General features: G+C 37.5%; 2 protein-coding genes across 2 annotated transcripts in view; both read right to left on the bottom strand.

Annotated features, from left to right (window-relative positions):
* sema3e (sema domain, immunoglobulin domain (Ig), short basic domain, secreted, (semaphorin) 3E) overlaps window positions 1-8,203 on the bottom strand; it is a 29,461-nt gene extending 21,258 nt beyond the window's left edge. The window contains 1 exon segment of the mRNA XM_036150473.1: window positions 7,101-8,203. Coding sequence (XP_036006366.1) covers window positions 7,101-7,215 — 115 coding nt within the window. The 5' untranslated portion in view covers window positions 7,216-8,203.
* A 16,227-nt stretch (window positions 8,204-24,430) lies between these two features.
* On the bottom strand, window positions 24,431-57,539 carry sema3ab (sema domain, immunoglobulin domain (Ig), short basic domain, secreted, (semaphorin) 3Ab). The gene is made up of 18 exons (XM_021308417.2): window positions 57,333-57,539; window positions 56,725-57,109; window positions 46,222-46,382; window positions 45,755-45,817; window positions 42,087-42,206; window positions 39,817-39,907; window positions 38,965-39,084; window positions 36,187-36,329; window positions 34,566-34,680; window positions 34,395-34,464; window positions 34,126-34,270; window positions 33,802-34,021; window positions 33,609-33,700; window positions 33,472-33,513; window positions 32,538-32,695; window positions 30,794-30,861; window positions 29,503-29,648; window positions 24,431-29,164 (listed from the first exon to the last, which is right to left on the bottom strand). The coding sequence occupies exons 2-18, from the start codon at window positions 56,840-56,842 to the stop codon at window positions 28,640-28,642; spliced, it is 2,397 nt and encodes a 798-aa protein (XP_021164092.2). The 5' UTR covers window positions 56,843-57,109; window positions 57,333-57,539; the 3' UTR covers window positions 24,431-28,639.
* Window positions 57,540-72,089: the final 14,550 nt, after the last annotated feature.

Raw genomic sequence — 72,089 nt, 5'->3', positions numbered from 1 at the left:
AGTGTGAATGTTTAGCAGTGGCCAAGCCAGTTTCGCTTAAAATCTGATTGTCATGGATTAGGTTTTTGTTTGTTTATTTTGGACTTTTCTTGGATCAGCCTGTCACCTCTCAGCCACCAGCCACTATCCTGTCAGCTCTGCCCCAGTCAATTAGCCCACATCAACTCCACCTGCTGCCAGTAATTAGATTCAACTCTGGTCACCTGTTCACCAGCCCACATATACCCGCCTCAGCAATCTCATCCCTGCCAGAACATCACCTCTATTCTCTTCTCGTGTCGGCTCGCACAGTTTGATGTGCCCTTCCTCTACCAGATCCTGTGTGCTCAGCTGGACTCTTCAGTTAAAGTTGACTGTGTCTGCGTGCTAACCTGACCCTAGCCAGATAGATATCGCTCCACCTAGCTCCGCCTAGCTTAACTCACATCCACCTGGGACATCTCCCATAGAGAGTGATTTCTCCTACCAATTGTATTGTCCAGCCAATCAGGACGCAGGGCTGGAGTTTCATAGATGTGACACAATGGAGAAGCAACCGTGAAAAAAATCAATGGCGGCTCGCATCGAGGAAGCAAGCGTTAACATTGATGCTGCTATTTCTTCCGTGTTGTCCAATCTACCTAATATTGTTTCATTAAAAGAACATCAGAGAACGCCTCTGAAGGCTTTTGTTGGTGGAAATGATGTTTTCGCCCTTCTCCCGACCGGATTTGGTAAGTTTTGTTTTCCGGGGTGCGCCCGTGGCGGAGCGGTTTGTGCGAACCATATTAGGAGGCCTTTAGTCCTCGACGCGGTTGGCCCAGGATCAACTCCGTCCCGTGGCACTTTGCCGCCTGTCTTCCCCCTCTTCCTGTCAGCTCACTGTTATTTTTTTTTTTTTTCTCTCATCAGCGTCACGGGTTAGCTTCGGTGTGAGTGGTTGAAATAGCACGTCGATAAAGATGACAGACAAGTGGCTTATCCAATCATATGCAAGGATTTTTGATAAAGCCCAGCCTTCTGAAACCCCATTCCTATGGATCTGTTCCAGATGGATGAGTGGAGCTAGGCGGAGCGAAATACATCTGGCTAGGGTCAGGTTATCTGCGTGCTGCAGTTCTGCATGTTTCTCCTTGAGTTCCCGCCGCTCGCTCTGCCTTTTCTGGTGGTTCCCCAGTCCACATCGCCTTTCCTGCTCTGTCACTACCTGCATCCTCTGGTCTCCCACTCATCCCTGCCTGCCTGCACCTTCTGCCAAGATTCATCTTCCCAGTCTGGTTCTGTTTGTCTGCCTCACCCGCCACTGCTCATCTTCACAATAAACGTTTGATTGTATAAGAAACGTTTGATTGCTGAAATGTCAAAGACTCTTCCATTTGTTCTTGAGAAAAGTATACATAGTTTTTTACACAATTTCTGTAATAAAATATAACAATTTATATTTTTCAAAATTGTTACTCCTTTTCTCATTATTTTATGTCTACTTAGTTTAATAAAAACTATTTTACATTTAAATATGCCAGGGGTATGCTCTGCATTTAAACTGTAGAATAATGGGACCCTACAGTGGCTATTTAGTCCTATAATAATACATTTTCAAGTGTTGGTGGATTTAATTTTTGGCTCAATGTCATATTGCAGGGTCCAGTTCAGCTTTAGCTTAAATTTTTTACAGATGGTCTTCTATTTTCCATAAGTGTGCTCTGAAACAGTAGGAATCCCAATAGATCCTAAGGTGGAGAGTTGGCCAGGTCCTGCTATAACAAACCATAACCCTTCCACCTCCATGCTTTACTTTCTGTATGATGTTGTTTGGTTTACGGCAAACAGTCCCTTGATTCTGGCCTTACAATTCAGTTTTACACTCGTCTCTGCAAAGAGCCTTACTCAAGCTGTATCCAGGTGGATCTGTGGCAAACTCCAGTCCAGTCCACCATTGCCTGTTGAGTTTTACTTAACGAGCGATGGTGTTTGTCCATATCATTGCATGCTTCCTATGAAAGTTAATCATTTGCAGTTTTCCTTCTGATTATATTAGTACGCCCTTTCCATGTAATGCAACTATCTGTAATTTTTACCCATTTTAAGGGGCAACAAATTTGAAGACAATGTAGATATAAGGTTCACTGTTTGCCATCCATTCATCCATCCAACAACTCCTGGCAGATGCTCATTTATTTTTCCTTATGCTCTCGAAAAGGAGGATAATTCAACGTTCTTTCAACACCACCCCCCACCCCACAAGAAAAACCCCCACAAATAAATAAAACTTTTTAGAAATACGTAACTCCTTTTCCTTCTCCCTACACAGAGAAAAAGGTCAGGAAACATATTACACATTCACCAGCTGCCTTGCAGCTCTGGACATCTCATTAACGAACTGTGGAGCACACACATAACACAGGGGGGAGAAGGTGATGCCGAGGTGTACCAGTACACACACAAAACGAGTAAGACAGAAAGATGAGCTGGGAAGATAGGGGAGGAGGTAAAAAAAATATTTTCTTTCCTTTATCCAGCTCAAAAATTGGTATTCATCTAAATATCATCTGCCATCCATTTCCACTTGTGTGGTTTAAATGTCAGCACATACACTTTGTTTTGGCCATAATCCAGTATGATACAACTTAAACATAGGCCTCTTCACATGAATGAAAGAAAGTTAATGGGACTCCTCAACTGCCACATTAGAAAAAAATGAGTAATAGAAATCCCCACCCTCATTTTGTTTCAAGCAAACTGGTTTTCCCAAATTACCTACAGTTCCATGGTCGTAAAAAATATATAGGGACAGCTTTTTCTTCTCAGGAGAGGGAGGTCTAAAATTACAGTTCAAAGGGAGACTTCATACATCCATAATTGCCACCTGAGTAATCCCTGTGTTTATGTACCTTAGAGTCTTTTTGTCTAACTCAGTTTTACCAAAAGTGCTGAGAACAAGAAACTCTCAATTACTGCTGTAGCATTTTTTTTTCTACCATCATATTTAGACTATTTCTTGTATCTGTGGAATCTTTTTATATTGTTTTAGAAGGACATGTATTAGTTACAAAGACAAATGTGTTCAGTTCATATAATAGTAGATTCAGCCTCAAACAATTGAACTCGCATTCTAAAACTCCCAAGATGTAAATGTAAGTCTAAACAGATACATAAACACAAATGCATCTAGATATTATATAACTGTATATTCATTAGTGTTGACCCTGTCAGTCGTTTAACATCACAGGCTGATTTACGGACCAGATGCCTGATAGAGAAATAATATTTATATTACCTAATGTCTATAACTGTCGATACCACATAGATACAGATTCTTCAATGACTCATGCTTCAGTCTTATTCTTATTTTATTGTTGTGTAAACTATGACTTATTTTACTTACTTTATTATTATTGTGTCTTTGTTTGTGTTATTTCTCAGTCCAGGAACAAACACAATTTTGTAGCAATGCTGAAACAGCAGACAATGAGAAATAAACATCCTATCTTATGTAAAACCATGGAGAAAAACTGTCCTTGGCAGACAGCGCAGGGAGAAAATGTTTTTAAAGTGATGACCTTTATTTAAAAACGCAGTCATAAAACAGTTAACTGTGATGAAATTCCAACATATGAACTGAGGTTTCTGAATTTCAGAATTTTTTTTTTTCCTCTGGGATTTATTTTTGTTGTTAAAGTATCACTATTATGTATAAAGAACAATTTCTCAACATTCAAAAAAACCTTTTTGGCCAAATAAATAAACAACCTACTTAAATGGGTCTGGGTCTATTCACCCCTTTGCCGGTTCTTCCTCCCCACTACACATTGCCACTTTGTCCCTAGCTATGCGTATTTTGTACCAGTAAACAAACAATTTCAAAGCTATGCACTTAACCCATTGCATATCAGGTTAGTTTTCTTTAGTTGTCCGACATCATAGTGAATTATGAAGAAAGAAATTCAGGCAAACAAAACTAATAAGCTGCAAAATGGTGAAGTGGCAATATGACCAGAAATCTAAGTAAATGCGCAGCAAACTATCTATATTAAACTATAAATATCTTTTTATTTAAAGTCTAACTCTTTGCAATTATCAAAAGTGCTGTATCACATTTAGTACCTTTAGCTAAGTATAATGACAGGACTGTGGAGGCAGCAAATTAAATCCAAGCCTGAACACCGACCTGCAGCCTGCTGACACTCAGACACATGCTTAGCTGTGCAACAGCTTCATTAGGAGCAAAATTGATGGCTGTTCTAAAACCAGACCTCATTTTGCTCCTGTCGCCTGGTGATGTCAAATAAGCTGCCAAAAGACCTGAATGATGCAAATTCAAATCATATGAAGCTGTGTCCAAAGGCACGAAAATAATACAAAGCAAACTGTGTCTCTTTATCTCTGCTGGACTGTGAACGAATCTCCCTGCAGGCGCATTTCAAAGTACAATAACCCATTATTTAAGACGTCTGATTGGCTAAATGTCCTAGCAGTTGAGCTGTATTAAAATCTTTAGGCATGTGTTTAAAGTCTTTGGATGTTGTGCAGCCCAAGCTTAGGGTTAATTATTTCTGAAGACGGCGTGGTTTCAGAGTTTGTAACTCAATACTCTGTGTGATTAAGGTAACAGCCCTGAGTTAACTGGGAGTCTAAGAAAATAAAATGGTGGCCGGGATTAAGGTGTTTTAAAATGCACATAAAATAATATTGACTGGTCCAGCTGTCTGCACAGAACACGGGAAATAGATGGGAAAAAAATGCTGCTACATGTGCAAAGTGGGGATCACATCAAAAACTGACAAAGCTGCATAGTGAGGTCATTTTAAAACTATGAGCAGGCTTACCTCATACTTTATTGACCTCACTATTGATCCCAGTCTATAGCTGGCCCTCCTGACAAGAAGCAGGTTAAAAATATTTCAGCAGTGACAAAATTAGCAGTACTCTCACTCATAGATTAGATTCTTTCCCACATTGCTTTTGGCACCAGATGTTGGTAATAGTCTCACAAGCCTGTGGACGAATGCATAGAACCACATCCCTCTACATGTGGAATGAACTGCATCCAAGTCCGATGTGTGCAAAGAATTCACATGATTCCGTCTGAGCCGGTGTCTGTCTGTGTGTGTGTGTGTGTGTGTGTGTGTGTGTGTGTGTGTGTGTGTGTGTGTGTGTGTGTGTGTGTGTGTGTGTGTGTGTGTGTGTGTGTGTATATATGAGTTTGTTTGAATCGACGGGTGTGTACCAACATAACTGGTGGAGCCCATAAGGCATGTATTAGGACTTAGATGCTTATCATTCCATAATGATAGGATTCAACTGCTGGCTTTTTCCCTGGTACGCTGTGCTAGCCAGGACATGTATCAGAGAGGCATGACACAGGCTGGGCAGGAATGTCAATCATCCTGGCAGCTTTGCCCTTAGGTAGGTTAAGAAATGCATGATATATGAATGTCACAACCACACCTGATATTTATGTGGCAACACTGACTAAGCTTGAGAACAGGGTATCTCATTAGCTTTGTTGATTTGTGAACTGTGAATTTGAGAAGAATAAAAAAGTTTCTATTTTAATATTTGGGTTGCAATACATTTTGAACATGTAATGTAACATAGTACATGGTCAAAATGACTCCCCACTGATGGACAAGACTTGTCAGCTCTCATAAAATTCTTCATGTGCATATGTATGAGATACAGACGATCCAAATTCCACACCTATTTCCAACCATGACTAACAGGCTTATGTGGAATTATTGCCTCCTGTTGCTATAGAGATCAAAGGAAACCGAAGGAAAATATAGTGTTTACTCAAGAGTTCTCATCTACAAAGATAAAAAAAACTCATTATTGTCAAAGAGATACACAGCAATCAGTCTGCATACCAACACATGCACATCTAAATCACCCACTCCCATACACAAATAAACACACTCAAGCACATAGACACTTGCCTCCTACTTTCAGACATGTTCCAATGTTAAAAAAAAAAAAAAAAACTGCCAGAATTGCATGTGAGAAACCACGTTATGCATTGTCACCCACCACAGCTGAGAGACCAAAACAAACAAGAAGAAGGCTCCTAAGGACTCAGTTGTGGGTCGAAAAGGCAGAAGTCATCCACATATATATATATATATATATATATATATATATATATATATATATATATATATATATATATATATATGTATGTATGTGTGTGTGTGTTGTGTGCGCACATATTTATGTATTTAATTTTGAATGTTCCAAAACAACCAAGTGAAAAATACTTCTTTAATTTTGCACTGTGTAAATATATGCCTGTGCAAATTCTCAGTTATCTGGGTTATCTTAACAACAAACCATTTGCTTGGTTTTTCTGAACCAGCATTTGTTTCTGAAAATGCTGGTGAAATGCTGGTAAAGCCTGTTTGCAATAGCAATATGATTAGATACCAACTTTAGAGACCATGCATAAACCATGCACTGATGTGCAGCAACATTAGGTCGCAAATGATAAATAAATAGATGTATTTTCCCCAAACTGTTTGTGCTAACCCTGTCTGAAGGGCACCCTAGGTGGAGAGCCATGTCACCCAGGGGAAAGTTTTCTACTGAGTTATCAGAACTAGAAAACACCAATGTTCAACAAAATTTTCTCTTATTGATTTCACTGCTCAACACAGGTGGCTCACCGAATCTACATTAAGTTGCCATGATAATAGAAACCAATTCTGGGGTGCAACTATGAGAAGCAATTTATTTTTTCCCCCCAAGTACCTGTTTCACCCCTGATTGAAGGGCAACATGGGCGCACACTGCCCATATCAAACCTTATCTTAAGAATTCCAACCCAAAAATAATTCAATATTTTGTGTAGTTAGAAGTAACTTTCTTTATCAAAAGGTTATTATAAAAATTGAATACAGAATTTGTCAGTGATACAGGTATTTTAAAAGGATGCTCTGTTGCACCCGCCCCATTATCAGTTTGTATTTTTAGAGGACTGCAATAAAAATCATCCTTGATTTCAAATGAGGAATTCTCTTATTCTCAATTTCTCAGTGTCATAAATACTGCATTTTTATCACACATTTACCTGGGGCATTAAGATGAATTAAGAAAAACATGAACACACAAATTATGTGTATTTTTACCTTTGTGGGAGAGCCGTATCCGCGGGTATATGCTGTGTGCAGTGTTAGCCATTCCCAGCAGAATAAGACATAGCAGCATCAGTGATAGATTTAAAGACTGTATCCATCCTGCCATGATCTCTAAGATAAATATTCTCTAGTCATTAGGTAAAAAAAAGCTTTAAGGCCACTCAGCATGAGCAGCAAAGTCTGAAAAATGTTGAAACTCCACTGAAATGTATATATATTTCCACTAACACAGGAGATAGTCCTCACTATTCCAGGGGAATTTACTTTGAGCTAGCAGAGCATTTTCCCAGAATGAACACAATGACGATCAGCTATACATGCAGCCTCTTTGCAATGACTGCTTTCCCCTATAGCAGTCTGCTGAAAGCTGCATCCACCCACTACCTTTGGTGAAAAGGATAGTGCTTTGGCTGCTATCCTTGTTTGGTCTTAGCAACCAGAGAGAAGAGAAGTCCAGTTGCTACATTCACGCCGCAGTGCTCACTGCTCTCTGTCCATATGTCAGTCCGTCTGTTTTTGTTAGCTGTCAGCAAGTGCAGCGTTTGCTCCACTGTTTCTGATCTGATGAGGAAGAAGAAAAGTGAGGAAATCACAAGCCAGCCTTTGGATCCATTAAAGGTGTTCGAGCTGCTAATTTGTAAAATTCCAGTCTTCAGAGTCAGAGCTGCTGTTCTGTGTCTTCAGTGTGTGATCCTCTTCTCAGGTCCGCTGGGGCCAGTCATTCTCTGGACAAGAGCCCAGCAAAAGACAGAGTGGTAGAGGGGAGGAGTAGGGAGCCTCGTGCCTGGCGTGCAGTCTCTCAGCAAAGTGAAGCTTGAGCTCGTAACTCTGTTGACGCTCAAATAATCGGGGAGGATCAAACCTCTGTCAGTCAGGTGAGATGGTTTCTACCACATCTACTGATCTGAGGCAACCTGCCACAGTGTGGTGTGAGTGGGGAAAAGCCTGCGGGAGTAAAGTAACTGATAACGTGGGGAATTTATATCAGTCGGAAGGGCTAGAATATTCCTTCGTCTTCCTCGAGACTGTCTTGAGATCCCCTTCTCCCTCTAGGGCAGCTGTGTGCTGAGAGTTCCTCTCTCATTCTGAGAGACTTTTCCCTCCTCCAAGAAACGCTGCCTCCCATTTCAGTCGACAGACCACCCCCTGCTTTTCCTCCACTGCTGTCTTTCGTCACTACCTTTTCTTCCTATGCCAAGTCTGACTGGTGCTTCTTTCACTTTCAATTATTCCTCTTTGTACTTGTCTGAATGTGGCCGGTTATTACCGCTGTTTCCACGGATTCAAAGTTTTTATCTACCTGCTCATTTATTGTCCCCCTTTCTGTTTATTTTCTTACCCATCATTCACACTTGTCAGTTGTTTAAGAGCTGATGCTTTGTCCTGGTGTATCCCACATGCTCTGCTTGGATCCATCGCAATATAAGTCTTCCCATTCCAATCTGCCTGCCATAACAAGCTGTCTAACAGAGGTTTCATTCTTTCCTTTCTTAATGAATGTTTACTGGTGTGTGTGTGTGTGTGTGTGTGATAGTTTGAAACTTTGGTTTGCAATTTCACATAAGGCACACAAAACACTTACAAGGTGCATCTCTTGGCAAAGAAAAACGTTTAAGATAAAGTCACAAAGGTTTTGATGGTGGCAATATGGTTGTCTGCCCAGGGCACCATCCTGTTGGGGAGTGAAACAAGTACTCTAGGGGTTGGGGAGTGTGTGTGTGTGGGGGGGGGGGGGGGGGGGGGGTTATCCCCAAAACCTTTGGGGATTTCCCCTTGGCATGACATTAAGAATATCTATCACACTGAATAGATATTCTTTAAAACACTCTACGGTTTCTGCCACCTTTTATTTATTTCCGACAAACAAATAAAAGAAAAATAGAACTGGAAGCCCCCAATTTCGAAACTGATCAAGCCTGGGCTAAATTAATCTATAGGAATAACAGATCTAAAACATGTTTGTTAAATCAATCAAAACATGGTGATGCTTTGTTTTCTCTCATTTTTAAACATAATCTCTGCACACGAAATACATTGTGGGTGCTAAAGGAAGTGTTCAACCAGGGAGGTAGTCAAGGAAAACTACCACAACAAAGCTCTAAAGAGGAATATTTTTAATAATAGAGCTTAATCTGTTTTTTACTGTATTTTTCATTGTGTTTTCACATCGACTGATCAAGATCCAAAGCCTGTGATCAATGTACAGAAAACAACCTTATAGTTGTCAGGATGCAGCTTATTGGCTGCATGCTGAGCCTCTCTCCCTCTCTCTTGTTCCTGCGCAGCCTGATCAGTTTCACCTGGCAGGCTGCAATTAACCCACAACTGCTTCCACCTGTTCCCACCGCTTTATCAGACTCACCTCTTTCTGTTCCCGTCGCCGGTCCATAGCGTTCACTCCCGCTCAGTCCCTGCCAGTTTTTCTTGTCAGCTCCGTTTGTACCCGTCAGCCTGAAGACTCCTTTCACCTGGTCTTGTTTCAGTCAGCCCAAAGACTTTCCGACAGTTTTGTTTTCTCCAGTATTCAGCTCAGACGTTCAGACCTCCACCGTTCGGCTCAGACGTTCAGACCTCCACCGCTCGGCTCAGACGTTCAGACCTCTACCGCTCGGCTCGGACGTTCAGCCCTCCACTGCACGGCTCGGACGTCCTGTGCTCCACTACTCGGCTCTGAGGTTCTGCTCGCCACTGCTCGGCTCCGACGTTCTGCTCGCCTCTGCTCGGCTCTGATGCTCTGCTCGCCTCTGCTCGGCTCTGACGTTCTGCTCGCCACTGCTCGGCTCTGATGCTCTGCGCTCCACGGCTCTGCTCAGAGGTCCTGCTCTCCAGTGTTCGGCTCCAGAGTTCCTCCCGGTCAGTCTCTCCACACTCCTCCTGCCAGCCAGCTTCTACACCCTTCACCTCCGTCCGTTGTAAGACTCTGGTCTCATCATCCATCTTCCAAACTATTCAATAAAACTCACTCATAAGAACTGACTCTGTGTGTGCGTGCTGTGTCCGGGTTCATCCCAGAAAAATATATCATAACAATAGTTTAATTTTCTTTGTTCTCCAAGTTGCATCTTTGGTGAGAATATTTCCCAAGTCATCTTTATTTAAAAAAAAAAAAAAAAAAATTTCAATTGTTAAAATTTTAAAAAAACATAAAAAAAAGTCAATTAAAGCATGGTTAGCCATAAAGAAGGCATGCAGCTAAAATATAAAAAGTTAGGAAATTAGTGATATTCAGTTCTTTCCGACAAACACCCAGTTTATAGTGTAAGACACATGAGGTGTATGGAGTTGTAAATGATTGTGTTTGGCTGTGGCAGCTGCATTCATTCCCCCAACCCCCCAAAAGCCCCTGTCCCACCCTGAGATCTGATGACTGACTGCAACTCCCACATTGCACCTGTTCCCCACCAGAACAGAAGGACTTTGTGTGCACGAAGATCTTGTAGCGTACACAATATGTGTTATTCTATTGCTTGTTGTAATAATAGACTCATCTGTCTCAGAGATGGAGACAACTGTTCGATGTCAGCTTCCCCGGGGTTGATAAAATCAGAGTGATTGTGACACACAGATCATCAGTCTTAACCAAGCCACTAATGCAAAAGCACATTTCAGGCTTGCATCATGACAAAAAGCTTTGCAGGCAGATTCTCGTTTCCGATAGCTTAAGCTCCATCCCCAGATTAATAGCCATTTAAAGCAGCTAATGCACTTCGACCAGCGGGTACAGCATTTCCTTCTCTAATTCCTTCACCCCATTTTACTGGCAGCAATCAGTCAGAACAATGCCTCAGATAAGAAACAGTTACAGCTCAATTGTTTATGCCCCCTGTTATTTCTTTCATTTCTATTTTCCTTGCAGCTTGTACCAAGGGCCATCCAGTGCAGCACTCCCACACATAAAAACAGCAGCAGACATGCATTTTTTTTTACGACATCTATTTAAATTCTGTTCTTTCAGTCGTGTCCTTGGGATTCCACTAATGCCTTGAATTCCTATTCTGGGTGAAATGTGCTGCAGATATACTGAGTTTGCAATACTCTGTGCTCTCTGAATACATTCAATTCATCAGACAAAACCTTCATGGCCACATTTTAAGGCTCTCTTCGTTTAGTTGCATTTTTTTTTTTTTGGAAGCCTTGGTTTGTGAATGTGAGTTTGATTGAGTGCTGGAGACTAGTGTTTGTTTGAACAAGCCATGTCCAAATGTCTAGCAGCCTTCCTTTCATGCTCGGTGAACACAGAAAATATTTTTGCTCACGGTAATGCTGTGTCAATATCCAGTCTGTTCAACAGTGGCCTTTCTCACCTCCTGTTTGACCCGCAGAGGAAGAAATGCAAACTCTTCCTGCCCGCAATACCCTTTCATGTCCATAAAAACACAGGTTTGCTAAATGCACTAAACTGCATTATGCATGAGCGAATCAAGGAAATTCAAAAAGTCGAAGCGGGCTATAGGAAAATGACTGAGTGTGCGTAAATGTATTACTGCTCGGAAGCAAGTGTGCGATAGTATATTTTGTGTCTGTTGCTGACCACCTGCTGTGCTCTCCCCTGCTAAAGCGAGGTCACGTCTCAGGTCTCCCACAGCAACAAGAGCAGCACTCTGAGGATCCAGTGTTTCAGAGCCATGATATACTCCGAGCGTTTACACAGGTGGCAGTCATATGGCCAGTTTGGACGCGTGCAATCTTACACACTCTTCTCAGACACCAGCCAGCATGAAAAAGAAAAGCAGGTATAGCTGTATCCTTGTGATCTTTGATTGCGTTAGAAGATGTAGATAAGAAAACCTCACAGCTTATAAATGTTCCCCCTGTTTCCACAAACTGCGGCCTGGCAATTAGAGCGCTCATGTTTCTCTGTGCGCGACACCACGCAGAGAGAGGGAGAAGTTGCTGATGAGCCACAGATGAGTGAACAGGGGGAATGAAGGGCAGTAAGCTATTTTGACTGGAAAGCCAGGTGTGTTGCGGTCGACTTTTGAGTTTTCACACTATAAAACCCAAAGTGCATACTTTCCCTTATAGAAGTTTGAACTTGAAAGCACATTTTACCTGACTTCAATAAAGTAAGAAAACATCTGCATAACTTCTGTTGCAATCCAATATTTCCAGCCATCTCACTGTGTGCTATAAGACCACAGGTGAGGTGGCAAGTACATGTGCGTTTCAGTTAAGTGTCAGCAGCAGCTAAATACATTCTCTCTTTGCCGCTTATATAACCAGAGACTACAGTGTTATCCAAGCTCATTAATACTCAGAAAAGTAGTCAATGGCCACTAGTTTGGCTTTATTTTCTTCCAGTCATTCAGCCATCAGATCATATTTTTAAGTCATGAGCTTAGTAACTAGAAACCCAGCCCAGATCAATTCTGTGCTGTCACAGATGGTGAAGAGGAGGAATGGGTTACACGTCTGGAGTCATATGTAAAGGTGACCATCTGGTCACATTCATCATCATGGTAACCATCAAATAATCTACAGGTTAAGTGGATGAGTTTGTGTACTTGTCGAGGCAGACATACTGTGTTGTACAGGCAGTCATGTTTTAGATGTACATTATTGGACTCATTTATCTTACTTTATATTATCATCCCCCATCTCTTGCACAGCATCACTACTAAGGTTCAAAAGTTTAAGATGGAAAAAAACAGGCCTGTTAATCAGTTTTTCTCCACAGTCTTGTCTCTCTGCCTTTAACCATTTGTCTTGAGCACACTGTGATTACTGCTGGCAGACAAAATAGACACAAATGTTACAATCATGGAAAAGAGGTACAGTATAAAGTAGACTAAACATAAGCCTCCAAGATGTACTTCACTGCAGTTTGTTTCCTAACAATTTATAATCCCTCTGAAATGTCACATGTGCAAACATTGCCTTCAACAGCAAAAGTAAAACACATTGATGGTGACGTGGAAAACAAGAGGAGGAGGGAACTGTTATGATAAACACTTCAAACTAAATGCTGGGTTTTTCAAAATGAAAACTTTCATTAAACACATGTAATTAGTAAGTGCAAAGGTGTGTGTGTGTGTGTGTGTGTGTGTGTGTGTGTGTGTGTGTGTGTGTGTGTGTGTTACTGATACACTTGTTACTGTAAATTAGAGATTGGTATAACACATCACCAGACAAATATTTAAATATTAACCCATTTACTTAAAACATCTCGAAACATCCTTTAGATACAGACCTATAGTACTATGAACAAAATATAAGTTTCTGCACTCAACTTCAGAACTGGTTTTGCCAAAAAGGCATTACAAAGATGCACACCTAATCAACACAAAGTTGTTTAAATTGAGTGACCCTTGTCACTTAAGAGACAAAAAGACTAAGGAACCAAATTTGTTTATTTTCCAGTGAGTTTTCATTAAGCTGTAATCACTATAATGCAAATGAATTAACACATATAAACATGTATCCATCAATAAGGTGTTCATATTTGAATCTTTTGAATCTTTGTCTGGGGATGTATCATACCTCTTTGTAATTTATTGCGGGTGGGGGGTGGGGGGATCATTTGTCCTGCAGATGTCCTTGATCACCACTATAAGTAATTCTGTATCACACATGAATATGCTAACTTTATATTATAGGGCCTGTGGTTTTACACAAGTACCTCTAGTGGCAGAACAAGTTATTACAAGAACAAACCGAAAAGGCCATCCCTTTGAAATATTTTTGACTTGCATTTTAGAGCAGAAAAAGTTAATAAAAATAAATAAATGCTAGTTTCAGAAATTTTATACATAGTCTTGAGCCGTAAAAGGGTAGAGTGTCTCGAGGAGGATGTCCTGCTCCAAGTGGAGGAGTTTAAGTATCTCAGGGTTATGTTCACGAATGAGGGAAAGATGGAACAGGAGATCGATAGGCAGATTGGTGCTGCGTCTGCAGTGAAGCAGGCACTGTACTGGTCTATTGTGGTGAGGAGGGAGCTGAGTCAAAAGGCAAAGCTCTCGATTTACCGGTCGATCTTTGCTCCTACTCTGATCTATGGTCATGAGATTTGGGTCATGACTGAAAGAATGAGATTGCGGATACCAGTGGCCAAAATTTCTATTCCGAGATGGGCCAAGACCAAGGCAAACTTCAGATGTCTCGAAGCAAGGTCAATCTCAGAAAAACAATAATAGTTTATGCAAACACTATCTGTTGAACCTTTAAACCACTGTCATGTTTGGTTGGAAAATTATTAAAAGAAACTGAGAGAAATGGAGGTTGGAGGCAGTGCACTACTTCAGTGCACCACCACTGATCCTGTGTGAAACATGCAATGAAAATGGAACATGTAAAGTAGTAAAAAATTAAAATCAATAAAATAGAATTTACTTGGGCCACTATATCTTTTCACTTGTTTTACTCATGTAATGATCATGGGATGGTCATTGTTATTGCATAATTTCCTACCTTCATTTTCTACGTGAAAAATTACCAGCTTTTGTTCAAATAAACATTCAGTGCAAACATTACATAATTTTTTAAAATATACCTGAAATTGAGGAGCCATGAGGTTTTTGAGATCAGATGTATTTGTAGATAAAAGTCCACTTTGGTCATTGACCCTCGCACATTACATGTTAACTTCAACCTTTAAGATCTAATTGCTACGAGTTTGTTTCTGTTTTTTTTCTTTGCCTTTTTTCAATTTCAGTTTTTATTTAAGTCTACTCTGTCCTTGGTCCCCTCTCAGAATAGCATTTAGCCTCAGTCTCCAGTTCCAACTGATCTGGATTTATATGTAATAAACATGCCAGGAGAGTTAACTACCTGAGGTAAGTTACTCACTGCTTACAACCTTTTTAACAGAACTTTTTTTAACCAATCGGCATGTATGATTCCATTGAACTGACTTTGTATAGTGCCTTGAAATGACATGTGTTGTGAATTGATGCTATATAAACTGAATTGAACTGAAATTAATTAATTAACAAAATTTAATTTAAATGGATTTGAAATGTTGTTTCCCCTTAAATGAGAAAACGGATGTTGTAGTATTGCTTCCATTATTATATGGGATCAAGATTTGTGTTATTAATTGCTTGTTCAATTTGCTAAATTAGTTTAATTGAAACAAATTTCATGAAAACATCTCCGATTATTTTCTGGAAATAAGGACACCATAAATTAGTTACACTATGGGTGTTGTTTTTGAGTGTATCCTTGTTTTTCTCGGTTGATCACATTTGAGCGATAAGCTCTCATTTTTCTTCCCATACAAATGCATGCACTCCTCAAAACCCTTCTGTTATCAAAGTAGCAGAGGGTTTGTACTGACCCTTGAATCCTGACAAGTTTTGCTACTTTAATTTAACTCACCCTGACAGGTAGAATGTGACTATCATTAGCAAAAGTCACTAAGAATGAAGGAGGGAAGTCAAGAATTTGCTGGCAGATATTGGCCTTCTACTTATCCCAAAGCAGCTGCTCCTTCTGGCGGAGCTCAAGCTAATCAGTTAACCTGTGGACCTACACTACATCACTCTTACTGCTTTAACAGACACTATCATGCGCTTGTGTCAGGACCTCCTGTTCATCTATTTGTTGATGTCGCTAAGTTTACATTTCTCGCCAATTCTGATTTACAACTTCTAGTGGTTATTAAGATAGGAATGAGACGTTCTACAGATGCTCCTAAAGGACAAGCAAGTATGTGTCAAAATTTACAACACTTCCACATTTGCAGGAATGTGCGCCTAGGGACCCCGTGTAAAGCGGGGTCTGGGGCAGTTTGGGGAACGCACCTCACGGCTAGCGCTCATGTAGCAGCGGCCGACTGTGTGTGTTCCTGGCAACGCAAGGCCTCAGTCAATCGTTCCCCCAAAATGTTTGTTAAGTGTATGTGATGGACGGTTGTACTGGAACTGAAATTTCGATTGTAATGCAAATTGCAGTTGACTAATAAAATTGATTGATTGATTGATTGATTGATGTGGAACAAAGAACAACATGCTTGGGAAAAAAATGAATAGGATTAACATGTTTCCCCACCTGGGACAAATATATGATACTTTAAAGTGATGCATGTAGCTGCAGGAGTTTCAAAGCTGATTAAATGTTGCTTAAAAAGAAAGAAAACTGTCACATAACATGTACGTTAATGGACACAAATGTGTAATATTCTTACTTATTAAATGGAATTTGCCATGGATCTTTATGAATGTGGAACTGCATATGCATTTTATCGTTCTGGAAAGGCAATGATGCATTAATATAAAAACATCCTCAGTCAAATCTGTATATTATATTTTCAAGGAGCCAGACTTTTTGGTGATCTTTTTATTTAGACATTGGCTGCTTTTCATCTCAAATATACTCTATTTAATTTCTGAAAAGTACCTGAACATTTACAAAGGAATCTTCTCTTTTCTTTTAACCCTGGCCAATGGATCATTTAGGCACCAACGGGCTCAGTGGATAAACCTGTGTTGTGTCTACAGATAACAGGTACTTAAGCAAAACTCTTATTTTGAATGGAATCTTTAACTTGGCAGTCTGTCACAAAGATGCAACATGCTTACACAGCTTGAGAGACATAAAATAGTATTTAAGGACTAAGTAGGTAATTTTCAAAGCATTGTTAGCTCAAAATGTGGCACTCTTTGCCTAGCAGAAGTATGCACACCCCTTGAACATCTGAGATTTCGACACATCGAAACTATAACATTGCATTGTTTTTTTGGATAGCTTTGCCTTATTGATTGATGTCGGGAGAAATTTTCCAGAAAGTGTGGCAAAAATAGAGCCTAACCCTGAAAGAGACCTTGGAGAACAAGTGGAAATAGCCCATCTGTTTTGTCTTGTTGCCACATTATCCAATTAGTGGTCAAGGGTATATAAAAATGATCAGCCTACCACAGTCTTTTTCCCCCCTGTGCAATCAGGCCTTGTGAGACTGTCCTGATGAGTATTTACTGGTATATCAAAGTATGTGACTCAAAACCACCATGTTTTGTTCCAGGAAAAGTGTTTGTCAGTTCACACTGAGTGTTGATTTTTATTGACAGTGAAAAAAACCACTGTTTACCTCCTGTTCTCCTTACAGAGTCAAAATGAATCTTTGCTGGTTTTTGTGGAATTGTAAGTCCGGTAATTATGGAGGCTTGAATGACTAACTAGAAAAGCTGCCCGTGGTTGCAGATGCATGAAACAGAAAGCAACAGATGTGTGACCTTCATGTTATGCTAGTGTCAGTAAACACTTGTTAATGCTTTCATGAAGAACATTTTTTGATTGGTAACACACTCTTCTTCATGATGATTTTTATATCATAAAATAGTCTTGCGCACCCTGAGAGACGTATCATATTGCTCATCAGTTGCACAAGACCATGCAAACTTGATCATGGCTATGGGCCGTTTCCCACTTTTTAAGGTTACTACTACAAAGTACAAGGTATTCCGATTTTATGAAACATTCCGTTTATATTCATGTCACTCTAATGTAATATAAAGTCATCATAAGTCGATTCCGTTTGCTATTTTGTAAAGCTAAATAGCAGTGGTCCCCAACCACTGGGCTGTAGACCAGAACTAGTCCTTGGATCATTTGGTACCAGGCCACACAGAAAGAATAAAAGTATTTATATAATTTACATTGTATTTATTATCTTAGTCTGAATGATGTTTTGTTATGAATCTCTTGGTTATGTCCATATATGACTCACTCTTGATGCATGCCAAGAGTCTCGGTCACATGTGGGCCACCATATAGACTACTGAGAATTCACTGAGAGCATCATACTTGGTGGCTAACGATAAGGCTAAGGTTAGGAAACCAGTCTCTATTAACAAAGAATTGATACTACCCACCTCTAAAGACATACAGTATCCAGTGACCCTCAAGAAGAGGCTGTACATTGATGACTGCCTTAAAAGTATGTTCAAGACAACTGGAACATACTTTTATGTTCGGTGTCAGTGATCTGGATTAGTCACTGCAGAAAAAGAGGGTGCAAGTGTCTGGTCAATCGCATGTATATGTATATATATATATATATATATATATTTTTTTTTTTTTTCTTCAGTTTTTTTGTTCCTTTTTCCTTCACTCCATCACTTCTTTAGGAGGTGCAACTTCACACTGGTCTGCCCCATAGAATCAAATTAAAATACATTGAGGTTTGTGATTGCAGTTAAAGGAGTTTGAAATGGTGCTGTAGGTTTAAGGTAAAATAACTACTTGGACGGTTTTAAATAAGAAACCAAGCTTTAGTTTAACACGCAGTGTTTCACAAAGACAGTCAATTGTGCTGCATGAAGATGCAGAAAGAAGACGGTGTGTTCACAAAACGAAAGTCCTGTCACTTTGTAATTTTTTAGGAAATCTTTGTTAGTCCAGTTGTGTTGATTTAGTCATCTTCTTGCAATATTATAATGTAACTGGGCATTTTAAGGCTGAGGAAAGGCAATGTTTTGGCTCGTTGGCTGTTTTGGTGCTCATTATATAGGGCTGAGTCTATGGAGTTTAGTTTACTTTTGTTTATTAGTTTGCACATCGTAGAAAATGCAACAACAACAAAACAACAACAATACAACAACTCAATGAGTAAAACAATATAATAAATAATAAATGTGATGGCATGTTAGAAACCAGTACTGGTTATATGAACCATCAGTAACTTAAGAAGACACAGTATATATATGTATATATATATACATATATATATATATATATGAATTATGAAATACATAAAACACTTAATTGAAAATATTTTTGTTGCAATCTACATAGTGATCATACAGATCAAGTTCTCTGTAGTCTTCTTACTTTTCTACATTGAAGCACTCTCACTAAAAGTATTCTTATTTTAACATTCAATTTAGATGAATTCATGTATGTGAAGTTCAGTCTGGTATTTATTACCAATGTTGAAGAAGCAGACAAAAACTCAATAAAGAGCATTTGAAATCGCCATGTTACATGCATAACAAAACTGTTCATGCACTGACAATGTTACTGACAAAAGAGAAAAGATGTGACATCACTGTACAAAGGGATCAAACTATAAAGAGAATGTGTCTTACATTTGTTACCATTATTCTCTAAAAGCATATGGTGTTCCGTAAACAAAGTGAGGGTCTTTTTAGTAATTTGGAAACACTCGCCTTGCTGTATGAGATGTAAACAATTTAATAGCTGGTTTTAGGCTGACAGAGTGCCAAGCCTTGGATTGGATGATGACTTCCAGGGGTTGCAGTAAAACCTTGCTTTAGCAGATCTCAATCAGTTACAGATTAGAAGTGTGGAAGGGATCAGCCGGTCAGCAGTCAGGAAAATGTCAGGATACCCAAACACATTTCTCTTGATAAATTGACCTCTGCTCTTTGCTGCACCTCTGACCCATCTCTGGATCAGCAGAGGTCAAGCCAGAGGACTCATTCACCCATTGTCTGATCCCTATCTCATCAGTTCCTTTCAACAACTTTGCTGCTTGTATTTTCATTCTCTCTTCTCTTGCTTTTTCCCTGGTTTTTGCCAGAAGCATTTTATGCTGATGACTATTCAGATAATCAGTCACCGTCTTTTCCTCTGAATCCTTTCTTGTTTATGGAGAAGGACACAGCTCTCTAAAACTAAAAACTAAAACTTGTTTGTGAACAAAAGAACGGTCAATTAGTGAATCTTGAATCTTTTCTTTTTGAACTTGCATAAATGATAGATGTTGCCTCACCCCAAAAACATTTAGACTTTCAGACTGACTTTCCTTGGCAGTAAAGAGGGACTATTTTTTTTTTGTAAATATTGTCCATGCTGAAAGGCTAAGTCTGTCCCAGAAAAACATTTCTGTCTTACCATTTCTGATATTTTGTCGTTGTTGTTGTTGTTTCTTACTAGCATTGATTTATGAACAAATTATGCAACATCTGGCTCAATGTCACACATTTGGTCTCTTTTATGGTTCTTTCCTTCAAATGTATCTCGTATTCAAATGGCTCACATGTATTTTTGTCCATTTTGCATTTCTGCAAGAATGTTTTCCATTTAAAGTAATTATTTTGCATCTGATTTGATATTAAACTTTGTTGTTATTCCAAAGCCCTTTTCCTTTTGGACTGAAGTGCAGGGATTTACTCTAACCTGGCATGACTTTTTTCAAATATTCAAATAATTGTTTTACCTGTTATATCTTGTTATTATTTATGTAATTTTGTTTTGATTTTAACCAAACACTGTTGGCAATTCGCAACCTAGAAGGATTTTATTTTTCTTTGGTTGTAACAGAAAGGTTTAGTCAAAACATTTTGCATTGGATGAATGGCTGAAATGTAGGACTATCATTCTGAACACAATGCTTAAGTATATATGTCTACATGGTGCAGTGAATGTAAGGCTTTAGGATGTCAAGTTGGTTAAGATAATGACAACATCACATTTCCCAAAGCTGCACAATGTAAACTTGAATGAATCATTACTATAGGTTTAGCTTATGAGAAATTTACATTTAAGATGCAGTTTAACGGCATTATTGGAACATGGCTAGTGTGTTTTTTTAACAAACAATAAAGGAGAACATTTCAGTTGGATAGGATGTCTCTCAATCAAACCAAGAGAAAGCTATTCTTAAAGCAAACTCTCTCCTTGTATACAGGCAACCTTTCAACCTCAGGCATTTTAGTTCATCACTTCATAACCTACTCCACCCACTTAGATTTAAATGCAGGGTCATTCCGTGGTGTTGGTTTGATGACCAAAACAAGGTTAAAATAAGAATTCTGCTCAGTTTAATAGGCAACTTGTTACAGGAAAACAGAATATGATCTCAATCTCAGTGGTATCAATCACAGAGGAATTTATTATGCAATGCATACTCTGAAGCAGTAATGTGAAGTTTGAGGACTGTGGAAGGGAGGAATGTTGTACTTCTGGGAATTGTCCTGTCAGAGTCTTTGCTTGTGTGTCTTTCTTTCCACCTCAAGTTTTCCTGCTGCAAAAAAATATTCTGCTCCTTCCAAACAGCCTGAAAATTGTACGTTTGTATGGAGAAGTTTGATTTGTGAATAAACAAACAAATAAAAACTAAAAAAACATAAACTTTATAAAAGCTTGTATAGCTCATATTATAAATAAGTGGCTCCCTGAGCCTTCTGCTTTTCAGAATTTGCTTAATATTTCTAATAAACCTAAGTGAAAAGAGCAGAACAGAGCAGCTGGAATGCACCTGTGATCCATGCATGTTTCTACATGTATTCTGGGTCACAGAAACGTCAACCTACTGGTGTATTGTCGCTAAAGTAAAATAAATACATCCCTGCCCTATTTCCACAGGCCCCTGATGGGGAATACACACTCATCCTTCTTTCTCATAGTTTCAGTAAACAAAGTTTTAGAAAAACATTACTTTAGTCAAAGAAAAAGAGACTCGTGTGTATCTGTCCGCTAACGTGCTTTTACATATTCTCAGTCAGCTGCACGCCAGATGACTTTGCCGCCTATCTGTGGGACAGATCATCAAATGTTGAGATGGAGAAGCAAACAAAGAGCAATGATGCTTTCTAAAGTTTCTCTGTCTACATTGTTTGAATTCTGTCCAATGTTTATTCTTATAATCAATTCAGATTGAGAACTCATTGTAACTCTAGCTTCTAGCAGAGTAAAAAGCAAAACAAACTTGTAGTGCTATAGCTGAAGGAATGTTTTTGATTTGTCTCTATGTCTCCTCTTTCTGTTGCGTCATATCAGTCCACACCCTGGGTTAAGGTTAGAGGCAGCTGCTATTTTCCACCAGCTTTAACATTATGTTGGAGTTGAACCTTTGCAGAACTCGCCCTGCTCAGCCACAGGAGGGCAGTGATGCTCTATGGACAAATTGTCAGTGCAATACTTGCCACAATTGACTTCAGTTTGCACATTTCTTTGTGAAAAACATCATCACTTTACTAGAATATTCTGATAGAATTGCCAAACTATAGAATAGTGTTTACTAAGAACAAGATTTGTAAAAGTTTGTATCAATCCTTATATCATTTGGAGAGCTGCTGCTCTTGTATCGACCTTTTCTCAGATTTTGTAATGCTGTGTAGTTTTACATTTTACTTCCTTGCTATGGTTTGCCAGAATGTGTGTTTATTTCTTTATACTTTGAGAAAAGCCATTCAATTTGTTAATTGTTTGTGGGTACATTTATTATGCAGAAGAAGGTATATGGCATTTGCAGCATAAGAACCTCTCAGTATTGTTGCTTTTGAAGAAAATTCTGCATCTGCTTGGATTTAAACCACTGGGATCCTGCAGCGGCATTTGAAAAGCCCTAAGAGGTCATGATCAAATCCCTGGTGACTCATTCACTTACTGACCTTTGACCTTAGTCCTGAGTTGTCAATGGAGGTTACCCTGACATAAAACTAAACCTAAGAGATGGTTTAACCATATAAAGAAACATATAACTATATAACCTGTGTGAAACTTCAATTAGAACTAAATGATAAATAGAAAACCATTTGTTGAATCATGGAGCAATGTGTGCTACTTCACATAACCACCAGGGTGCAGTGCAGCACTGTATTTTGTTAGGATATAGTGAGATTAAATTCTACCATGCTCTTGGAAATTTTAAAATATCTCTTTTTTAATCCTTATTGAAAGTATATATATATATATATATATATATATATATATATATATATATATATATACATATATATATATATGAACTGACTCATGATTTTAAATAAAACTGTGGTGCATATTTGTACCTTGAAAAGAAAGCAAAAATGTAGATACTGGCAGACATCTCTCCTTGTTATTACTAGAAAGCTATTGAGCAATGAGAGCTGACAATATTAAGACCGCATCATAATAAGACGAAATAAGGTAAGAAGAAAGCAGGACAGTTATTAACAGTTATTAATGGTCTTTTATGGAGTGCTAACTGCTACTACTGTATGTGGTTGTGTAGTGAGATAAAGGAGAGTGACATGGAAGACGGATAAAATGCGAAATGTCTGTTCAGCCTGCGGACCCTATGGAAAAAATCCGATACATATCCGAACTAGTACCACATATGTAAGAAGTGTCACGTTAGTCAAATTTTTTCTCCTTCCAAACCTGGAGGTATGAAATTACTTTGGTGCAGTGTGTAGTCCGTGCTTAATGCCTGGTTCCTGAGGTAATCATATGAGAGTTACCAGGGTTCCCAAAACAGAGCGCAGCATTTGGTCTTTTATCTTGGTAAATGAGCAGCAGCCTGCAAACATGATAGCCAGTAAGTGAAGCGGACCAGAAATAGAACAGAATACAACATCATATACGTATCCTGTGTAAGGAAAAATTCAGTTGGGATTCACTCCAGCAACGGACAATTGAGAAATGGCTGTTCTCTGTGAAGAAGAGTATTGAAAATTGCAACTTATTTGAAGTTGTACATAGGGGATGAACTTTGAGTAGGCCTTTCTCACAGAAGGATATGGTTAGATTTAATTCATTGCATTGTATCCTTTTTCTGTAAATTTAGAGCTATTGTCCTGTCAGAAGGTGAGCATTTGTTGTAGTTCTAAGTCTTTTGCAGGCTCTAACATGATTTTTTCCCAAGTTGCACTATTAAGGTCCATCTATATTCTCATTAACTCTGAGCAGCTTCCTTGTCCCTCCTAAAGAATCCCTGAAGCATGATGGTGCCACCACCATTATATCCAGTGTAGATGGTGCATTCAAGAGGATGTATTATTATTACTATTTATTTTTTTACTACACATGCAGTACTGTTTTGCCTGTAGTTGCAGGAAATTAAAATGTTGGTCTCATCTGACCTAAACAGGTTCTTTCATATGTTTGGTGTGTCCTCTAGAATAGATGACATGTGATGAACTGCAAACAGTGCCTTTTATGGCTTTCTTTCAACAGTGGCTTTTTTCTTGTCACTTTTTCATGAAGGCCAGATTGCGGTCCTATCAACAAATTATCTACCCAGGGCTCTGCAGCTAATGCAGAGTTACCATTGACAATTGGTTACTTCTCTGATTAGTGCTGTCCTTGCCTGGCTTGACTGTGTAGGTAGTCAACAATGGCTTGGTAGGTTTGCAGTTGAGCCATATACTCTTTCTATTTTGGGATATCTATGGGATATCATTTTATAATCCAAACCCTCTTTAAACATCTTCACAATGTTAACCGACGTTTTTGGTGTGCACCTGGGTCTTGCGTCGTTCTTTCTTTACTAATGTTCTAAGACAAACATTTGAAGCCTTCACCAAAGGTGTTTTTAATATTAGATTAAATAATACACCGGTGGCCTCTAAATATATCGGGCGTCTGAGATGCATTGTTTTGCACTGTTTTTTTTATTTAGGGACATCACTGCATAGACGGCTGAAGACGAATGTTAGTCAGTCTTTGAAGATTTTTATTTGTAAAATTTCACCTCTCAATTATACAGTACTTTGTTTTGGGCTATCACATATAATCCACTGACAAAAAAAAAAATATGGAAGGAGTTAGAGAACTATGCATTCTTTTGCAAGATACATATTATAAATTATTTCAATGAATATCCCATTTTCTGTGTTGTATCACAGTGCTTTCATTGACAAAGAAAGGACAATGATTTAGAAGTACTGCAGCTATCAAAACCCAGTTTAATGAATTCAGCACTTCGTGAAGAGACATTTATTACATCAGTAGAATTCATCATGCCAAAACTGAGCAACAGCAGCACTTAATTTTCTCACTCCCACTGTTCATCTGACAGGCCCCATATATTTCCTCCTCATAATGATAATCTTATCATACGTACATCCGCAAAGCTGTTGTTCAGCCTGTCTCATTAGACTTGAAATCTCTCAAGGGCGCCTCCAGCTGCTTCTCATCTTCCTCTAGCATAGCTTCCGATAGCGTACAAAGCTTGCAAACAGTTGCAGTCATCTGACAGGCCAATGTTTTTGCAAAGCTAAAATGATCATTGTCCATTGTTAGATAGACTGCTATGTGGAGACTGGGATCCATAGGGAAATCTTGTTGAGTTCCTGTTTATAACATGTACACTGTTGGGAATATTAACAGAAGGAGGAAGTCCATTTTTCAAATTGCTTCTATTGTGTACTACAGCGTAAGCAATAAACAGCTTAAAGGTGACAACATTAGTCGAGTTTATCTTTTTCTATAGCAGAACAAGAGCACTACACCAGCATTCACATGCACTAGTACATAGTGTCATAGTTGTCAAACATAGACCATAGTATTTATTTTACATGGAGTTCACAGTTACATTCAAGGTTTGTGTTTGTGCATTGATGGTTTTAGTCAATTTTACTCTCATGTTACATGCAGTGGAATGGCTGTGTTACACTGCACTGTCTGAATAAAATATCGATGTGTTAAAATAACATTACAGTATACTGGCTTATTGCCTAGTGCATTTGATATGTGATGCATGTGATAAATGATCGATTTCTTAAAATCTTCTGCTTGTGATTACAGTCTTTTTTTCCACCTAATTGGTCCAGTAAATTAGAAACAGTAAGACACAATGTCTGGCTATAATACATCACAATGTATAGCAATGTTTATCAATAAATATTCAATGATGTAAAAAGAAAGCTCACAGACAGAATAATTAAATAAACATGGAAGAACTCTGCTCGGCATTTTGGACACTGAGACAACATGGCTTTCAAAATGCTAAAACTGGAAAGATTCGGATGAAAAAAATATAAAATCTCTTTGTCTAGGAAGCTTATCTAGAGCACGGACCACAAACACACACATACAAGTACAGAATTTCTCATTTCCAAATGTTCTGCTATTTTTTTTTGTAAGTAAATTTCTACTTTGGGCAAGTAACACAAACTAGATAATTGCAAGCCATTCCCTTTCTTGAGACAACATTATTATTGAACAGAGTATTTACACATCCTAATTACATGAGTGGTGGAGAACAAACAACGGTACTTTTCAGTTTGTTGCATTTGCAAGGCATTTTCACACTAATACAAAATTAATAGTTCACCAAATTGCTTACTAAAGTCCCTTGGAAAGTATTTATACTCACTGAACCTTTCTACATTGACATACAATGTTACAACCATTAACTTCAACGTATCAAATCAGGATTTTATGTAAGTAGTGCAGAACTGTAAACTTGAAAGAAATTTTATTCTATTAAAAATCTGAAAAGTTTTCCTGCATTTGATTTAATAATGTAATGATTTAATTGAATCTAAGCACACATTAATTCAACTGTTCTCTAAAGGCCCCAAAGGTTTGTTAGAGAACGTTTGTGAACAAACAGCATCATATAGACCAGGGAACTCAGCCGACAAGTCAGGAAAAGCAAAAGCTGTACAGTTTTAAAGCAGGGTTAGCTTATGCAACATCCAACTATCAATTTAGAGAGTACACCACAACTGCAAAGGTAGTGGCCATCCTCCAAAACTAAGAATTCAGGCAAGGAGAGTGTTTAATTCATAAAGCAGCAAAGAGGCCAATAATAAGTCTGGAGGGGCTGCAGAGATATGGGGGAGTATATGTCAACAGGACATGCTTTAGATTGTTTTCACACCGCATAATCTGGTAGACTCGGCCCGATTGGGGACCAAATTACAAATTTTCAACTGGTGCAGTTTGCTTTCATGCTGCACTTTTGTCAATCCAACCAAACCTTTTGACCAACCTGTTCATCCCCTTGCCTGTGGTGACACTGTACCAAGAAACAAAGAAGGAAAGAGGTTAATCAGCAACACAGCGCAACTTCCTTTTCCGCGAAAATGTAAACAAAATGGAAGGGCAACAGATTTTAGCCACGTTATTGCCATGCTGTCTTTGTCAAGTGTGCCAGACAAGAACAATTCAACAGTGGGCTCAGAATGAGCGGAGGATGAGGCAGAGGAGATTGTTATATTTTACACAAGGCAGGAGAGACGGCTCCTAATGAGGTGGCGGCGCACGTACAGGGTCGCCTACAGCTTCATTGAACTGTTGTCACTGTTACAAAGACGTCGAGTAAGGTATTTACAATATATGAGTAACTTTATTAGTATTTTTGCTCAATTGCAATTGTATTTACCCATACCGCCGTGCGCTGTAGTCCGCTTCCTGCCTTTGAAGCGGCCTCTGGTCCGCTTGGCATTCCCATTTGCAATCGAACCGCTCTAGAGTTCATTTCAACCAAGCTGAGACCTGGGTTTTGAGAGGAACTTAGTTCCCTTTTTTGGTCTGCATCAGAGCTCGATTGTGCATTCATACCTCCACAACCGAACTAAACTTTCTGAGCAAACAAACCTGATTACAGCGACCTAAAGAGGGCTGGTGTGAAAATACCCTTAGCCACACAACCTACAAATCTAGCATTTATGGATAAGTGGTAAAAAATCTTTTGAAAGAAACTCAGACTTGTGATTTGCAAAAAGTCATGTAGGACGCTGCAGGTATGTGCTCTGTTAAGATTTAGCCAAAATAAATGATGTCTTGGTAGGTTTGCAGAAACCTAACACCACTAATCACTCTGAACATATAATCCCCAGACTGAAATGTGGCAGCAGCACATTGTGGATTTTCCTGGAAGAAAACCTGTTAGAGCTTCCGAAAAACTTGGGATTGAGCCAGAGGTTCTTAATTCAGCAGGACAATAGTCCCAAGCATATAGTCAGAGCTACCACGGAACTGTTCAGATCAAAACATATCAATGTGTTAGAATGCCTTACTAAAATCTGGGTTTAAATATAACTGACAATCTGTTACAAAATACGCAAGAAGACTTGCAGTTGTAATTGCACTGAAAAGTAGCAATACAGCAGGGGGGCTGAATACAAATGCATGTCTCACTTTTCAGATTTTCATTTGGAAATAATGTAAAAAAAAAAAAAAGCATGTATCCTTTTCCCTACACTTCAGATTATGCAGTTCTATGTACTGATTAAAGAAAAATATACTGACATTTGTGACTTTAAGTTCAATGAGTATATATACCTTCGCAATGCACTTTAAGCGTTAATATCTTTCTGGTATGCCATCTATATTCTGAATGTAAGTCAACTGCAAGTCCATTTAAATTATATATATATATATATATATATATATATATATATATATATATATATATATATATATGCACACATACATGTATATACATGCATACATTCATAATAAGAGCTGGTTCTAGCCCAATGTCACCCAGTTGTATTGTTGTGCGAAGTAACAAAAGTTTATCAGCTATTTCAGAAATATGCAACCTAAGAAGCACCACCTAACTACAATACAATGACCAAGTCCCATTGCCAGTTCGGCTACAGCATGGATACATTTGTCCATTGTTTTGTGCAGTGTGGCCCTGCCCCTCTGCATTGTTCATGTCACAGAGGCCAGCAGAAATGATATGCTCCAATGGCTCCAACGATACAACAGCATCCTTTTTTCCTGTGGACTGTAAACAAAGCTGTCCACGCTTAGATCTCACCAGTTAGCAGATCAGAGCAGCATTTATTTATATTTCTGTTCACTCTTTGTGGCATATATGTGTTTCAAAGAGGAACAGTTTCAGATATACAAAATGTGATCTGGGAGTGGTCTGAAGCTTCTTGGTCAAACTCAAGCCCTACAGGTCAGACACTGCGAGGGGCCCTCTCCAGTTCGTGGGTCCTGCGATTGCGACCCTTCTGACGCTCTTGCAGATGCTTCCACTTGGATGCCAAGCCTTGTGCATGCACGTTGCTCTGAGGGCTTGGTGCACCATTCTGCTGTGGATGCGTTTGAACTTTTTGGACATGGTGAGTTTTCTGCCGCTTGTGCTTTCTCTCTCTTTTCCAAATCTGATCACAGAATTCATCCACACTATTCAGAGTTGGGTGATTTACTAAAGACAGAAAGTCTCTGTACCAAAGCTTTTGACTTGGAGTTTCTCTAGACAAGGAAAACTCTTGAGCTGGGACACTGGTAGCCAGGTCTTCACCACGATGTAGAAGATCCTCCAGTCGTTCTGCGTCAATCACTTCTAGGTGAACCTTTAAAACTGTCTGCATAAAGCCGTGTTCCACGGCGTGACAAAGATAGATGCCTGAATCCTTCTTGTCGAGAGTCCGGATAAGAAGCCCTTGGTCAGTCCGAATGAAGCGCTCCTCTGATTTGATCTAGGGAATTAATTGGAGGTGATAAGACACAGAGAGAATGTGACAAGAGATAAAGGAGGACAGCAATGAAATCCAGAACATTAAAATGAGTTGTTCATATTTAGTGTGGCACAAGAATTTAATCAGTTATGCTGCTCATTGCTCTTTTCAAAATTTATAAAATGGATTTTAGTGGAGTCAGCATTAGAAATAAACACTATTTAATCCTCAATTATCTAAAACATTGTAATAATATAGAGTAATTTATCACTACTGATCTGCTTTTCTCTCTGGGAAAATTAAAACAAGAAAAACGGTTTAAGTAGAAGACAAACGAAGGGTGCTGAGGTGGTGCTTACCTCTTGCTTGCGGTCGTCAGAGGAGGTCTGATATTGCCAGTAAGTCATGGCTCTTTGGGACTTGGGAGCACATTCAAGGAAAGTGCTGCTGTTTTCCACACCATAGACTGTTTTATCGAGAATGGCTGCCTGCCCAGTCAGTTCATCTGGCAAGAAAGAAAGATCTGTTGTGATCTAGCTTTTAAAAACTTAGCAATTGTTTTGTTTTTTTCTTCGTTTTTCTTGTAAGTATTTTTGGATACATCCATTGGTGAAAGTGGGTTGGTGTACACTTCAGCTTTTTAGGGTGAGCTATGGGTGAATCTTTGGATAGGAACAGTTGTGCCACCCAGATTGTTGTAGCCATGCTCGATGTGCATAACAACAGCAACAGTTTGATTCCCATTTAAAGTGCGGCGCCTTAGACATGGCAGATACAGATGTTGTTGGGTTATATCACCAGCAAATGAACAAAAACAACCATGCTTGCTTTTAAATGAATAAAGTGTGGAGAGCTTTGCTGTTAACACTATTAGGATATTTTTTCTCTCAGGAACAAGGCTGTAGAACTGCACTGGTGACCTGATATCTTTAAAATAAAACATTTATTCTTTCAATTCCCAACTCATCATACTTTGTGAGGCTGTTGTGAAAACTAATATGTCTGAATAAAACTTTGTGGTCCAACTGAGCTGAAAATAGAATAAATATGGGCACGATCCTATCGCTGTAGTCCAAGCAGCTCAGGTTCACAGATGATGGTGAGATATATTCACCATTTTCCTGGAAAAATGTGTATGATCTAAAAATCTGTGTCTGTCATTGTAAAATATTTGCCATATTTCAATGAGTTGATTTCACTGTATGTTTACATTCAATTATAAATTTAAAGCTATTGTCCAAATACTGACTTATTTAGATTTAGATAATTGCTATTGCATTGTTAGAATTTAATGACCATCCCCAATTAGCATCTTAAACAAACTAAAAACATTTCTATATACATTTTCATAAGTAAAAGGAGAAAAATGTACAATTGAGGCAATGAATACATCAAAACACAGAATGAGTCTTGATTCTGGCGGCATACTGGAGGCCTTTGCGACAAAGTGGAGGCTTGAGGGAATCTTGACAATGCTAATTGCATGTCTCACAAGAATCAATGCTAAGTTTCAACACAACCAGAAAAAAATAGAAATTATAGAAATATAACTTAATATATACTTTGGTTTAGGTTGCAACAGTTAATCAAATATATGCACTTTCAAATTGATAATAAATATCACAACTATTCTTTTTATTGTTTAAGGACCTTGTTGCTGCAGATCTGAGCACTGAGTGAGCGGGTCTCCGTTCCTTATATCCTGCCTTCTTGTTCTCCTGCAGAAACACAAGTATGAACAACTTCATGAGCTAGCAGAACAAAAACACTTTGAAACTATGGTAGAAAGTGTATGTCTACAGGGAGTGTGAGTGGTTGTGTGTAGTGTGTTTGAATTAAATTTGGGTGAGCAGTGAAACTGCAGGCCAACATAAACAGAAAAACAGCAGGCAGCCCATGGCTTAGTTGAAAAACTTTAATTATAGGGTGTGATGATGGAATTTAACATTAATCAATCACACCATGCTGTCATTGTTATCAAGTACAGATGCTAAAGAAGCCCCAGGTTAGCATAAGACAGTACCTCCAGGATATTTTCTAAAACTGGTGATTTATGTCCATCAACTTTCTGTTGTTCTGAGCCAATGATTGGATCTTTATGTTGAAGCCACCATGTTTACCAGAATGGTATAAAGCTTTGAATGTTGGAGTCCAATTAACTGTGAGAAAAGGAAACTGTGGAATTCAGTAAGTGGAGTGAAGTCATGATTGGCAGGCTGAACACAAAACAAAGTAACAAACACTCACACACTGACACTGAATCTGTAATGACAATCTCAGTACTCCCAAAGCCTGTGACTAACATTTTTTAATTTCATTTACAGCAAAAATATAAGATTCTGTCAAAGATCTACTTTCCAGTCAAAATAGTTTTTGTCTTTTTTAAAGTGTGTTATGATAGCATAAATTTGGCACTATACCATAGTCGCTATTGTGCGTTTGTTATTCATGAAAAGTTGCCTCTTTACCCACATTTGTTACGGTTCTTAAATTTCTCTATAGTTCACTTTTCTCACCAGCAGCTTGTTTATGACTGTCCATACTACATAGCGGCTTACTCTTCATTGACTCCTAAACATTTTTTATCTTATTCTTATTTTATTGTTGTTTAATCTATGACATATTTGACTTACTTTGTTATAATTTTGCCTTTGTTAATTTTATTTTGTAGTCTGGAAACCAATGTAATTTCATTGTCATGATGAATCCAGCGTTCAATGACGAATGAAGTTCTTTATCTGATCCTAAACAAAAGATTACATACAATTTATTTATTTATTTTTACAAATTTTTGACATTTCTGAAAGGGAGGTGAACTAAAAAGCCATGAAAGCCATGAAGAAAATGTTCTGGAAAATAATTTCTCAATGACAACAAAATCCAGATTATTTCAAGAAAATTATAGGATACAGCTGCATTACTCTGAGAAGGGGTTGAAAATATACAATTTTCTTTGTTTCTGAAGAAGTTTGCATTTGACAGAGGGTTATACAAATCATACTGTCTACATTAACTACACCAAATTCAGTTATTGTACTAATCATTCAAATAACACTTAGTTTTACAATGTTTACATTTTATCCTAAATATAATCATTTGCGCTGTTTTTGTTAATTCCAAATGCCAACCAATAATTTAACTTGGCACAATTTTCTTAACTGAACATGTGCAGAATAAGGTCATTCATCTCAAGAAACACTATGATTTTAAGAATCAATTACTGCTACATTTGTGTCAATGATATCTGTTTACAACAAGTATGTACCATGTTGTTTTTATTCTATCTTTACCAGTTTGAAGTTCTAACTAGCTTTACTGATCAAGAAGTCAATGAGCTGGTAAAAAATCTGAATCTAATAGGTAAAATTCCAAATATAAAGTTTGTGTTTCCTACCTCTTTGCCATTGGGAAGTATCTGGAGCATTCTGTGCCATCCCATGCACAGTAAGGATCCCTTGCCAAGCAGCACTCAGCACAGGCCTTTCCATAAACCTCACAGCGGTGTAGAGGCATCTGAGACACACCAATGTCTGAACCAAGATAAAGTTGTTGCTATAAAGACAAAGAAACTAGATCATCAATACTCGACTACTTATTATTTAGCAAACAAAGTTTAGGATTAACTGTACATTTTAAATTGTAAAATAATGTATTCAATATTGTCTTTCGTATCTTATTGTTTTTTATAGTCATGTTAAATAGTAAGGGTTACAGTTACAGCTTGGATAGTGGTACACAAATAAAGTCAGGTTCGCATAAGTAGTGTAATGTTCTTTATGCAACTAAATGTTTGACTCAGGTCTTAAAAATGTTGGTGGACTGCTTCAGGAGAATTGTTCAGCCCCTCCTACATGTCAATTAGCTGGCTTGTTTTCATCTCCCTGTCATTTCAGCTTACAAACTGTCACTGAAAGCCAGTGATTAAGATTTGCTTATGTGATGACACAGCAGCTTATCTCAAAATCTTTAAATACTGGAAACAAAGATCTCTTTGTTTCGTCTCTTTGCTCCTAAGGCGTATCACCCCCGAGAAAAAAAACAACAAAAAAAACTTCTGCGGGCAGTTTTTTTAAACATGCACTATGCATAAACAGTTGTCAAACTTCACTGTCACATTGTCATACAGTATTTTCCCATCTTTCTATGTATGTTTATATATCTATATATATCTATATATATATAGATATATATATATAGATAGATAGATAGATAGATAGATAGATAGATAGATAGATAGATAGATAGATAGATAGATAGATAGATAGATAGATAGATAGATAGATAGATAGACTTATTCATACATACACACATACTTTAACAGTCATTACCTGTTTTGTTGAAAGTACCATAGCTGTGATTGCAACTGGTTCCTGACAAAAATTAAGAAAAAACAACAATTATGCAGAGATTGTTGATTCTAATGTTACCAAAGAATTATAACCAGGTGACATGTAGGGTAACGTACTCTGAATACAGTCATTTCCTCCAATAGCACTTCCTCTAAGTCATGCCAGGAACTTCTGGGGATGGCTACAACTTTCAGAACTGTTCCCATGTCTTGGAAAGCACAGAAAAAACATACATTTTTAGTACTGCTATATTGACAGTGGTTCAGTTAACTGTCCAGAATTGTTTTAAACTAATGTATATTTCTATACCTGTGCCTATGAACATAACATCATACAGGCCATCCTCAGCTTCCACTTTATCCACTACCATTTGAGTAAACTGGTAGTCCACATCTGTTTTGACTATTATCGGTTTATTATTAATTGGATAGACGGGATTGAACATGGCTGGGTGGCTTCTGGCAAAAGTGACCACTTCATCAGGAAGGTCTTTGGTTGTGTCAAACCCACCAAATGTCTTGCTAGGGCACTGCATAAAAAACACATTAGCAACAATTAAGCAAAGGAACACAAACAAAAATGAAAGAGACTGATGGAGAGCTCTTAGTTTGGTAAACAGAGCAATGGACTCACTGTCCCAGGCCGAGGGTAGGGTACACGTCCCTGGAAGGGGACCCACTGATAGCTGGGTCCATCTCTATGAGCATATGGACCCAAGAATGCTCTTCTTATGTCTGCCATGCTGTACATGCACACTGCTGAACCTTTGAAGACGTTGCTGAATAAAAATAGGAATTAGTGGAATAACTATAAGTAACAAATTAAATGCATGCTCATAAACTACAATTTATGACATCAAATATTTTGGAAAAGACTTCATGATATAAATTACTCCACCATACCTGGAGGTGGTAAATACGCCATAGATTGCTGGGCTCTTAGGATCCTTAGTGCTTATGAGAAAGACATCCTCTAAAAGAAAAAACAATTGGAAAAGTAAGTTACAGACATGTGGCAACAGATAAATATTCATTTCATCCATTCATGAGATATTATGTGAAGAAATCACTCACGAAGTTCATCAAAATGTGTGTCTATGCCATTACTGCCCGGCACCGAGCAAATCAGCCGAGCTTTCAAGAAAGTAGTCCACTTATTGACCAGGCTCCTGTGGCCTCCCAGGTCATTCTAAAAAAATAGATTACGTGTGATTATTCAACTGAGTCTTTGAGTCATGCATTCTTTTTAACATAATTTTTAAAGTAGAAATTTCTTAAACAAAATAACAACTGTCTTTATCTGTCTGAAATATTAAATCTTGTATGCAAAATGTATCTGAACAAAAGCAATACTTGTGTTATCTAATTTTTGCACAAAACACTGAAACAAGGTTATAATGCAGGATATATTTCTTCAATTAAGCTTCTTGAATGTCATAAACAGATGATACTCTTAAGCTATTCTTCATATGATGTAAAGTTTTGCTTATTTAACACTTATATGGAAAAAGGTGAAAAAGTCTTGGCAGTGTACCTTGGAGGAAAACTGTTTAGAAATATATGGTTCATTTCTTGTTTTATAGCTTTTGTCAAGCTGGTTGCTTCTATTGCTAATGTAAGATGAAAAAGCCAGTTTAAAATCTGAAAATCTTGGTCTTTGTTTAAAGAAAAAGCAAACCAAATTTTACAAGCAACTGCTATCTCATGGGAAATCATAACCATTCAAGACGAGAATGCTACAAAACGAATTGGAAATATTGTCCTCATATTATAAATTCTGAAGAGAAATCAAATCAGCAAAAATATATTATTAGAAAAACGTATGCGCATGAACTGGCCACAAAACACTGGTCGATGCAATGCAGAGTTAACCCCATCACCATTAATATAAGCTAAATAAGAACAAAAAGCTCTGTGTAAGACTCCAGTAGCTTCTTAAAATTATCCACAAAGCATAGACTCATTCATTTTCGTGGATACGAAGCCTTTACTTTAATTCTCAAATTGCCTTTTAGTTACAAATAGCTTTTTAGATGTTTTGTAGTTGGAAGATTACTGTTCTCCACAACCTCAGCGTGTGGTGTTCATTTCCAGAGAGCAGCAGGCAAACATAAATTCACAAAGTGCTCCCTCATTACATTCCATGCAAGCTGATTTATAGCAGAAATTAAAATGTGTGCAAATATATGGGTTCAAATTAACTCCACAAGTTGCATAATGAAAGCATTGTCCCGTGTTGAGGACAGCGGATTCCGGACATTCTTGGTGATAAGGCTGTTATACTGAAAGGCTGGTCTGCAGTTAAGGCTGGACATCAGATCTGAAATGAACTGATTTGTACAACGTGGAGCATGAAATTTGACACTTGTGCTCAGAGGTAGCAGAGTCAGAATTGGGACAAGATTGCTTCCATCTCAGCCTGTTATGTTCCGGTGACATTTAGACTCTCTCAGGTTTCTGTTCTTCTCCGAAAAGATGATTGTACCCTATACATCACAATCCACCCTTTTTATGCTGAAAATAATCATAACTCTTGAAAGTTGCCAGCATGGAAAGACACATATTGAACATTAAAGTGTTTTTTAGATAATAAAGCTATTTATGCATCATTGTCTGCTACATGTAGTAAAGTTTGTTTGTATCTATCCTCTTTGAGGGTCTGCCTTGGTGTCGTCGTGTCTGTGTGCATCCTTACTTTGCAGAGCTGTCCAATGCGAGCGTATGTGGCTTTCCCAGCATGTTCTCCATCCATAGCGTTCTCTCTGAAGAACAGGTAGATTTTGTCATCCTCTGGATTATCATTCTCTGGGATCAGATGAACACCCACAAATCTGGGCTCTACAAGAGACAACTTAGTGTCAAAGATTTATGCACTTAATATTCTCACGTAAACAACATACATGGTCAAAGGCACCTAAACAATGGAGCAAGGGGAACATCTGTTCCCACAGTTCTTAAAGTAGGAATGCTCACTAATTTTTAAACAAAAATAAGTAATAACTTGCTGAGGTCTGAGGTTTCTTTTAGTTCTCATTTTACTCTTTTGAAAACTAAATATTTGATAAATGATTTGTCCCACCACTCATCAACAGACATGGAGAGGAAAAGTAAAATAAACATAATTTCTATGATCATTATAGGTGTTATAGAAGTGCTGAATCTCATTATCTTGTCGTAAATCTGATCAAATACAATAGAAAACCTTTCACAGCATTGCAGATGTAGTCTGTAGGTTGCTCAAACTGGTGACCAAGAGAACTGAATGCCAGCAAAGTCTAAACCTCACCACTCATCGACAAAGCATCCAATAGACTGTTTTGGAAATAATTCTAGCTTTAAAATGTTTAAAGGGTGTATTAATCAGCAGCACCTTAAAACATTTACCTCAACAAATCTCCAGCACAACTGGATGTGCTGCACCACACTCCTCTCAGCCAGCTTACGTTTGCCAAGACTGATGCTCTGCATTTCTCGAAATTTGCCTCCCCATTTTACAACACATTCACGCACAAGCACTTAAGTTATGAAATATCAGCTAAGAGAGGTAGTAAAGATGAAGCAGAAAGCAAATATAAAAAGCCAGACAAAGGGAAGAAAAATAAGCATATATCCTTCACTGCTCAGATTTGCCTTGGGACTTAAATTTATAATGACAACCACAGAACTCAGACATTTGCCTACGGGCTGTCTGGTATAATAAAAGGATTTTATATTAAATTTGAAACTTGGAGAGGCTAAAACAATAAATTATATATTTTTTTATGATTTCTGTGTGAAAGGCACTATTTTGAGTGATATGCAGACAGGCTAGTGCTCCTGAGCCAGAACAAGTTTGATAAACTTGAAAAAAAAAATACTCCTATGGAAAAATTACCACGATAAATAGATTGGAAACCTTTTCTCAAAAACTGACATATATCCTTTTGACTTTAAAACAATACATTCCACTGGGGGAACTGCATATAAAACGGTTTCAAATTACATGGCCGCTTAAGTGTGCTAACACTTAAAGTATATAAGGTAGAAATCATTTATTGGAGCACCTTTTAAATTGGTTTCAGCATTCTTTATTGTTTTGCAGGAGTCTTTCGGCATCACACAATTTGACTTGGTAATATCTGCCCCTTCTCTCAGATTGTGTGGACAACCCACAATGTTATGCTTGTCCACAGCAATCTTCAGGCGACCACACATATTTTGTATCAAATTTAGGTCTGGAGTCTGGTTAAATGAGTCTACGGTAAAACATTTCTTATTCACAAAGAATTATGTTGTTAAATGATATATTTGCTTGGACCTATCCTGATACAGACAAATAAAATATGTCCCTGACTGTAGCTACCTAACAAACTACCAAAGGTTTTTGGTGAAAACGAATAACATTTCTGAAACTTGAAACTGGTCATAATTGCATCTACCAAAACTCATCCATCCATTCATCCATGCCTTGAAGAACATGAGCAAATGTCACTAAACTCATTCTAGCTGAACTTCATTTTAGGTGAATCAGATCCACTATAATTGATGTTGGAGGTGAACGCAGAAAGTGTTAATTTGGATCAAAAACTGTTTCAGTGAAGTACTAGCTTCAGGGTATGCTGACTTCTGCAACAACAAGCCACATCTTTCTGCATTTATTTGATAAATGATCATTTAGTCTACTGGTTCCTAGTCCACTGTAAGGAAAGGGGATTTATCCATCAATCCATCAATTGTCTATGCCTGCTTGTCCTTGCAGGGACATGGGGAGGGTGGTTTATGACTTTCATAAAGAGAATCTGTCAGCAGGAGAATGCTTATAGTTCTATTGTTTCGCTCAAGGGTAGGGCTGGGCAATATGTGTTATCAAAAAAAAATAAAAAAATAAGTGTATGTCACATTAATATTTAATACTATTGTTTGGAAGGCTGTGATTGTTAATAGATTCAAAGTATCATGAAGTTCACTTTTTGTAAGCCGATAAGATATTCAGCCGAAACACACATTTCAGAGACCAAGACTCTAAAGCTTATAGACATTTGTGGAAGCACAGCTGAAAAATTAGAGGATTGAGGAAAATTATGAAAAGTTTTATTGCAACTGGTATCGTCATCGCAGGATTGTTTATGTTGTGCAGCCCTATTCAGACCCTATTAGTTTTATAAGTCAATAAAAAAATGAAGATTGAAAACTTGAGCAGTTTAATTTCCTAATAATTGTATGACAATTTGTTGCCATAAAACTAAAACAAGTTTACCTACAAGGAAGAATAAGCTGAACAGCAACGGTTTAAGGGCGTAGACATGAAATGGTTTGTTCACACATAATGAATTGACACGAAAAGATATTATGGCAATGTGTAGTATGAAATGGATCTACAAATTGGAGAAGAGACAAGTCAACCCTCTGTCAAAAATGTTCTAGTTAATCTTTAAGGTAGTTTATCAACAAAGAAGCTAACAGACAAATCAAGCAGAGAGGCCGCCAAACCTACCATTCAGCCACCTGGAGTCATGTTGCTCTGTTCTGATTGGGTGATGCTTGCCAAGAGTACGAAAGATGGCAAAGTCCCGCCCCATGAAGTCGGCTGATGTTCCAGCATACAGCTCCCCATCTGAGAGGGGACAGGATTGATTATTGTTCGCACAGTAATGCGAGATGAGAAACCGCCTGCTTTCCCCCGTGGGCTTCGTTCAGAAATCTGAGGAATTGAGCAGGGGCTTAGTAGCATAGGTAGATTTCACATCCCTTGAGAACAAAGACATAACACACATCAGGAGTGTGAAATCGACATTAAAAACAGAAGGCAGGGCAGAGAAGAGAGGTGAGGACAGGATGAACGGATGGTGGGTCAGATGCTGAGGGAGAGAACAGAAGTGTGAGACAAGGGGAGTACATAATAATGCTGGTGAGAAAGGAGAGAGAAAAGGGAGAGGAGATAAGGGTTGATGGGCTGGAAAATAGCCATCTGCTTGGGTAAATGAGGTGGTATAACACAATATGATCACACATAATTGGGGGTAAAGAGAAATACCATGCTCATACACCCCTGCTTTAATTGCCAAAAAGGGAGGAGGGAGAATTAGAGCAAAATAGACTCAATAAAGTGCCATTGACCACACATCTGCACCATTTAAATGTAATAGATTCAGACTGAAATAAAATTTACAATCCTGCCAATGAGGGGTTCTCAGGGTGTAAATACAAAGCAGCAAAAGATGCAACGCTCCTGTTCTGTTATTTACATTGACGTCACACGCTGCGTACCAGCTGAAATGAAAGAGCAAGGCACAGGGATTTACTGCACACATGCAGGCCGCACACCGTTTTTTTTCCATAAACTCACCAATTAGGATTGAAGCGGTGAGCAGTTTGGGATCATAGGGACTCTTCCCTCTACCGTTTTCTACATGGGGCGCCAGTCTGAAAACACCGTCCTGTGTGTGCAGATAGAAACAGGAAACCAGGCATTTTAGTCTACTATTAAACACAGGGAACAAGCATAACTTTACGTAAAATTCACACGTGAAACATGAGCTCCAGTGCATACAGAATCATCTACAGCCAGACATCTATGGCTGCCATTGACACTTTAGTGTAGTATTTTGTGAAAGTTGCATTGAAGGCTTTGACCTCGATGTTGTTTTATTTAAAGATATATATGTAAATGTAGCGTTATCTAATGTTTTACATTTCTCTTTGACAAACATTTCTTTGCCTAAAAACACAACACATGTTAGCTAAATGTGTTGTCTTTATACAGAGGGTTGCAAAAGTATTCAAACCCCTTGAACATTGTTGTGTTATAACCACAAACGTCAATGAATTTAATTGGGAGTATTGGTAGATCAGCACAAAGTAGTGCATGCTTATAAACTGAAAGGACATAGCATGAAAAGTGTGCTGTGCATTTGTATTCAAGCTCCTTTTGCCGTACTTTGTAGAACAAACTTTCACTCGAATTATAGCAACAATGTTTTAGCATTTTTCTCTACAACATTTGCAGAACTAGAGACCCAATTGTTTTGTTCATTCTTCTTCGCTCTGTCAGATTGGACAGCATCTGTGATTTTAAACTTCAGATTTTCTACTGGATTTAGGTCTGACCTCTGTCTAGGCCCTTCTAACTCATGAATATGCTATGATCTTGCCCATTCCTTCACAAAATAAAAATTGAGCCTCCATTCCAGTCTAAAGTCTTATACGACCATTAGCAGGCTCGGATCTGGTGTGGTCCTGTTTTAAGTGACACCCGTCCTCCAGCTCTGATCAGATACCCTCCCTCTGCTGAAGAAAGTCACCCCCATGGTGATGCTTCCACCTCTGTGCTTGATAGGGTTGATGGTATTTTCAGGTTGATGTGTGATGTTGGTTTACCACCACACACACCTAGTATTTGCAGGTAAATGGTAATGGAAAGTGGCTTGTATTTGTATAGCACTTTAACTAGTCTGACGACCCCAAAGTGCTTCACACTACAGTTAGCCAGTCACCCATTCACACCCTGACTGTGGTGAGCTATGTTAGTAGCCACAGCTGCCCTGGGGCAGACTGACAGCAGCGAGGCTGCCATACATCAGTGCCACCTGGCCCTCAGGCAACTCGGGTGAACTGTCTTGCCCAAGGACACAACAACTGAGACGGTCGCAGGGGGGGTCGAACCGGCAACCCGACAATTGCAAGACGAACACTGCGCCGCTGTCGAGATTGTCAGTAATTGTCTCATCTGACCAGAGCACTCTCTTCCAAATAATTGCAGTCTTCTTCAATCTTCTAGACAGCTTGTGGCAAACTTTACATAGTCCATCTTATTATTTTTTCCTTTCAACCATCCCTTTTTAGTGACACTTTTCAATAAAACCTATTTATCTTTTCAGTTCCGCCTAATAATTATACACTACTTAATGTTATGTGATATAAAATTGAAATACAATAAAGTACATTGAAATCTATAGTTGTAAACAGCAGAAATTGGGGGGAAAGGGTCCAGTGCACAGCATATAGGGCACAGCACTATAGATGATAAAAAGTGTTAGCAAATATGTATCAAAATGTACATACCATTTAAAATGAAACCACTAGCAGCATACTGCTATTGAAGAGAATACAAGAGTACATTTCTCACCACTGTGACTCTGTGACCTCAGCACTAATGAGTTACATTTCTACTTTATGATCCACACAGAGTTGATGGGTTTTCACAGGGACATTTCCTTCCCCTAATGGTTTGTAAATAGCCACCTAATTAGTGGGAGACTCACATTTATAAGTCTGGCATTTAGAGGAGACGAGAGCAATTCTCTTTTCTCAGATTCAAAAGAGCAGCATGCACACACTTTCATGTACACATACACACGCTAGCACAGCAGTACATTACCCGAGAAACGAACTGAAACTTTGTGTTTAATCACTATGTTCTTTTAAACACATCTCTTATTTTATTGAATCAGACCTGTTTATAGTTGTGTATTACAGCACCTCCATGTAAACATGGCCAATAAGGATATGAAATGCTACCAGTTTGTGTGGTGTGACATGAAGTACATCTTGTCTTGAGTGTATTGTGTTTCTGTTTCTGGCAACAGATGAGGATAGAAACAGAAATGCAAGCTGTACCTCTGGTTTCTTGCCCACCTCCAGATAGGAACATACAGGGTGGAAGGCTCCTGTCCCACAGACATAGAAATGGCTCTGGTTGAATGGCTGCAGTACTTTGATGAAATGAGCACACTCTCTCTTATGAAGGAAAGACAGAGAACACACAAAACAGATTCACAATAATCATTTGTTGAAATTGCTGGACATACTTTTAGTGTGCTGGTTACTGTCCATTATTCACAGCATGTTTAAAATTCTTCAGACAAAGAGTGTATTTACCTTTTAAGTAGCAAGTTTTAAGTTTAACTGTCAAGACAAACTTGGTTTGAAAATGTCTGCTAAGCCTAGGAGCACTTTTGATGATTGTGTTTAGAATGTTCTAACATTTTACATGGCCTTGCAATTTCTATTTTATCAAATGATAAATCTCAATCCACTGAAGTTTCTAGTTAATTGTTAGTTGATTGATTATTCCATCTTCTTGTGCAATTCTTGCAGTGCCTTTAATATCCACCAATCCTATTTGGTTCCTCTCTGCTTTGTAGAAGTGTTTGTTTTTAGACTATCATTGAATATGTATGGATGCCGTCTCCTTTTCGCCACACCTTCCTCTAATCTAGTTCTATAACAGATAACCATCCCTTAGGGTGGCTCTTTATACATTTCACAATGTTTACAGAAAACACACAGAGGAATTCACTACTCTTCAGATCTGCAGTGCAGGCGAATTGACCGCCAGGGGCACTTGCCCTGATCTGGTGGGGAAAAAAAACTGAGCCAAAAACAGCATCAGCATTGTCTTACATTCAAGCCCTTTGCCTGGGGGCTTTGGAAGACTGATAAAAAAACAACACTTGAAGGAAACAGATACAAAATTTCAAGTGTGTTTACCTTGGGTTTGTGAAAATCACAAAACCTCATTTACCTAGAGCCATGGGATTGGGGTGCATCCTACTCATTGCATCTTATATTCATTCTTCCTCTAAAATTAAACAAGTACATTTTATTATTTCCATAGAATTTAATTTTTTATGTAATGTTATTTCATCCACAAAAATTACAGCCTTGTTGAAAATACTATTTGGCCAGGTTTGCTGTGTGTTTAACATATTTAACGCTATCAATTAAACTGACAGTAATTATAGCAACAGTGATGCTAAAGAGATGCTAAAGTGAAATTCTATTAAATAGTCATTCTTCCTTGAATACTGTGAACAATTTTAACTAAAACTGCTGAATTACGAAAATAGGAGGAAGCGTAATCAGAGACTATTTTTAAATATGAAAACACAAGTTTGCTAAATACCAGTGTTTCCCCCCTCCCTCTAATTCTAGAACCAGACATAAAGAAAGATCTGTTCCTAAAATAACTTTAATGAAAATAGCATTTAGTTGCACAGACACAGTTTGCCTTCATTCAAAAGGTGAATTAATTATACATTTAGGGGAAATAATAACTAAAGCTATGTAAGTTGATAGGCAGAATAAAACATTAGAAAGATTAAAAGGTTGCAATTTCCTCAAATAAACTTTTTTGCTCCCCCATGATTAAATAGTAAAGTATATTTGTTTAGACTACATGTCATAATTTAACTAAAACTGACATAAATTAAACTTGTATAGCTTGTTTTTAAAGAGGCAGTTAAAGTTATAGTTAATCATAGTTAAATTTGGTAATTCATTAAAAAAATATATATATATTTCTACTTTCACAAGGCATTTTGCTGGAGGAAAAAAGTAGATAAAGGAACATGAACCGGACCGTCAAGACTTAAGAAGTGCAGAAATGGAGCGAATTGAGGCTGCAAAACAGCTGCTGATCAATGGAAAAGACTGGACTGCTGTGTGATCTACTCCCTCAGTACAGTAAATTCAGAGCAATGTTTGTGATCCCAACATACTAATACATCACAAAAAAATTTTATATTGTTTAAAAGCACAATATTTTTACCAGTCATCTCAGAAAGTGACACAATGACATAGAATCATTACACATAGAGTGATATATTCCAAACCTTTGTTTCTTGCTATTTTGATGATTAAGGCTTACAGATATTGAAAACCTGACATCAGTTGTTAGGAACAGTGCTCTCTGAAAATATGAAGGTGAAAAAGTTAATATTTTGAAACTCATGGTGTCACACACCAATTGTGAATTAACTCAAAACACATGTAAATGTTTCCTGAGCCTTTAAACAGTCTCTCACTCAGGATGAGTAGGCTGCACAATCATGGGGAAGACTCCTGACTTGAAACATGTCCAGAAGAGTTATCAAAACGCTCCACAGGGAGGGTAGGCCACAACAGGTCTAAAGAAGCTGGTTGTTCACAGAGTTCTGTATGTAAGCATATTAACAGAAAATTCAGTAGAAGGAAGAAGTATAATAGGAAAAGGTTCAACCCCAAAAGTGAGAACTGCAGCTGTAAGAGGATTGTCAAGCTACAGCCTATAAAAAAATTTGGGGAAGCTTCACGAGGAGTGGACTGAGGCTGGAGTCGGTGCCTCAAGAGCCACCACACACAGACCAATACTAGACATGGGCTACAAACGCTGCATTCCTCATGTCAGAGACAATGTCAGAAGTGTCTTGTCTGGGCTAGGTAAAAAAAAAAAGGAACTGGACTGTTCCAAAGTCCTGTTTTCAGATGAAAGTAAATTCTGCATTTCATTTGGAAGTCAACGTGCCAAGGTCTTGGGGAAGAGTGGAGATGCATATAATCCATGTTGCTTCTGGTGTTGGTCAACTGTTTTTTTCTGAAGGCTACAGTCTATAAGCAATCTACCAGGAAATTCTATAGCACTTCATCTTTTCCTCTGCTGAAAAGCTTTATGGATATGGTAATTTTATTTTACAGACTTGGCACCTGCCCATTCTTCCAAAGGTACCAAAAGCTGCTTCAATGACTTTGGTGTTCCTGTTCTTTATTGGTCAGTAAACTCTCCTGACCTATGAACCCCATAGAAAATCTAGGGCTGTTGTCAAGAGAAAGATGAAAGACACCAGACCCAACGAGTTAAATGACTGAAGGCTGCAATCAAAGCAGCATGGGCTGCTGTTACACTGAATCTGATCGCCTCCATGCTACGGCACATTGATGGAGTAACTCATGCAAGAGGAGGCCCAACCAAGTACACAGAAATGTACATAATTTTCAGAAGACTAAAATGTGTGCTTAAAACATATTTTTTGTGATATTCAAATTCTTTACCTGTAAGACATATTCATCGAAGGTACAAGAAATAAAAGCTTGAAATATTTGACTCTATATGTGTAATGAATATCGATAAATAAACAATTCCCTTTATGAAATGATTGGTAGAAAATATTGCACTTGTTTATTAGCACAGCTTCTTTACACTACAATAATCTAATAACAAAGCAAATAAGTTTTTGAGGTTTAGCTTTATATGAGCTTCCAGGTTCTTCAACACATTATTACCATTGATCTGTGATCTCAGTGTAGTCTACACTATACTATCTAAATTATAAGTAGGCTTGTAGTAACTTTGCTGTGTGTAATACATAATTTCAACAGACAAACAGTTACAACCTAAAGTTGACAAAAAAAATTATTGTGTAAGGGGGTGCTGTTAAAATCTTAATCTAAAACATTTGTATTGCTTGTTGTGTAAAACAATAAAATTTAATACATTCACTCGATACCAAGATGGCTTAAATTCTTACTGAGAGATCCTTCCCTGCCCACTTGCATTCATCTCTTCTGGTGGGAGAAGCAGTCCAGGGGATCTGCAACACAAACAGAGTTTCTGCTTAAGACTGAAAAACAACTCCTGGCACCTGAAATCATTTCAGTGTCAGTGATAGAGCAACGCCTTGTGTGCATGGAAGTGTTTTTATGAGAGTTGAAGGGGTCACAAAGCAGTTTGTTACTGCCACTTTGTTTCAGTTTACCACACGAATCACCCAGGTGTGCAGAGTGCAGCTAACATGTCTGGAACAGTGCTTGACTGCGTGAGACAGCCCTCATTTGAAATATACATGAAGCACTTTTTCTTAAAATTCAGAAAAAAAAATCCCAAGATACCTGCAGCAAGCACTCTGGTTAAAGACAAATGGACGTGTAAGTCGGTCAGAAACAGATTTAAAGTCATAAATTAATAAAACTGGGAAACACAGAAGCTGTGTTTTACCTGTGCTTTGTCTTTGCTTATATTGAGAAGGTTGAAAGAGAAGATGTGATCCTTGGCCCCCACCAGGAGCCTTCCTTTCTCCTCATCCAACAAGAGAGTGTGGTAAGACGAACTGTTAGCCAGGCCTTCAAATGTCACAAGATTGTTGGTCTCTAACATCTCTGTGGAGAGCAAAATGAGATCAGAATACTACAATGATTAACACATCGGCATGTGTTCAGAGCAAGAAAGACAAAAACCCGCTGAGAGGAAATCATTTCTAAGAACATCTTTGCATACAAGAAAGTTTTCCTTATAAAATGCCAGACACAAAGGTGCCCCAAGAGTACAATACATATTTGCTGAAGCTTTTTTTCACTAAAAGATTTTGGCAGGCGTGCTGTTGCTCTTTTCCCAACACGTGGTTTGAATTAAAAGAGACAAACAAACAAAACCAAATCTGCTTACTTGCTAAGTTGACAGATAGGGAGCCTCTCCCAAATAAATGTGGAATTGACTGGTAAAGTCAGGGCTGAAAGCCAAAAGCCAGACTGTCTACATGTAGATGTGACCTTAATCTGACCTGCCAGGCAGAATTACAAGTACAGTAAAAGTGGGGTATCATATTATTCTGATAATCTTTTACAGATCAAACGGCATCCTTTTCCTGAAGTGCATCAGTTGTTAGGAAACTTTGTAACACTCTTCAGCTCACTTTTTGGAACTTCATTTTACGCTCTGGCAAATGTAGCAAAGTACTGGTTTATTTTCCCAACAGACAGCAAGACTTGTCTAACAGATCACACCTCTAATTCAATTACTGACCCCTAAGTGACATTCTGAGAAAGGGGATTGCAATATTGTTCCATGTAACATCTAACAGCACACAAAGATATGCACAGTAATGTGCTTTCCTTTTTGCAATTTGTTTTTGCCAACAAAGTCTTAGAAGACTAAGACCCCCACTTCAACTGGCCACCATCCGAACACAGCAGTTCTAATAACACTGTAAAAAAATCCTTCCAATGCAATACAAAAAGAAGCAAACAGAACCACACATAAATGATTTAGTAGAAAATGCCCTCTTCTCTGAAGTATGTCACAGCCCGAGAGAGAGAGACAGAGAAGCTGAAGAAAACCTGGACTAAGAGATAAAGAACATCCCAGAAGAGAGGGCGTCACACAGACTGCTTTACTTATTTAGAACCTTGTTCTTTTTGATAAGCATTTTAAAGATAAAAAGTCAGCAATTAAAGTTTTATACACTTAAACAAAGAAATGTTAAATGTATTCAATGTAGTTTATCCTTGAGAGGCTGAAATCGAGGACAGAATAAGATTAGGAATGTACAAAAAGAACATTGATAAATAAATAAAAATATTCAAATGCTTTAGCTTAACTTGTTGCAAATATTTTACATTTTCACAGAAGCACTGAAAATATGTAAGAATATTTACTTAAGAGAAACACCCCATTATTATTATTGCCTGTAATAACAGCAACTATATGTTCTGCGATTAACATATTCCTGCTTGCCAGAAAGTTGCCTGACAGGATCTGTCTTCTATAATTTATTGCAAAAATATTTATGTTGGACTGTATTCAGGACTTTTACCTGCCTGTTTCAGGTAACACATTTCATCAACATAAATACCTGGGGATATTATCTTTGAATTTATAGTTTGATTTACACAAGCACACCCACTTTTGGAAGCATCCAAGTCAGCTGAAAAAACTTTACAACTCTATGTAGTACGAAAAAATTACAAGTATGAGTAGAGTGCAAAAAATATATAATTATTACAAAAAAATAATTATATTTACAAAAAAAATATTATGATCACTCTCACAAAGAACTGATAATAGAATTAGTCAGTAAAATAAAATAAAAACTAAACAAACAACCACCCATCTATCCAATCAAATGAAAAACAGCCACCAACTAAAACAATCAAACCAAACAACCAAACAACCAATTATTAAACCAACCAACTGAACAAAAAATTTTTTCAATTTTTTTTCAAAAAGTAAATATAAATAGATAAATGAGCCGACCAAGTAACAAACCAAACATATTAAACAAAAAATAAACAATTAACCACCTAACTAAAGACCAAACCCAAAAAATAGCAGATTAAAAGAAACAAAAAATTCAATCATAAACCAATCTATGAAACAAAATAAAGCCAACAAACAAAAAGAAAAAAAAAACTGAACATACAGAAAACTAAAAATGTTATCACAGAAACAAATTAAAGGGTAACTCAACCCAAATCAACTTTTTTTGCCAATAAACTGTTAATGTTGTTGTATTATAGTATGGCCTACATATCCTGGTCATTATATTGAAAAAAAATAGTGCATATTTGTTGAAATCCTGTTGTTGTGTCTAAACTCGTCAGGGTGGTGCTCTCCCAGGGTTAAACAATGGTCTTGCATTGAATTTCAAATTGACATTGTTTTTGGTTGGTGTGATGTAATTCTGATGTAGTGAAAAAGCTCTGCCACTGTCAGATATAAAAGCAGCTCCATCTTTAAAAATAAAAAAGAACACAGCTCCATCTTTTGCCTCCATAGTGAGCGCCGTTTCAAACCTTTGGTAACTTGTTTTCTTCAACAACAAAAAAAAAGCGACTGGAAACAAATCTCCTAACTTTTTATGTGTTATTGGCAAATTTACGTGAAAGCAACCAATATTCTGCCGTTATCGTCTTGAGGCAGCCAGGTAGGGGCTGGTGTGAGACCGCTGTCTAACCTAGAACTAACTTCACTCTCGTTGCTGTGAACTTCCCTCTCTGCCATCCCTCATTCTGAAACCTGCCTGCTGCAGTCAGAGCAAAGAGAAAGATCCTTCACCTCCAAAGACCGAACTGTGGCATAACTACCAGCATAACTCTGCTCACTTTCCATGATTCAATATGGCAAATCAAGCTTGCAGCTGCTACCCCCCATCCTGAACACACACCCCTCCCATTTACACATATTCCCGCCCTCTTTGATGGAATTTTGTCTGGGGGCAGAAATATACTTTTACATGGGGGTGAGTTACTCTTTAAAAAAAAACTGGATGAACCAGCCCAGTTCTCAGTCAAAGAAAATAAAAGAGCACCAACCAAACAATAAGAAGTAGCAAACTATAAAATATATATATATATATATATATATATATATATATATATATATATATATATATATATATATATATATATATATATACAGAATTAACTTATCAACCAACAAACACGCTAAGAAAAAAAAACTAAGAAGAACAAATAAAAAACAACAAATCATCTGAGTAATAATTGACCTGGAAAAAACCCAAACATCTAACTGAGTAGTCAACCCAAAAAATAACCAACCAAAGAAACAACAAGCAATAAAATCCAAACACTCATCCATCCATCTGTCCATTCGTCTGCTTGCCTGTCCATCTGTCTGTCCGTGTGTCTGCCTGCCCATCAGTCAATCCGTCCATCCATATATCCATCTATCCAACCAATAATTTTCTAACTGTGTAAATCTGGGTAATAGCTAAGTTACAAAGTAAACTACACAAAAACTAAATGCATAATGGCATACATTCTGTGTTAACTGTCCTATCATTGAAGACATTTTGTAATATTTGTTTTTAATTTAAAGCAGTGAATGGTGGCTACTATTGAGTTTTAAGGGGGAGTCCATGAAAGATGGTGTGTTCTTATCACTTTTTGTTTCTGTGCACCTCCACATTGTTTACAGTTCTTTTTGTGACCAGTTTACGGTTTGATTATTGATAGCTGTGTTAACCTAACTGTTGACCTTTTCAAAACATTAATTTAATGTTTATATGTAAAACCTTTTCACATAGCTATGATGGCGAAAAAAAACTGTTGCTTTATTTATCTTGGTTTAAAATGATTGAATCTCTCTGCTTTAAAAATGGCTGATCCTATTTTATGATACTCTAAATGAAGGTGTCATAGTGTTTTCAAAGTAGCCTATTGACAACTTTAGATGAAGAAAAGAGAGGTAGCATTTTAAACAGAGATTCAAATTAAACAACAGATGGGATTATTTATGTTCTAAAATGAACGCTAATTAAGAAAAGATTAATTTAAACACGGCCTTAAAAATAAGGGTGTAAAGCAGTAGTAAAGAAAATGTTCGCACACAATGACTGCACTTATTACTTATTATTAATATTCTATTTAGAAGAGCAGGGAACAACATCACCATTTCCACCTTCTATACAAATACACACACTTCACTGGTTTTTGTCAAATTAACCATGGGAGAAGTGTCCATGGCAACACACCATTCAACAGAGACTACAGCTAAGTTATTAGAACCCAATCAGCCAGAGACAGATACCTTTTGGGAATTATGTGTGGAGCTGTGTAACGTGTGTTTATCAACCTGACTGCTTGTGTGTTATTAGAAAAACAAAGAAAATCATAAGAAAATTAAAAAATATCTAGAACATATTAAATATAAAATAGATGTTTGCATGTTGCTCCAGAGGTACTGGACTATGCATGTCTCAACCAGTGTCCCCTCTGGATAAATGTCACAGGTGGGCATGCATGCATGCATATAGAAGCATTTGTTTTGCTGCTGTTTAAGGTGCACTTTTAACAAAAAGGCTGATTTTATGTTTCTACACAAACCCTGTTTGGTTGAGATTCTTCTCCAACAAACGGTTTAACAACCGCAGACAGGAAGGAATGACTAGACAAGCAGGTGGACATGGAAATAATTGGCTTTTAAAATGTGTCCAAAGCAGTCCTCCTATAATTTGCACACGGGTCTGTTATACCCTATAATTGCAATAATAGGTAAAACTATCTGCAGCTATTTAGGTAATTTGAAATAACTGCAAATATCTCTTGCCCTTTTAGCTAAAGAAGAAAAATAAAACAACTGGTAAATAGCATTACCAATATTTAGTCAACAATCCCTGTTTACTCAGAGGGAGACAAAGAGGAGTCAAGAATAGAAAGCAAGAGACAAAGAGAATGCACAATAAGGGGGCAGATGGAATGGATGCAAAAATCCAACAGTCCCCTGAGAGATTGGTATAAATAAAATCTTTTACCCTACATTCTTCCTGTCTTTCTCTATTGTGCTTCCTCAACTGGAGGGCACAGGAAGTGTTATCTAAGTGCTTTGTAGATGCAGACAATATTCTTTTTTAATAAAAATCCACAGCTACTGCTGTATATGAAATACTGCTTTTTGACTTTATTTACAAACCTTATAAATATTGTAGCGGTCGTAAACTAAGACCGGTCAGATTTCTAATCTAACAACAGTAAATCTGAACTGTATGTAATCTTTTATATACATATGAAAAAGAAAGATTTCAACTATCAAGAAAATAATGTATTAAATTTTAAACTAAATCATCAATAATAACTAAAGTAGAATAAGCCCACGAATCTAACACATTTAAAAGGAGAATATATATTTGACTCATTTTGCTCTGCTCAAAAATCAAATATAGAAACAGCAATTTAGGGTTAAACTTTCAAAATATTACTCAAAACTGATAAAACATCAGATATTTATCCAAATCTGGTCTCTATAAGGCACTTAAAAATAGATTTTATGGCTCAATTATGAATCACATTTTTTCTTTAATATTAGAAAGAAAAACAAAAGTCTCAGAACTACATGGACTCATCAATTCTCAGGAACAGAACTACCACGGACCTCTGACTTCCTGGGGAGAACCCTTCACAAAGAGTTACGTTGTTATTCAGAGGCTAACTTGGAGTCAACGTGAGAGCAATGTGTTGGAAAGACGATGATCAACAAGGAATTTTTTCTGTAGACAGAGCGAGACCTTTGCAAGTTCCAGAACTATCAACAAGCTATGAACTTAGACATGATAACTTATGACTGACTTGTAATTCAAGGTTTGGCACTATCAGTATTTCAAGTAGGACTAATTACAAATTACGGAAGATCTTTATGAATTTATTCATTAACGGTAAAAGGTTATCTATGCATCAACATGCATTAGCAGGACTTTAGTTTCACCATAACAATTGACGATATTGTATACTCCTCATTTTTGGGGGCCTGTGGCTCAAATCTAGGGTGTTCATGTGCAATACGACATGTTTTAGAACAAAAAAATCAGTGAGGGACTTTAGATCTACAACAACAGATTCCCCCGTCCCTCAGGGAAAACACCACAAAGACACAGCGAGCTCATTCAGTTTTTTGAAGTAGGAAGGCAGGCACAATTTTCTGCAACACTGTAAACTGCTCTTGTTTGATTGCACATTTTCCAGTCAATGGAAACATTGGTGTACATTGTTTTTCAATACTCCCTCTGCAATATTCAATCGTATTTCAATATTGTTATGGTCTCAGTAGAATTATTTTGTTTGAATTAAACATAGATATGGTCAAAACTAATTGTTATTCACCATAAACATCTTCAAATAAAGTTTCCCCCAAGTTCCCGAGACCATTTTTAAAACTCTTAGATTCAGATTAGATTTATTTGTAGTGCCATTTTTACTTTGTCCTGTTTCACATGTCTCACATTATACTGTACACTCACTTGTGAGCCAAATTCCTTTGGCAGTCATGATTGTGCAAGGATTCTTTTTTTCTGTGCAGCATTCATGATTTATATTAAAACTGACATATAGATTGATCTAAAAGTCCCAAGAGGTAACTCACAAACAAAAAAACAGAACACCACAAAACAGTGCTGACCATGTTTTCCGATTGCTGGGGCAATATCTGGAGAACATGAGAGAGCTGCAAATTTTGCACAGAATATTGTTTCATCTCTGAAAACCTTGTATACACCTCAAGAAACCCAACTGCACTGTGATATTCTCAATGCATGTATGGATTCAGGTTCACACTACAGTGAAAACAACGAACAAAACGCGTCTTACTGTTTCAGAGGAATGTGGTTTCCATTTTCAATTTGTTACTCTTTCTGCCCTCAGGTATTTAAAAGCAAGACTATGTGCTTTTCGGTGCGAGCTGTGGGCTCTCATCGGTTGAAGAGGTGAAAAGGATGGAGGGAAAAGAAAAAAAAGAGCTCTTTTGGCAGAACAACCACAACCTACAAACTCAATTGTCAACCTTCACAGTTAAAAACATGTGTCTTGCTTCTTGTGACCCATAAACCTGAAAACCATAAATCCCCGTTCACTCGCCCCAAGGGCCAATTCACGCAAAGGGTGTGAGTACACCTCACAAGCAATTTATGCCCGGCATAGCATACAACACATTCAAATATGTTTGATTCTGCAGTGCACTTTTAGTCCCCAGATTCCTACTTATACATCCTCGTCATCACCCAAACACCAGTTGTTGATACAGTTGGATTTTATGTTTACGTAGCCATGGGGTACCACTATTTTTCCTCCTTCTATTTTGGCCTCCTGCTCCTTACCTCCAAAAAACAGTAGGAATCCAAAGGTTCAACACTATGGTTGTATCCTGTTATGTGGTAGGGGTGGTATCTTAGTCTCAGTTTATGCAGTTTTCCATTTGGGGGTTGGTAACGTGCAAGTGTCCTCTCACACATAATTTCAACTCTAAATATGTTCCCAGTATTCCCTTTGACCTGTAGGGGTCAGAGTTCCTACACTTCACTTTCCCATGTGTGACTGATCAGATGTTGCTGCCTCACGACTGGACTTGCGCTCAGACTGTTCCACGGGAATAATCCCATTTTCTTCATGTAATGTTTATGTCGTTTTGGTTCTCACTGGTGGAATAAACATTTTATAAGTATAAAATAAATGACTTGTGATCAACTAATCATATGTTTTTTAAATGTGATCACAAGAACCTAAGAGATGATAAAACCAGATTTAAACAAGACTTGAACCCGAATGAACACATGAACATTATAAAGTGACATGAATAAGCATTTTCCTCTTTGTTTGTTTTTGCTGTTTTGTGATTTTTTGAAAGTTTCAGATCATCAAAGACATTTTAGTATCTGACAAAGATAACCTTGGTAAATATGAGATGCAGTGTGCCTCTGATGACTTCATAGCTCAAGTACCCCTCCGCTGAAGGTCACAAACGGATGGATTGACATTGTTCTTAAAGATTTTCAGGTAGAGACGAGAAACAGTGGTTCAAAGATTATGGACCTAAAGCAGGAAAGCTTCCAAGACAAAAACATTACCAGTTGTCAGTTACGTATCAGTACTACAAGCAATTACTTGTCAGGCCAGAGCATATTTTCCCAGAAGTCTTAAGGATCATCAACATGTGTTTTTTTGGCGAAATATGAGATGGTTCTTTGTGTTCTTTTTGGCAATGTTTTTTTTAACATTGGACCTCTACCAATGAAATCATTCTCTTTGTTGCTGTGGAATCAACAGTAACATTAATTAAGGCAGGTGAGGCATGCAGTGCTTTAGATGTTGTTCTGGGTTCTTTTGTGACCTCCTAGATGTGTTGTTGATGCACACTTGGAGTAATTTGGGGATGCCATTCTTTGCTGGGAGGGTCACTAACATTCCGTGTTTTCTCTATTCATGTATAATGCCTTTTGATATGGTTTGCTAGAGTCCCAAAGCCTGATAAACGTGTAACAAATTACATGTTTCTCCTTTGTTCTTTTTTTTCTGGGCATGTTTTTCTTTTTGAGGTCTTTATCTGAACTTAATTTGCTCAGGCAAGTGGTATTTGAGTAAATGCTTGGTTCTACACCTAATGTGAGGCAATAGCTTGTTCCCATAAATTAAAGTTGGTTTTGAAAGCTTTTTTTTCCCTAAACAAAGGTATCAGGACAATTATCTGTAGCACACCACAAACTCCACCTCTGGACGTCTCAAAAAATTAGGGTTTGGAGTTGTCTAGTTAAAGTTTGGACTTTAATCCAGTTAAGATGCACTGGCATGACTGTAAGCAGGCTGTTTATTCTTTAAAAAACATTCTGCAGCTGAATTAAATCAATTCTACAAAAGAAGACTGGGCCAAAATTCCTCCAAACTGATGTAAAAGACTCCTACAACCAGTAATCTGGTTTAAGGGGTAACTACTTTTTCTCATAGGACCAAGATAGTTTAGATACCTTTTTACATTAATAACTAAAATCCTGGGCTGCACAGTGGGGGAGTGGGTAGCGCTGTTACCCTGCAGCAAAAAGGTCCTGGGTAGGAGTCGGAGTCCCTGGGTCTTTCTGCATGGAGTTTGCATGTTCTCCCTGTGCATGCATGGGTTCTCTCCGGGTACTCTGGCTTCCTCCCACAGTTCCAAATTGAATGCTGGAGATAGGCACCAATGGAACGAGGGGAATTGACGTGAAATCCTTTGAAAATATTTTTTAAATTTCCTTATGTCAGATATTAACAGTTTGGTATCTTTAAGCATTTAAGTAAGTAAAAAAAGCAAAAATGGAAGAAATCTATAAGGGAGCAAATACTTTTTCACAGCACTGTAGCAAACCGCTGATTGCGCTTGGAATAAAATCCCCCTGTCAGCACAGGGAAGCAAAGTGCTGCCCCCTGCAGCCAAAATTCTAATGAAGGCAGATTCAAATATTAAAACTAGGGACTACAGCCCAAATAAGAAAGCTGGCCAAATTGCTACCTGAAGGGCTTCCAATAGAGATTTCAGTGTATGGGTGTGTTGCACCACACTGACAGCATGTGGTTTCGGATGACTGATACCCTTGCAGGTATTATTTGCTATCTGCAGATGGCAACGTATTTATGCATGCAAGTGTGCCTGCGTACGGGCACACTTGTGTCTATAATTATGGATCCCCCAGTGCTAAGAGAGAAACATTTCACTTTGGTACAGCCATCTGCTGAAACAGACCGTTCACCATTCATCTGAGTATAATTACCATGCAGGAGAGAATGGAGCAGAAAGAATGACATTCAGTAAAATTAAATAAAAATAAAAATCTGAAAGAGGGATGAATGATGCTTGGCAGGCCAGGAATCCATATCAACCATTTTTTTCCATTGCAAAAACAGACAGCAGCAGTTGATCAAAATAAACACATATACAGAAATAAGGCATTGCTCTTCTATGTATATATAGTTACAAATAAAGCTATTCAGCAGCTTAGAGATGCATTGAGCTTGCAGGTCTGGCATGTTGAGGGATTTCATTCACCTAGATAAACATTGTCTTGTGGTGATGTAAATAATCAATTATCAATATGTTGTCTTTATTAGTTCTTGATAACTGCTGTGTAATTACATAAGCATTTTACACACAGCAGTCATTGCAACACGGTGAGCTGAATGTAATTGTTGTGAATGAAAAAGGGATTGTGCAGAAAACATTTAAACAATGTGTCAACATATTAGAGCCTAAAAGTCTTATAAAGACATGTTTTTGCCTCTTTTAACATAATATCTGTAATAATTTTTATTTTTCAGAATAGTTAAACAATCTCGATCCCTTTTCAGCATATCTTGAAACACACCATGTGAACTAGGGGATTTATACATGAATTTGGTAAAGGTTGAGTTTAAAAGTTTAACAAAAAGAAAACCACCGACACAGTGAAAGCACAGTTAAAAATCTCAGACGTACCTTTATAGGAGAGTTTTAGACGGGGCACGTTATTCTTGCTTTGTGAGGGTCCGCTGCCCTTCGTTCGCAGCACAGCAACCCCACACAGAAGTATAATGGTACCCCAGAGAATCCCCATGGTCCTGGGGCAAAGAACTCCAGATAAACCCTTTAAATAAACAACCACTGGCCAGATAATCTTAGATCTGGTTTGGCAGGAAACGGTGGTGGAGCAAGAAACAGTCCTGTTATCCAGTAATTATGAAAAAATGCTGGTGAGTCAGTCCAGGTTGCCTTATAACAGGTCTTGCATCCTGCCAAAGCAAAAAAAGCAAAAAAAAAAAAAACTTTTCCTGTTCCACAGGTCAGAGCCAAAATTAGAGTCCAGCTAAAGAGAAGTAGGATCCTGCAAAGCAGAGTTAGAGTTACTGACCACTGTCTCTGGAACTGTGCTTTCTAGATTCCTTACTGTAAACAGTGAACTGTAATGACTCAGAAAAAGAGAACGAATTAGAGTTCATCACACAATAAATGCTTAGAAAATTCAAATATGTCTGCATTTTCTTTCAGTTCTGGCATCAAAGCAGAATGTAGCTTTAAAACTCATCCGTGATCTTACTCAGTCGCACCTTTAGCCACGAAAGTAAAACTGGTCCAAACTGTTTCAGCTGTTCATCCCATCTGCCTGGTAAGTCCTCGATGGGTGTACGTCTTTTTGTCTCTCTCTCTCCCCCTCTCTCTACTTAGCACTCATTTGAGCTAGTTTAGTCTCACCCAGTGCAGCTCAGCTCTGTCACAACACCACAAGGCACCCGGTGCAACTGAGAACAGCTGAGGCAAACAGCACAGTCAGAGTGAAGGGATGGTGAGAGAGAGAGAGAGAGAGAGAGAGAGAGAGAGAGAGAGAGAGAGAGAGAGAGAGAGAGACGGGTGGTGGTGGGGGATAGAGAAATACGGCAAGTGTAGTGTAGGCGGGAGAGAGTAAGAGCGAGCAAAGATAGCAAGGGTGTCAGGGAAACTGTGAGTTGTATTGGAAAGAAAGACTGAGGGCAGGAAAAAAAGGTTAGAAAGAGTGGAAAAAAGGAAACCAATTCAAAGAAATACTGAGATTATTCAGTTTACACTAGTTTGACAGATTTTTTGCATTATATTTTGTTACCATTTTTATACAGTTGTATTTAGAACTTTGTGGTATTGTGTTTTGATTTTGTTCTTATAAACATGTAAAAACAGCATTTCACAAGTTCACAGAGATTACGCTTGCTTCACAAGATGTATATTTATTTTAGCTCTATACAATATGAAAGACAGAGGCTGTCATAGTACATGAGACTGCTGTGTTTTTAGTTTTGACTGGTTCCATATGTTTAATAACTCAAAAACAAACTAGTTATACCAACAAGAGTTGGCAGCTAACTGCCTTCATCTAGACAACAAATGGCAAGTTTGTTGCAAAACTTAAACATTTTAATGCTGTGATCCATGTCTGAATTTAAATTGCGGGCATTTATTGGACTGATGGGGACTATCACAATCAGTTTTTATTATAAAGAGACTACAAGCCAGCTGGTGGACAGATATTGCTAATGAAGGCAAGTCTGCGTGATATTCTGGAAACGAGAAACTGTTTTTAACTACATATACTGCTAAAAAAAAATAAAGGGAACACTTAAACAACACAATATAACTCCAAATGTTCCCTTTACTTTTTTGAGCAGTATACTTTTAAATAGAAGCTAAATAGCAAATATTTTATTTGTTTACATTTTTACTTTGTGGCTTGTGTGCAGTACTTAAAAACATAATAAAAATGAACAAAGAACATTATCACACCCACACACGCACACACAAGAATTACAGCTAAATCCCTAAATTTCATGTTTTCATGAAAATATGTAAGCTGACAAGCAAGACTGAAAATGTGTAGCACTCTCAGTTTAGTTTTACACTATTTTAATCAGTGCCCGCTTCCATCGAATCCATTCGGGGAAAGGAGTGACGTTCAGCAGAACTTTCAGAGCTGATTGGCTGAAGCGGCACCTAGTGTCCGCCTACCAACGTTTGCTTTTTGCCAATCATGGTATCAAATAAAAATGTCATAAGCAGCACCACGAGAAACTACAACACATCTGACAGGTTGACAAGTTACGTTGGTCACATGTGATAGCAGCAGATGTGCATGCATCCTACTGCACTGCCCTGTTTATTTTGGTTTGGCTGTGGGCTTGGCTCCTCTTGCTTTCATCACAGCTGTATGTCCTGCCTTAAATCATAATACTACATTGTGATTGGCTGACCCATGCTGAGTCGCTTCTCCAACAGTTGAGGTGGGAGAAGGATAAAATGAATTCTCGTGTGTTTGTGACACATAAATACCACGATAATTCAGTTTTCCGGCAAGGTTAGAAAATATAGTCACATATGTAAAAGTTTAATGTGACCATTAAATAAGTATCATGATATGAAAGTTTTAATTATGATTTAAGTTTTTAACATTAATTAATGATATATATCTAAAAAAACATCTTAGAAATAATGTTTGTGACTGAAAAAGGAAAATCATCAGTCAGATAAAGGCTACGTATATAATAAACCTTTAAAATGTATTGGTCAATAATCTCAGTGTTGTTGCTTTAAATGATTGTCCTACCCAATTCCTATAGTTATTGGATGTTAAACATATTTACACATTTTGCCGGGTTTTGTTCATTAGATACTAAGCAGTTTTATGTTGCTGATTTAAAAATGAAATGGATGTACTGATTATTTAACACACCTGAGTCAAATAATCAGGACATTAGCTGGGCTCCTGGAGAAACTGACTGCATACTTAGGAACTAATCCAGCCATTTGATCCAGGTGTATTAGATCAGAGTTACATCTAAGTTGCAGGACACCAGCCCTCGAGGACTAGAGTTTGACACCCCTGATAATAGCTTGTTTACATTCCTGAATTCCTTCTAGATTTAGAGAATGTGGTAGAGAAATATAAATGAAAGTTTTTGTTTTTGCTGTGTAGTGTAACGTAGCATGGCTCTCAAATTGGGTCAGTTGGTGGAAATCAGCCTGACTTTAGACCAAATAAAGTAAGTTGCCCCATACCAGTTCTCTCATTGCGGTTCTGGTATGAGAAGCTGCCAGACCAAAAGATAAATAATCCTTTAAATTTCTCTCCTTTTTTTTCCTTTTTTTGTCCCAGACTTTCTCTGTCAAATTTAATGTTTGAATTTCAAACTAAACTGCAAGGCTATTTTCTTAAACTGTGGAGAGGCACCCGTGAACGTTCAACGGACATTAAACCTTTAAGTAGTTTAGCTATTTTTTTGAATGTTAATTTCTTTAAAAAAAACTGTCCCATTTCTCTCATAGAAGCAAATTGTACAATCAGTGTCAGTCTCTTTGTTCCCTTTCACTTAAATAATTAGGAAAAATCATCTTAATAAGATAATAAAACATATAGAATCAGTTTCTGATTATATCTAAATAATTTGTTAATGAATATGTCTTAATTTTAATAAGGATCCAGAAGTTATTCATTTCTTGAATTAAACATGTAATTTTACTAGAAGGTTCATCCTATAGAACCAGTTTGTGATAGGTTATATTAAACTATGACAGTGAATTATTAATACGTGCCTTAATCCAAATTCATTTAAAATTCCATCCACTACAAGTGAATTCATAGTAAGATATCCGTATTTATGAACTTGTTATTGGCAGTTTTTGTAAGCGTCAGGAAAGAACATCAATGATCATAATGAAAACAAGGTGTACCTGAAATGCTACAAGTTGAAACATAGAGATTTGACTTAAATAGAAATCTGAAAACTGAATATGATTGGTGATGACCTACTTCAGTTTCATAAATCAGGTTACTAGAAATGATTCTTTAGCTTTTAACACAAATAAAGTTTTTATATATGAATTGTTTAAAATTGTATATTAGGGTTAGACAAGCAATAAGCAAAATTAAAGGGAATTATAAGATAAGGAATTATTTTATAGTCCCACAATGGGGAAATTCGGGTGTGACAGTGGCAACAACACAGACAGTTACACACAATTATTATTAATGAAAAAAGAAGAAAAAAGAACAAGCAAGTCTAATCAAAAGTTAATTCTAAAGTAACGTCAATAGTAAAAATACCAGTATAAATATTGCACAATTATTGAGAATATGGCATAATGAGGTACACATAAGATGAAATATTCAAGATTAACAGTAGAAAAAAACAGCCTATTTACCAAACTAAGATAATACAATATTTAATATGCATGATAGTACAGCAGCATCTCAAAGTAGCTCAGGCATGTGCAAGTTTGCCTTATGTGACTGATACATGAATGTAGGTGTGCATAAAATCTTTAGAAAAGGAGACAAAGATGTTTTCTCACAATAATAACTGTAGAAAAGTGTGTAAATTATACTCTGCTTTAAAATTTTCCAAAAATATCCCAAAGCCAGTTTGTCAATCAGTCTTTACCACAAAGATGGATCAGCTGGGAATTTACCAGCTACTCTCTCGTTATCTGAAGGGGAGCCCCTTTTTAAACCGTTACAAATGAGATGTCAGTCTCATGCTAAACAGGCGAGTCTCCATGAGCTGATTCCTTCTCGTTGTGAATGATAATGACTCTAGTAGTAATGGTATGGCGAGGACCTCTAACAGGCTGTGTCGATCTAGATAAAGAGCCATCAGAAAGTGGGAGGAGAGCTGAACTAATCCTGTAGAAATGGGATGGGCCTGGTAGTTATGCTAATATATGCTATGTGGAGCTCAGGGGCTTCAGTAAAAGCAAAGTCTTGACATGTTATCTTGTTAGTCAGTCAATTAGTTAGTTGGTGAGCAATTTCCCCTCGGAACAAACTTCTTGCACAACATCTAAACATCAGACAGTTACATTTATCAATAAAAGTTACATTTCTACTGATCATACTTTTTTGCATGTCAGGCACGTTTTGTTCATTTTTGTGCACTTTGTGTTTTTTTATTTGTTTTTGTTATTTTTTTTGTCTTTGCAATTTTCATTCTCATGTCATTCAAATGAACCTTTTAATTTAAATATTTGCAAAATTTGAATTTGCCTGTGACATTTTGTGTTGATCGTTTTAATGATCTTTTCTAATTTTGCTCCTTAACAACCCCCCTCCCCCTTTTGAATCCTACCTTGAAGATTACAAGTGTCTTGTGCAGTCGTATATGGTTGTGAAAATGTAGGTACCTTCAACCCACAGTTCATACCAGTACAGCATCAACCCAATGAAAAGAGGCCCAAATCCTTGACTATGCGTGGGTTTTCAAAGAGGCCAAAGAAGCTGTGTACTTAAAGGAGAATGCCCCTTTCTGAAGGACCAATTCAGCAGTGTCTAAACTCTTCTATTCACTAGGCAGAGAGCCTAGAGTATGCTGACCATCTCAGAGTTCATAAGCTTATGTGTGTTAGTACACCATGAAAGGGGGGACTTCTTCAGCTTGTGGAGAGGTGTGGTATGTTTGCAAGAGGGGTTGATGAGGGCTGTGAAGTAGGGACAACACCAGATCTATCGATATTCCTTTCAAAGCTGCCTCCCCCACCACCAGAGTTCACTTAGCTCTCCACATAATCCCCCCTTACCACCTCACTTCAATTCTGCCTGTGAAGTAAATCACTAAAGCCCTCCCATCCCTTCACACAATCTGCTTTCCTTTTCTGCTTCTTTTCTAGCCTGACCTTGTCTAAAACACAGTGGTAACATACATGGCCATTTGTACTTCTCTTCATCCATATGCTCCCCATGTAGGAAAACTGGTTCCTCACTTTTTTTATTTCCTAGTCCCACCCCACATTCACCTCTCCTTTTCTCTTTTTCATCCTCCGTGACCTCCACCTACTCTCTTTAAACCTGTGAATACAATCCCCCAAATGAGACGATTTGGCTCAGCAAAATGAACCACAATCTAAAGACAAGGAAAATAAAATGCGTTGCCACCCACCTGCTCTTTACAAAACCGGCCTCATCTCACGATTTACCCATCGAGCAAAGTGATTTTAATTTCACAACTGGATGAAAATTTAATGCAGCGACTCAAGCAAGTTCCACAGCAGTTAGAAACAAAACTCATGTATAGAACAATTTTGAAGGAATACAGTAGTTAATGGCTGGTAAATTTTAAGTTTTTTTTTTTATATATTTATCATATAAATTATTGTTTTTTTTTGTTTATTTGTTTTGTTTTGTAACCCTAACTGCATCATGAAGACAAGGGAACACACCAGACAGGTAGGGGATAAAGTTAGAGTAAGAGTTTTAAAACAGGGTTAGGCCTAAAAACTAACCCTAAAAACAATATCCCAAGATTTAAACTTCTCAGAGAACACTGTCCAATGAAAAAAAAGATATGTGTACATTAAATGTCAAATATGCAACAAAATGGGTATCCATGTAAACCAACAACAACAACAAAAAAAAAAACATTTATTGAATGAAGGCCATTGTGTCCTAGGGCAAGACACTTCGCCCTGCTGATGGTTGTCAGAGTGCCCAGTGGCACTGATGCATGGCAGCCTGGCTTCTCAGTCTGCCCCAGGGCAGCTGTGGCTACAAATGTAGCTCACCACTGTCAGGGCGTGATTGACTGAATGAAGCATGAAGCACTTTGGAGTCCTCTGGACTAGATGAAGTGTTATACACTACAGGCAGTGTCCAAAAATAACTTCCTGATTCACCGGTCAAGTTGGCTGTAGATGTAAATATCAAACGGCCAAGCATATGTTTTATCGGCCAAAATATTAATTCTGACTGACTCCTGCTAAATGCCTAAAAACCTACTCACACCCATCACCCACACCAAACACCGGACCTTAGAGGACCGAGCCTGCTGCTGATGAACTCATGTTCATTACAGAACTTCAAATCACATCTCAAAACCCAGTTATTTAAACTTGCTTTTTCGCAGTATGATTATTCGTATATTTCTGTGTTTTAAAAAATTGTTTTGTAAAGCGTCTTTGAGTGTCGAAAAAAGCATATATAAGTGTATACATAAGTTTGATGTATTATTAATATTATTATTATTAATATTAATAAATATCTCCACATAATCGTACGTAATTAGCATGAGCTAAATGCTAGTTGTTAATAAATGGACATGACGTAGTTGCTACATTTTTCTAAGTTTTCTCGCCATTTGGCAGCTAGCCTTCAGAAATGTACTCGCCAAACGGAAAATTTACTCGCATTTTGTGTCTGGTGAGTGTTAATTTCAGACCCTGACTACAGGGCATTTACCATAAGAGGTCCTGTTTTCAGTCTGACACAGGCCATATAACGAAGCACAAAAAAAAATAGGAAAGTGCTCTGGCAAGATGGAACAGTATTTAGGATTTTTTAAAACCTGTCTGAAAAACATGAGGTGAGTCAGAAAATAATTCTACAAATCATCCTAAATGCTCCATCCATAGACATGGTGATGGTAGCATTATGCTGTGTGGATGTTTTACATAATAAGGGACAGGTGTTGATCTAATGCATCTAATTCCAATCAAATATAAAAAGGTTAATTATTGTAATTGACAAAAATTTGACAAAGTTTAGGGTATCAATATACAAGCAATTATATATAGTTTAGTTTTAAAGTTTTAACATCATTACATTTTACTATAGGTATAACCATTCACGATCTTTGGTGGTCACCATGGCTGTGTCTCATTCCGCCAACTTCCGTCAGTGCACTGCTAATGTGCACTGACCACTTACTGCCGTAGTGCCCACTTTCGAACGTTAGTAGTGTTCCAAAAGGAACACTTATGTTAAAACACTTACCGGAAATGACGGGATGATGTGACAAACGCAACACACGTGTCCGCAAATTTTTCAGACCGCCAAAAAATATATGCCGGCGTTTTTTTTTTTAATAAAAACAACAATCGTTTACATTCACAGCATGTTGAAATTACATCACCTCCGACGTCAACGCAGGATCCTCCAAATATTGGCTGAACATGAGGTATGTTCGTGTATTTTACAAACACCTATCGAGTACAATGCCTCGTATTACCACCATTACTTACATTTATATGATTGCGGTGTCGCAGCTCCGGCTGTCTCGGCTGAATTGTCCGCCATTATTTTCAAAATGGGAACATCTTCCCGACGTCCTTAGCCCCTCCCTTTCCGCTTTGTAGTCAAGATGGCGTCCGTTTAGTGCGAGTAGGGTCCATCGTTACACACTGCATTTTGTGCCCGTTTTTAGGGGGTCATCCAGGTACTTTCAGTGCACTGACTTTTTGTGTTATCTACACTACATACTTAAAACTAAGTGTTCGAAGTGTAGAAGTAGGCGGAATGAGACACACCCCATGTACTGCAGCCTGAGATCAGTAATCCTGTAATTAATCCTTTAAATATTTTTTTTCCCAGGTAAGCCCTTGGGAGATATGGAAGAGGAAATACATACGTAATCCAGACTCTGTTAAGCATTTTTATATTTTTTTTAATAATAGTGATCATAATTGAGTATATATGTAACCACATACAGTGCACACTATTATTCTTACACTTAAAGAAGAAGGTTCTTAAAGAAGAACCTTCATTGTAGGGCACACATAGAAAAAAACAAAACATACACTGCAGTATTTATGACTGAGTAAACCACATATAGTTGGTGAATTACCCTTGCTTGAGGAAAATTTGATGAATAATAGAGCAGGAAATTTAAACTATGAATAAATTAGTGGGAACAGTGTAGCATCAACACTGAAACAGCCACACCCTTGTCATACTAACCAGACAGCTTTCTGTTAAATAAAAAGATCATACAGAAAACACAGACTTGTTTGCATTTACCATTATCTGAAGCCCTGGAATCTATTTCAGAATCAGTGCATACACGACTGTGGGGATTTGCTTTAAAAGTTCAACAGCAAAATTAATTTATCATAATCCATCAATATTTCAGCCTTCTGGGTTACCTGCATCTCATGTACACAAAGAAACAATAAACACACAGCTTCTCTCTGGCTCCCATATACGACTGTCTGGCTGTTGTTTCTTTCTTTTGATACAGTAGATATAAAAAAATAAATAAAAGCTCTACAATTGCTCAAACCGGTTTTAACATTTCTCACTTGTACTTTTATTATTTTATAGGTAGGAGACACGTTGAAAACTGTGATTGTTCTAGTCGAAGTTCTGTGATTAGTACCCACAGTACCATTGGGCAATCAAGTGTTTTTGTCTTCCTAATGGCTAAGTGTTAATGTTCTAGAGTCACTTCACAACAGTCTGTCATCAAACTGAAGCAGTCTGATTGGTAAGTTGTGTGTGTGCTAATCATGTGTTTAGCTCCAATACAAAACCTATAAGTAGCAGTAAAAAAATGTTTGTTCAAAAATCCTGACCTTATAATACAGTATTGAATAATGTGTTATTTTAAACTTCCCCCTGTATATAGCGTGTAAAATCTAAAAAGATATATAATGTGTACTAGCCTACTGATTGTCATCAGCCTTATATGATACACAATATTAATTATGTTTTTATTAAATAATATGCAGCTTTTGCAGCTTTACAAGTTTGACAAAATATACTGCCAAAATCATTTTAACCAAAGAAAAACTAATGTTTGTATCGATTTATGGAGCCATTAAAAACAACAACAACAACAACAAAAAACAACTAAAACATTTGGAGCAAAAAAAGAGAAAGAAGGAAAGCATGCAGTCTAATGTGAAGCACACTACCAATACTGATTAGAGTATTAAACTCCATTACAACATCTGGCTCATAAATGGTATATTTTGTGAGGCTTGAGAAATAAAAAAAGAAATGCAGATCATGTGAATAGTTGTGTTAAAGAGAAGTTGAAAAACCTGACACTATACATAAGAACACCCCATAAAACACAAAGCTCATTCCTTTTAAACTATGAATTATTAATTTTCACTTCAAGGTTTTAGTCCTTCTATTTAGCAAAATAAGGACGTCTGAGTAGCTTGCCTTATGGGAAAGAAGAGAGAGAGAGAGAGAGAGAGAGAGAGAGAGAGAGAGAGAGAGAGAGAGAGAGAGAGAGAGAGAGAGAGAGAGAGAGAGAGAGAAACAAAGAACTATAACCAACAATGAAATCTTATACCTTCTGGCAGGAGACGTAACAACTACATCTTCAAGGCAAAAATTATTGTGACAGACTAAAAGCACTTTTTTTTACAACATTGCTGGTTGTGCCAAATGCAGAGTAGTTTATGAAACAAACAAACTTTTTCTGCCAGTTTCAACTTGCTGGTACAGAATTATTACGACAGGCTCTTGACCCACTTACTCTGCTCTTCCAACTCACTCTATAAAAAGGGATTTGGAGTTTTGCTCCATTGTGAAGAAAATTAGGAATTTCCAAAGTGGCACTTAACTTTTACAACGATATTCTTTATGATTTCACTAAAGAGTTTAAAGATCACCCAAATGAAGATGTATTTTTATCTGCCATTGTCAGAGTGTGCTAAAGCTTGCTAGAGGTTAGAGGTCAGAATTCATTAAAACTAATACTGAACTCAGAGGATTAAACTCCTGACAAAGCTTTGATCTGAAAAGAAGGAGGTCAACTTTGAGCTTTAACACTCCAGTCTGAGATTTCCAGGAGTGTAGAAATATCTGGTGCAACCAAAGTAGGTAAGTTGAGAGCTTTATAAACTTTACGTGGAACCACAATTATCAGACTGGATCTGTTTTGATAATTCCTAGACCTCTTTTTGAATAGGATGATTGATGTATTCTTATAAGACACGTTTTCTGCTTGCATCCTTGGGTTGTCGGGGGTGATTCTGAACATGTTGGTATTTAGATGATCACTGATCACAATAACTGATCCTTTTAATTGCGGCTCAGTCTGAGGAAGACCCCGGAGGGAAACATCTAGGCCAGTGATGTCAAAACATTTTGCCTCATTGGCCAATATTACAATGGGCCAAAAAAAGCTGTTAGGTATATATATATATATATATATATATATATATAAATGTATTTTGAAGTTTTGTTTAGCCTTATCTACATCTTAATGATGTAAAGTAGCATTTTTGTAGAGAAAGGAGGTGTAAATCATTTTATACTCTAAATATGAAAAGTTTATATAAGGTTCTCCGTTTTATTTACATTTTCTGTTTTGTTTGTTTCAAAACTATGATCTATACTCATCAAAAAGAATAGGATATGTGTCAAAATATAAAAAAAAATATTTCTGTACTTTGCCAAATTTAATTATAAGTTTATCCAAGTCAGCTTTTGAGTAAATTTAACGTGATGCTTCCTGTTCTATTTAATATAAAAAGTAAACTGAAGCAAAGATGTGATCAATAAAAGAAAAATGTTTACTATTGTACCTAAATGTTTTCATTTTGGGATGATTGTAACTTTTCAGTGAAAATCTTGCTACAAAACTCTCCTTTAAAGTGTGTACCTACAACTCAAAATGTCATGCAAGACAACTTTGTGCCAATCTTGAATTGTGGTGAGAGGCTGTACAAAATAATTTCAAGGGCTGAACTTTGAACACCCCTGATCTGAAATTTCTTGATGCCTCATGGGTTAATAAAACAGCACAGATCTCAAACAAATTACTCAAGAGGAAATTACCCCTCACTTTAAGGCGTCGATCCTGACTTTGTCATGGTGGAATCCATATAAACTTAATATCTTGGATGATATAGACAAAAAAACTGCATCACAAAAATCTATGAAAGATTAAAACGCTTGACATTAAAGGGATAGTTTAACCCTTTAAGGTCCACACCAAGAAAACTGCACCACATCAAAAAAAAAAATCTTTGCATTTTTTATTCCTTTAGAACAGTAATAAGAAAGTAATATATTTTTTTTCAAACACCTCCATAGTTTTTAAAGTACAGGCCTCAACCAAACGGTTGATAATTCCATTTATGGTAAAACGTCACATAAAATTACTCATAACAAAATATTATTAAAACTCATACTTTTCTTAATTCTAGTAACAGAGTAGGAAGAACAGTCAAAAAAGAGTTGTAATGCATTAGAACCAATTGTAACTGCAGTTTTGAGGTATTGGATCACCCTTATTTCTAGTGATACTTCTTATTAAAGTCTGTAATTAACTTATGTACCTTACATGAATTCCAACCAAAGATAGAAATTAGTTTGGGATTAGAGAGAAAGAACATAGGGATTGGATTGATAGATAAAAATACAGTGTTCATTTAGAAATGCCAATGATCAGACAATTAAACTTGCCGTACAAGAATAAATAACCACATTGTATTTATGTTACATACCAAGTCCTTGTGCTGACATCAGCGATTCAACTTCATAGTTCATTGATTTAACTTCATGGTCCATCCAGCTGGAATGCTAGTGGTTCAGCCAGTCTGTATTGCCAAATATACAGACTTCCTTGCCTATCTAAATTTTAACATTATATTAACATTCTCTCATTTCCAAAGATAAACTGTGACAAAAAAAACCCACCCTTATTTAATAATGTACTTTACTCAAGCCCGAGGAGACCAGACATAGGTACTGATACCACCAGCAATATAATTCAATTTAACCTTGCATTGTAACAAGGGTATTGTTCGGCAAATTTATGTCAAAGTAAACTTTTTAGTTTGTATTATTAATTTGCACTGATGTTAGAATAGTTGTATGTGTCCAATAACAATTTCATCACGGCATTACATTACTTCAGATAAGAGGTGTTGAGAACAGCTAGATCATTTTTACCAACATTTTAACGTCTTGCATATAACAAGTTGTCATTCTGTGATAAGTGACCATCATTTAGAACTGATCCTTTTGGATACAATCTCACCTGAATCATTCTTGATCTTACAAACATTATTGGGTTACACCAAAAGTCTTTGTACGATCAAATTTCTTAGCACACAGTGTAATTTATAAAAATAAAAGACCTGCAGGTTAACGCATGTATGTCATTAAAGAGTAATGTGCTTAGTTTCACTTTTAAGAAACAAGCCTGCATGTAAGTTTATATAGGACACTCAGTGACTACAGGCTCTGCTGCCCTTTGTGTAAGGACATCCCCTTACCCATACATCATGCAGAAAGAGAAGGGGGTATTATTGTATGACCCCCTTTGGTAAAGTATCACTACTACTGAGCTTGTCACAGTTGAGTGAGAAAGGCTATTTCCTGAGGGGAACAGAGAAGCAACACATATCTATCTTTCAATCTCTGATTACAGCAGTGATAGTAAGTACTCTCTTAGCGTGAATGCCAAGTCAGTGCTGTGAGAGAATCAAAAAAGCATTCAGTACTGCTAAAAGAGAGCAGACTAGGAGAAAAGAGAAGCTTAGAGCATCCCTTTTCGTGAAAATATGCAAGGAAATGGGTCCAGCTGTCCAATTAAGCTCCAACCCAGATACACATGCCAAGGAAGGAACCCTTGGCCCTGCTTTCAGTAGCCAATGTATCACGCCACATTAGTCGGGCACCAGCCTTTGCCAAGGCATCAAAGACAACAACACAGCGGCTGCTCTCCAAGTCTACATTCTGGTTTATTCACCCGTCCCTTTCTTTCCATAATCCCTGTTTCTCTTCCAAGTTTTGTGCTATTCTGGTTGGGTGCATCTTTATGGTTCACACATATATAGAACCTCAAGTAACTGCTAAAAAATAAAAAATGAACTGCAAATTGAAAACCATCTTCATATACAGAGGACTCAAATTTAGCTTTTGACCAGTTGGTCTCTTTGTAAAGTGGCCCATACTATCAGTAATCCAAATTAGAGTATCCATCCTGCCATTCTTCATTCAGTACTAAGTGTTTGTTTCTTTTATGTCTTCATCCAACTGGGAAACATGGTTTTACCAATAGCCTTTTGGCACACTGAGTCAATCAGAATTATTTTTTTCAAATGATCATCTAATTGATAATTGGGATTTTTTTTTTTTTTTTTACGCAGCTGCGTCAACTTTCTTGTTTACTGAGCTCCAGCACCAAATGTTTTGGCAGAGTTCTCATAGCAGATGCCCTTCCTGATTCAACCGGCATTGAAACCTGGGTCTCCCAGTTTTAAAGACCCAGACTTGGCCTTCTAGACCACAAAGGGACCATCACACACACACACACACACACACACACATTATATTATATATATATATATATATATATATATATATATATATATATATATATATATATATATATATATATATATATATATATATATATATATATATATATATATGTATGTGTGTGTGTGTGTGTGTGTGTGTGTGTGTGTGCGGTGTGTGAGAAAATGGAAGTGTTAATCATTTATTTTCATCAGTCAACAAAATGCAGTGAATAAACCAAAGAGAAATCCAAATTAGATCAATAATTGGTGTGACCACCCTTTGCCCTCAAAACACCATCAATTCTTCTAATTCTTCTAGGTACACTTGAACAGAGGTTTTGAAGGACCTCAGCTGATAGGTTGTTCCAAACATCTTGGAGAACTAACCATAGATATTCTGTTGAGGTAGGCTTTCTCACATCCTCCTTTCTCTTCATGTAATCCCTGACACACTCCATGATGTTGGGATCAGGGGTATGTGGGGGCCATGCCATCACTTCCAGTACTTATTGCTCTTATTTACACTGCAGATAGTTCTTAATGACTTTATTTCTGGGGTCCTTGTCCTGCTGCCGAATAGATTTGGGGCCAATCGTATGCCTGCCTGAAAACCAAAGAGACATTGACCCACTGGATTGCTGTGAGTTGGATGGATGGTTTGTGGATATCAATGGTAAACCTTTTAGACATTTATAATTGCTTATATGTCCTTGTATGAAGAAACAATCTGTTACAAATCATGATGAACATAAGCATAGCAAGATGAGCGACAAATCTGATCTTCAGAAGTACTGTCAAATCCTAAAACTCAGTCTTGAATAAAAGATGGTTCTTAAATATCTGATTCTCAGGCAGCATTCTGGCGTAAAAACAGACGAGTGTAAGGCAGTTGATTGTGTGTTAATAGGTGTTAACAGACATGTCAGTTCATCATTTCTTAATTAGTTGTACCTTCATTAATGTTATCTTAATTACTATGCGCTGACATTAATGAGATATTTTCATAATTTCCATACCTGCCTGACTAAAACTGACAGTATTATCATTTTATGCTATGAAGAAATAAGCACTTGGTTAAATTTAATCAGGATTTATCCTTCAAAGTCATAAGAGGACTTTTATTCAAAATTATAGTCAAAAAACACAATTCTTCTGCCCTAAGTTTCTTTGTGTCAGAACATGATTTAGCCTGTTCGAATGTGTGATTTGAAGTGTCCACTGTAAGCTGAGCTGTGATATGTAATATGCTCCTGCACCTGCCAGATCCCATGTTGCTTCACGCTGTCTGCTCCCTCAGAAAAAAGCAA

The sequence above is a fragment of the Fundulus heteroclitus genome, chromosome 2 (genome assembly GCF_011125445.2).
Source record: "Fundulus heteroclitus isolate FHET01 chromosome 2, MU-UCD_Fhet_4.1, whole genome shotgun sequence".
Taxonomy (NCBI): domain Eukaryota; kingdom Metazoa; phylum Chordata; class Actinopteri; order Cyprinodontiformes; family Fundulidae; genus Fundulus; species Fundulus heteroclitus.
Note: the sequence above shows the minus strand (reverse complement) of the source record. Positions and strands in the feature narration are given on the sequence as shown.

Bases quoted from the DNA above. Each gene is read 5' to 3' on its own strand.
- sema3ab (XM_021308417.2), bottom strand. From the start codon at position 56,842: ATGGGGATTCTCTGGGGTACCATTATACTTCTGTGTGGGGTTGCTGTG. The intron at 45,818-46,221 runs GTAAAACACAGC...TTTGTGTTGCAG, and splicing joins TAAGCAAAGACAAAGCACAG to ATCCCCTGGACTGCTTCTCC. The intron at 33,701-33,801 runs GTATAGAAATAT...GTGCTTTCCAAG, and splicing joins TGTTATGTTCATAGGCACAG to ACATGGGAACAGTTCTGAAA.